We start from the raw sequence: 71,190 nt of genomic DNA on the forward strand, positions 1-71,190 counted from the left end.
TATGTCAGCCAGAAAAGGAAGGACAAAAAGTGTACCCTCCCAATGAGCAGGACTGGGAAATTGGTAACAAAAGACAAGGAGAAGGCTGAGGTACTCAACAACATTTTGCCTCAGTCTTCACTGGCAATCTCTTTTCCCACACCTCTTGAGTGGATGGACCACAAGATGGGGACTGGGGGAATAAAGTCCCTCCCACTGTAAGAGAAGATCAAGTTTGTGACCACCTGATAAACCTGAACATACTTAAGTATATGGGACCTGACGAGATGCATCCCACAGTCCTGAGGGAATTGGCTGCTGTAGTTGCCAAGCCACTCTCCATGATATTTCAAAAGTCATGGCAGTCAGATGAAGTCCCTGGTGACTGGAAAAAGGGAAACATTGCACCTATTTTAAAAAGGGTAGAAAGGAGGGCCCTGGGAACTACCAACCTGTCAGACTCACCTCTGTGCCTGGGAAGGTCATGGAACAGATCCTCCTAGAAGCTATGCTAAGGCACATGGAGGGCAGGGAGGTGATTCGAGACAGCCAGCATGGCTTCATCAAGGGCAAGTCCTGCCTGACGAGCCTAGTGGCCTTCTATGATGGAGTGACTACATCAGTGGACAAGGGAAGAAATATGGATGTCATCTATCTGGACTTCTGTAAGGCCTTTGACATGGTCCCCCACAACATCCTTCACTCTAAATTGGACAGATATGGATTTGATGGGTGGACTGTTTGGTGGATGAGGAATTGGTTGGATGGTCGCATCCAGATGGTAGTGGTCAATGGTTCAATGTCCAGATGGAGATTAGTGTTAAGTGATGTCCCTCAGGGGTCAGCATTGGGACCAGTACTGTTTAGCATCTTCATCAGTGACATAGACAGTGGGATCAAGTGCACCCTCAGCAAGTTTGCAGACGACACCAAGCTGAGTGGTGCGGCTGACACGCCTGAGGGACGTGATGCCATCCAGGGGGACCTGGACAAGCTTGAGAAGTGGGCCTGTGTGAACTTCATGACCTTCAACAAGGCCAAGTGGAAGGTCCTGCACATGGGTCGGGACAACACTCAGTATCAATACAAGCTAGGAGATGAAGGGATTGAGAGCAGCCCTGAGGAGAAAGACTTGGGGATACAGGTGGATGAAAAGCTGGACATGAGCCAGCAATGTGTGCATGCAGCCCAGAAAGCCAACCCTATCCTGGCCTGCATCAAAAGCAGCGTGGACACCAGGTTGAGGGAGGTGATTCTGCCCCTCTACTCCGCTCTCGTGAAACACCACCTGGAGTACTGCATCCACCCTTGGAGTCCTCAGTACAAGAAAAACATGGACCTGTTGCAGCAGGTCCAGAGGAGGGCCACAAAGTGATCAGAGAGATGGAACACCTCTCCTATGAAGACAGGCTGAGAGAGTTGGCATTGCTCAGCCTGGAGAAGAGAAGGCTCTAGCCAGACCTCATTGCAGCCTTTCAATACTGAAAGGGGGCTTATAAGAAAGATTGAGACAAAGTTTTTAGCAGGGTCTGTTGTGATAGGACAAGGGGTAATGGTTTTAAACTAAAAGAGGGTAGATTTAGATTTAGATTGGATAGAAGGGAGAAATTGTTTATCATGAGGGTGGTGAAACACTGGAACGGGTTGCCCAGAGAGGTAGGAGATGCCCTATCCCTGGAAACATTCAAGGTCAGGTTGGATGGGACTCTGAGCAACCTGATCTAGTTGAAGATGTCCCTGCTCATTGTAGGGGTATTGGACTAGATGATCTTCAAAGGTCTTTCCCAACCCAAACTATTCTATGATTCTATGTTGACACTGACGTGATCTTTACAGGGACTTTTCTGAAAGAGTAGAAAAGCACTGGGTAAAACTATGGCTTAAAGGAAGAGGTCTGTGAGCTTGCTGTAGTGTGATTTTATTTTTTTAATGGGAAAAATTAGTGTTGTGTACTGTATACCAAATGCTGTATGCCAAATGTATACGAGGATGTTACATTTCAGCAGAATATATAATAAACTAATAGCATGGGTTGATCAGGGAATGGGACTGTGAAAAATATTCTGGATCCAAGCAGCTGAAACAGTGTTTTTTCAATCATCTCAGATACATGAACAGTCACAAAAATGATCCATTCTCCATATTACACACACTAATGTCAGCAAAAATAAAGAACGCTGACAGGGGTTTGCATGACTCTCTACCAACACTGAGGAGCACACCAGAATGCTCTGTTGCCCATGATTTGAAGCTGTATTTCAGAGCCTCTCAGAAGAGCTGTGCCAGAACAAACATGGTTTTGGAGTGAGAACAATGGGCAACCAGTTTTGATTTCAGACATTAAAGATGAGGCCAGGGATTTTTCAGAAATGTAAAAGGTAAAGGTTGCTACATGATCCAACCACTCTGAAGTCCTTAGTCAAGTGAGATTTTAGGGAATATTGATTTATCTTAACATACATTTTAACAGAGAATAAGACAAAGAACCCAAATGTACTGCAGAAGCTGTAGCAAGTCTGCCATTCAGATGTTCCTGGCCTGGAGAAATTTGTCATTCTCAGCATGAAACAGAGCAGTCAAAGTAAAGCACGAAGTATTGGGTGGAAAAGGATTTATCCTTCTCAGTGAATGCTTCAGGTCACTCTTCAGCCATGTGCTCTTACCCCTTATATGACTGTATCTCTGTTTCTTAGCCTATAACAGCAAGTACAAACCAAAAAAAAAAAAAAAAGACTTAATCTGCAAGATGGATATTATTAGCTGCAGTTGGACCAGGAGTGTTAAGTAACATTACTTGCATGTTACTGTTTCAGTATTGTTTCAGGTGTGCTGAACATGCAATGAGAAGGATTGTGTCCTGTCCAGGTGCTTGGGACCAAAAAGCCCACACACCCCTTCTTACAGTGGTTCTCTTTAAAAATACTTAGACTTTGTTTGCAAAAGCAAGTATTGGGTTTGCTCCCAGCTGCAAAAGATGAAGTAGTGGACCCTGCAAGAACTCTTCCAGGTACCCTCACCGTCCTGGGATGAGTCATCACCTCACTATGACCTCCATGACAAGGACTAACAGCAGGGCTGGGGGCATTCAACATATGTACCCACAAACACACACCCTCACAAGGCTTGTCTGATGCTTGGGAGAGGCCAAGGAGCAGCCAGAGCGCTGTACGGCCATCAGGAAGGCGCTACCATCTGTGATGGACTAACTGGGAATCAGGACACGGCCACTGAGGGTGGGACGGGAACCACCAGAGCCCACTTTCTCCCCTCGGAAAAATCCACACGTACTCTCAAATTCACTCCTTCTGCCTGGCATGGACAGTGGCCTTTAACTTCCAGCTAAGGAGGTTTTATAGGTGACAGATGCCAGTCAGGCAGCCCTACAGTACGAGCTGTGGGTACTCAGGACCTTTCAGGAGGAGGTGATAAACCTGCCAAAAGGTGGCACAATGTGCAGTGGCTGCTCTGTTGGCTGGCTGCTCAAATTAAATTTTAATAGAACTTTTAAAAATAATCTCAGCGTAAACCACAATGTATGTGAGCGAGCCTAAATTAATAAAAAACAATCTTTCAAGAATGAAGAATAAATGTAATCTGAGATCAATATTTATGAAGCTGTGATTAATTGACTGATGACCAAATGATTACAAACTTCTGTCTGAGGCAGCTACTCAAATGTATTAGATTTGACGAAAAAAAAATAAAAGAAATACAAACTGGGTCAATGAAAAAATGCATTCCTAATCAATTTTTAATAGCACTTAAGATTTTATGATTTTTTAAACTTTCCTTTTAATAATTAATCAGAAAAATGAATCTAATTTAAACAAGGTGGTGTAAGGTGTTCTGTATCTGTTTGATGGTGTTCTTAATGAAGAAATTCAATTAGGGCTGACTTTTCATTATAAATCTCTGGTTTTAAGGAATGCTCTGATTGGGTGGTAAACATTTGAGCCTGGGAGAATAACGGAGGTGAACCACAGTGCTCAGCACAATCTACTCATTAAGATTTTACACTGTTAATTCCAGCCTCCCCTTGCTTCAAAAAAAAAAAAAAAAGGAAAATAAAGTCCATGATCTCTGTAACTTTTTTGAACTTTTCTGATGTGTTGCAGCGCTTTGCCTTGTTCCACGCAACATCCCAGGAGACAGATCCTCAGCTGGTAGCAAGCACCATCAGATGTACTGAAAGGCCATCATAATTACAGTTTAAATCAAGGCCTGTTGCACCTGCATGTATATTTTGTCAGTACATACTCCACAGTTCAAACTCTGGTGTAAGGAGGAACATCAGAGGTTCAGCAGCAGACAAAACCTCCAGAATAATGGCTCAACCTTGAAGATGTTCCCTGCATGGATAGACAGAAGCACTGCTCTCCTGAAGTCAGTTAAATCTCTGCAGATGGAAGGCTTGGAAAGATCTTCCATGCATAAAAAGTAGCTAAAATTCACCCTTCTTCTCTGTTATATTGCCTATTTCACAACAGCTCGGTATATACTAGCAAATAAAGTAAGCACAGGACACAAAACGTGGCCTGTTTATCCATACCTCTTAATGGTCAGGACATCACCTGGTACAGCTGTGGTTCATTACAACCAGCCCTTCCCCAGCCAGCCTTCTGAAAAGCCCATGGATATATCCTTAGGCTGAGACATACCATTACAGGTAGGTTAGAGAGTGCCTGCACAGCATAATACCTCTGGAGCTTCTTCCTGCCCTCGGATGTCATGCTAGTATAATTCAGTTTGTTTGGACAAAATATTCATCTGAAAAAGGGTCTGATGGGAAATCAAACTTTTGTGCACCTCAAGTAGAAAAAGGGGGATAGCCTAACGTCCTAGGTATGCAAGCTGCACCGACTTCAGATATAACCCAGCATTTCTATTGACCTGTTTGGTTCCTTGCTGACACATGGCAAGAAAAATGGAAAGCGTCAAAAGGACAAGATCAAAAAAATCTAAAGACGTCATAAAGAATAGAGTTTTTCTCACTGAACTTTGGAGACCTAAAAGTAAGATGTCTAGGTCTGACCTAGTCACTTTGAATTCCTTTGTGGGCCACAGAGCCTAAGAACAGGTATATTCCACTTTAAGAGGAGATAAAGTTACAGCGGTTATACTCAAACACTGCATCTGTAAAAGCAATTTGTCATCTTTTACTATTTCGTGTGAAGAAGACTCACTGCACCAAGCTTACACAAGACTGTCAGTCTCTTAACATCATTAAATCGCCAAAGCTATGCTCTTTCTCTGCGCCCAGCTCACACAACAGCCAGAGATTTACCTTCTGGCCTCTGGCATTCGTTTTATTTCCTTTCTGGTGGTACAACATTTTCTCCACAGCCAAAAACCAAAACATTGTTTTAAAGAGAGAGATTAAATTCACCTTCATTTTAAAATTAAAGCCACACGGGAACTCCCAAAGAGGAAGGAGCAAGTAGCAAGAGCAGTCTACAGTGGTCAGGCAGTATAGACAGGAGATATCTGAGAGTTACGTATTTCCACTGAATGGCCTCTGAACATCACCAAGAAGAAGGGATTAGGCAGCTGGTGAATCCCTGAGACAGTGTCTCACAAGCGAGACCATCACGCTGCAGGGGTCATCAACAGTAAAATCCTGAGCAGGGGGGACCTGTTTTCACCCTTTCTGAAAGTAGTATGTTTTAAGGACCACAGGTTTGAATCCAGGCACCCAGAATCCCACACTTAAATCACTTCTTTACTGTCAGTTTTAGGCAAATTTCACTCTATATTCCCCTAAATCATGTAAAAGCACCTGGGAGACCCTTCTTAAAAGTTAAAGATCCAGCCTTGTTTCTCAAAGCGGAAATTCTTCATCGCAAACTCGAACAGACCTCACTGTTGCAGAAGCAGATACTGAGAGTGGATAGCCTGGCTTAGCAGTTTCCAGTCATTTCTACCTCAGCAGAACGAGAAAGAAAAAAAAAAGAAATCAGTGTTTTATAACTATTTGTGCAGGTGTAAAGAATGACCTTCAAGTTAAGCTTTCATGATACAAAGCCACACATCCAAACGTACCCAAATCATTAGAACTAATACAACTGCATTAGTTACTTTTTGCTTATCAGCTGGGCTAATCAGCCAAGCAGACACGAATTTCACTGTTCACACCCTCACCCATGCTCCTTGCTCTCTCTGCACAACGTGCTGCTGGGAAACATGCACAGATTTAAAATACAGATGATTTATGCACTTTAAGTCAAACATACAGTAACTTTATTTGGCTTTATGAATCAAACAATATTAGTCTCAAGTTGAAAAGACTTAACTGGCTCAGTTTAGGACTCTGACCAGCTTATCTTCTCCTAAATCGTTTCCTTTCAAGCTCTCATAAAAGAACTTTTTGTTTTTGTGATAGATGTTTCATATTTTCATTATTAATCATCTCAAGATTTCTGAGATTTCAAGAGCACGTAGCAAAGTGGCTGAAGCATTTCACAAATAAAGCCTAATCCTAATATCATTCATGGTCAGGTTCTCAGCTTTTAACCCATCCTTTTAACCATCCTTTCTCTGTAAATTTATGAACAGCAGCAGCCAGACACCCACCTCCTTGCCTGCCTGTTTGATCCTTACAGCTCAGTGCCTCTGCAGAGGCATGCCAGGCATTCCACGAAGTTTTTTATCTGTTTCATTCTGGTTCCAGCCCTACTGCAAAAGCACCCTCCACGCTACACAGGCTCCGGTGTTGGGTAGCCTGGACTCTTTAAACGTTTTGTTACTTCCTGCAGTCACATTATATTTCTCAGCTCCCCTTAGCTGCAGCAGATTGTTACCTCTCCAGCTCCCTTCTCCTCACTCCCTGCACTCTCTCTCTCTCTCAGCACTACAGAATTAAGTATTTTCTATGCCCCTGAAGAGTTGGTAACATCATCCCATAAATTTCAACTAAACCTCAGGCGCTACTAGATCACAAATAATTTTTGAAGTATTCATTCACAGACTAGGCATCAAACTTCAGCAGAAATCTGCTAAACAAATAATTTTAACCTCCTTACACAGAAAATATATTCCTTTTAGCAGCTTACTCAGAAAAATAAGCTCCTTTACAAGCTATTTTTGGTTGAGAGAAAATATATTCATCCCAACAGAGCTTGTTCTCTAACAGGTCACTTTCCTGTTACATATACTTTTTTGAAGCAGTGGAAGTTATGCCTTTGAAAGGGTTCCTGCTTTATGCCAGATTCATTTAAAAGAGTTTCACATGCCAACTGTAAGATGCATTTCCTTGCTTTTGATTTCTCTTTCATGTATTTACCCTTTCTGCTCTTTGCATTGTCTATTCACTTTTTTTTTCAATAAAAGTCAATATAAAAATAAAGCTAAGAAAGATAAATAACAGGGATTCACTGCATTCCTGTGCAGTTCGCTGGCTGCACGATAAATACACTCAATGAATTTCAGGCTCCAGTGGTTCTCTTTAAAGCTCAAAACTCAATAATTTTACATTTCTCTTGCAAAAAATGCTCTGAGCACCCTCCTACCTAAATGGCAGGTCAATCGTGCCAGGACTGAAACCATCTCCTCACAGTGGATGTCCGCTCACTCCAGCTTATTACAACTAACGGTATTTCCATCATGTTGCCAATTGGTTTTGTGCTTGACATTAAATCAGTTTTTCTGAAATTTCCTAAAAGGTGTTGTGTTTTAATACGTGAATACTCAATCTTTATCAAGCACACCTTATTCAAATCTGTCCTTTCCCACCTAAGGATACGTTACCATCAAAGCTGGTAGGCTTGTCTACACTGTAATGTCACCATGGATTAGTTTGCTCGCTTTATTTGCAGCAACTTACCTATATCAAATTGAAATGCATTCATGCAACTCTGCTATGTCGGCCTAAGATACTTTCCTTGTTAATCATTGCATCCACAACCTTACGCTTGTTTGAATTAGCTGCTCAGCATTCTAAGCATTTATCATGCAGCGCAATGTTAAATCACTCAGGTCTATAATTTTCAGCATGCTGTGGCGCATTTACAAGAAACTACAGGAATCCTGGGACTGAGGTCAAGCGAGCAGACTCCTAGGAGCCTCCCGTCCCACCAGCACCGCTTCCCAGCTGCCCTCCGGCAGCTCGGAAAGCGCAACACCAGGCTCCATGATTTGGAGAGTCATCGGAACAAGCTGAGCGGCAGACGCGAGTTTTCATCTGTGGATTTGGCCCCTCAGTTTCCATGGATCAGGACAGGATCTTCCATCAGGCATCATTAGGCAAGGGCCTCCACACACGGCACTCGCAGGGCTTAGGAGCTTATCGCAGTCTTCATTTCCTTGTTGCCCTCGAAGTCACAGCCGCGTGGGCTGTGAAAATCCCACCTGAGCTGACAGGCGAGGCTTTGGGCCAAGAAGCGAGGGATTTTGGCTGAGCCACAAGCGCAGCGGGAGGGCAGCGTGGGAGCCGAGGGGTGATGCAGGGTGGTGCCGGGTACGGGCTGCTGCAGCCGGTCGCGAGGCGGTGGGGAAAGTGGGGCTTGTGCCCCAGGAGTTTCCCCTGGAATGTGTTCCCATTTGCTGTATCATATTTTGGAGTAGTTAAAAAAAAAAGGGACACGGGAACAAGCGCAGAGGAAGACTCGGGGGAATTAACAGGATTATAACAGCCGGTTTATTTAATTCAGCACAACGAAACCTGAGCGAGGGGTAGGTTTAGAAGGAGAAAGGAGAGACCTTGTAACCGCGTGGGCCTCTTCCAGCAAAGGCCCTTTACCGAGGGCTGTGTTTCCCCTCTCAAGAAGGCCACGCGTCGGCCAAAAACTCCCCGGGCCCCCCAGGCCACCTCCTCGGCGAGCCGCCGCTGACCCCCGCCACTGCAAAAGGCCCGGCCGCGTAACGGGGCCGCCGGCGGCGTAATGGGGCCGCGGCTCCCGCCCGTCCTCCAGGGGAACGCTGCAAAAAACGTGCACCGCCTCCCTTCCCTCCGCCGGGCGGCGGCTTGGCCTCGCCGGCTTGCCGTAGCGGGGGCTGGCGGTGGGGGCCGCTGCCGTTACCGGTCGCCTGCTTGAGGGACTTCCGTGCTGGCAGAACCGGGACGGGCTGGGCCGCCGCGATGGCGCAGCACGGGCCGAGCGTCACGTTGTCCCTCACGCTGCCCATCACCTGCCACATCTGCCTGGGGAAGGTAAAGGCGCCGCCGCTGTCCTTCCCCCTCAGCCCCCGCCTGAGGGCGGCCCGGTGGTGGGTACGCGGTGGGGGGGAAGGTCCGGCCCGGCCCGCTCCGGCCGGCGGCTGCGCGGGGGGGGGAGCCCCGCCGGCCCCACAGGCCTGACTGCACCGGGTTTCTCTCCTCTAAGGGGCTGCGGCTGCGCGCTGGGAAGAAAGTGTGGGGTCTCCGAGGGGGGTGGTTGTTCTCCTCGGGGTGGTGAGGGGTCCCGCCTCGGGGAGGGGATCCTGTCACCCGGGGGAGGGGGGCTATTCCCGGCTGCCACTGTTGGGACGGTGGGAACCGGGAGCCTCCCGGGGGCTGTTAGAGGGGGCTGAGGGCCCGAGGTCGCCCCCGCGCCGAAATGTGGGTGTGTGGCTTCCCAGGGTGAAGGTTTTTAAGGTTTGTTTTTAATTCCAGTGTCAGTAGGATAATCTTGTTTTAAAATACTGGGTGAGGTTGTGTTTGAGCGCGGTGCTGTGTCGTAAAGGACAAGCGAAACAAAGGGGGGGGGGGGGTGTAACCGAGTGGATTTAAAAAGCGTTGAGAGAACTGCAGCAGCCTGGGGAAGTTGTTTCCGTTTCCTCTCTCTGACCCTTTCTCAGTCCCTTTCTCTTGTCCCTCGGGAAGCGGAGGGCTCTTGGTAGTCTGTTCTTCTCTAAAAGCCCCAGAGCTAATTTCATAGCTGTCACTAATTGCTTCTCAAATTCTTTGCGCATTCCTCGCTGCTTTTTTTTTTTTCTTTCTCGTTTCCTTGCTCTCCAAAACAAAACAAACCTCTTAAAGCACAACACTGATTACAAGAGAAGAAATAGCCTTTTATGTTTGTACTCTGGCATTTACTGTCCAGTTTCTTTCTACCTCATGTAGCCTTTACTCCGAGACCTTTTCTGCGGGACTGATAACAAAAGAATAGGCGCGTTTGATGTATAAAGGTGTAGCGCTGGTAGTGAAAGTGGTCACACATCTCCCTTTTCTCAACTGTCTTAACTGTGACAGAGAGTTAAGCAACTTGGCTTTGAGCAACCATGTTTACTCATTTCTTGGCTTTTCTGTGGAAGCCGAGCAAGACTTCCTGGCTGTGATCCTGTTACCTCTCCTTTCCTATTTATCTGTTTAATGAAAATGGAGGAGAACAGAAATTTACTGTGTCTGTAATGCAGAGTGGATACTCTCGAAAAAGAGGAGAGCAAAAATAAACTGACAGTGTGTTTGTTATTTGAATCTGATCCTAGCGACTTTCTAATCTAAACACTTCACAGAATCACAGAATGTTAGGGATTGGAAGGGACCTCAAAAGATCATCTAGTCCAATCCCCCTGCCAGAGCAGGATTGCCTAGACCATATCACACAGGAACGCGTCCAGGCGGGTTTTGAATGTCTCCAGAGAAGGAGACTCCACAACCTCTCTGGGCAGCCTGTTCCAGTGTTCAGTCACCCTCACCGTAAAGAAGTTTTTCCTCATATTTACGTGGAACCTCCTGTGTTCCAGCTTGCACCCATTGCCCCTTGTCCTGTCAAGGGATGTCACTGAGAAGAGCCTGGCTCCATCCTCTTGACACTTGCCCTTTACATATTTATAAACATTAATGAGGTCACACCTCAGTCTCCTCTTCTCTAAGCTAAAGAGACCCAGCTCCCTCAGCCTCTCCTCATAAGGGAGATGTTCCACTCCCTTAATCATCTTTGTGGCTCTGCGCTGGACTCTCTCTAGCAGTTCCCTGTCCTTCTTGAACTGAGGGGCCCAGAACTGGACACAATATTCCAGATGCGGCCTCACCAGGGCAGAGTAGAGGGGGAGGAGAACCTCTCTTGACCTGCTAAACACACCCCTTCTAATACACCCCAGAATGCCATTGGCCTTCTTGGCCACAAGGGCACACTGCTGGCTCATGGTCATCCTGCTGTCCACTAGGACCCCCAGGTCCCTTTCCCCTACACTGCTCTCCAACAGGTCTGTCCCCAACTTGTACTGGTACATGGGGTTGTTCTTGCCCAGATGCAGGACTCTACACTTGCCCTTGTTGTATTTCATTAAGTTTCTCCCCGCCCAACTCTCCAGCCTGTCCAGGTCTCTCTGAATGGCTGCGCAGCCTTCCGGTGTGTCAGCCACTCCTCCCAGTTTTGTGTCATCAGCGAACTTGCTGACAGTGCACTCTATTCCCTCATCCAAGTCATTAATGAATATATTGAATAGAACTGGTCCCAGTACCGACCCTTGAGGGACTCCGCTAGACACAGGCCTCCAACTGGACTCTGTCCCATTGACCAACACTCTCTGGCTTCTTTCCTTCAGCCAGTTCACAATCCATCTCACTACCCGATCATCCAGACCACACTTCCTCAGTTTAGCTGCGAGGATGCTGTGGGAGACAGTGTCAAACGCTTTACTGAAATCGAGATAGACCACATCCACAGCTTTACCATCATCTATCCACTGGGTTATGTCCTCATAAAAGGCTATCAAGTTGGTTAAGCATGACTTCCCGTTGGTGAAGCCATGCTGAGTGCCCCTAATGATCCCCCTATCCTTGATGTGCCTAGAGACAGCACCAAGGACAAGTTGTTCCATCACCTTTCCGGGGATGGAGGTGAGGCTGACCGGTCTATAGTTACCCGGGTCCTCCTTCTTGCCCTTTTTGAAGACTGGAGTGACATTCGCTTTCCTCCAGTCCTGAGGCACCTCTGCCGTTGCCCACGACTTAGCAAAGATGATGGAGAGTGGCCTAGCAATGACTTCCGCCAGCTCCCTCAGCACCCACGGGTGCATCCCATCAGGGCCCATGGATTTATGGACGTCCAGGTTGCTTAATTGGTCCCTGACCCAGCCCTCATCTACCAAGACAGATTCCTCCTCTATCCTGACTTCTTCTGGGGCCTCAGGGGTCCGGGGCTCCTCAGGACAGCCTCCAGCAGTATAGACAGAGGCAAAGGCGGCATTCAGTAACTCTGCCTTCTTCTTATCCTCTGTCTCCAGGGCCCCCACCTCATTCATCAGTGGGCCTACATTGCCTCTAGTGTTGGCTTTACCTGCAATGTATTTGAAGAAGCCCTTTCTGTTGTCCTTGACCTCTCTTGCAAGGTTTAATTCCAAGGAGGCCTTAGCTTTCCTAGTTGCCTCCCTACATCCTCTGACAACAGACTTCTATTCCTCCCAAGTGACCAGCCCCTCCTTCCATGATCTGTACACCCTCCTCTTCCACTTGAGTTTGCCCAGCAGTTCCCTGTTCAACCATGCAGGTCTCCTGGTACCCTTCCTTGACTTCCTACCTGTTGGGATGCTCTGATCTTGAGCTCGGAAGAAGCAGTCCTTGAATGCTAACTAACTATCTTGGGCCCCCTTAGCTTCTAGTACCCTGTCCCATGGGATTTCCCCTAGCAATTGCTTGAAAAGGCCAAAGTTGGCCCTCCTGAAGTCCAGGGTTGTGATTCTGCTAGCTATTCTGTTCCTGCCACATGAGATCCTGAACTCTACCATCTCATGGTCACTACAACCAAGGCTGCCCTCAACCTTCACCTCTTCAGCCAGACCCTCCTCGTTAGTGAGGATAAGATCCAGCAGTGCTCCTCTCCTAGTTGGCTCATCCACCATTTGCATCAGAAAGTTATCATCAACACACTGGAGGAACCTCCTGGACTGAGGATGGCTGGCTGAGTAGGCCTCCCAGCAAATATCAGGGTAGTTGAAATCCCCCACAACAACCAGGCCCTGTAATTGTGAGACTGCTCTCAGCTGCCTGTAGAAGGCCTCATCACCCTCCTCATCCTGATCCGGTGGCCTGTAATAGACACCCACAACAGTATCACCCCTGCCAGCCTGCCCCTTAATTCGCACCCACAAACTCTCAACTCGCTCCTGATCTGCCCCTAGACAGAACTCAATACATTCTAGCTGCTCACTCACATAAAGAGCAACTCCACCACTTCTCCTTAGTGGCCTGTCTTTCCTGAACAGGACATAGCCATCCATGACCACATTCCAGTCATGCGAGGCCTCCCACCAGTCTCTGTAATTGCCACTAGATCATAGCCCCCCCGACCGAACACAGATTTCCAACTCCTCCTGTTTATTCCCCATGCTGCGTGCATTGGTGTACAGGCATTTCAGGGAGCGAGCTGAGCACACCGATTTCACCCCAGGGGGATGGGAGGCCTCCTGGTCTACCTCAACACTAGAGCGTTGCCCCAGTGGTGCAAGCCCAGCTACTACCCCATCCCCCTTCGAATCTAGTTTAAAGCTCTCCGAATGAGCCCTGCTAATTCCTGTCCCAGAACCCTTTTGCCCCTACAACATAAACCTTTCCCATGTATTACCGTCACGCCTGGTGTCTTATAAAACCAGCCATTATCAAAGAACCCAAAGCCCTGCCTGTAGCACCAGTCTCGTAGCCAGGCATTTATAGAGAGAATCCTATTATTCCATCCCATGTCATCACCTGAAAATGGAAGGAGGGAGGAGAAAACAACTTGTGCCCCAGACTCTTTCACCAACCGTCCTAGGGCCTTGTAGTCTCTTCATCCCCCTCAGACTATGGGATGCAGCTTCTTCCCCACCTGTCTGGAAGATCAGCAGGGGGTAGTAGTCTGTGGCCTTCACCAGGTTGGGGAGTTTCCTGGTGATATCCCTGATTCGGGCTCCAGACTGCAGACCTCCCTGTGATGGGGGTCAGCTCTGCATATTGGGCCCTCAGTTCCCTTTAGGAAGGAGTCTCCAACCACTAAAACTCTTCTCTTCTTCCTTGTGGAGGAGGCAGCTATACGCCTGTCAGGTTTTTCTGACTGTGGTGGGACCTCTGATATAGGTTGCTTCTCCACCACATCCCCATTGGACCAGCTGTATTCCACTAGGGCTTCATATCTATTGCTCAGAGGCACCTGTGGAGGCAAGGTAGGCAAGGAGGGCACTCACCTTTTGCCACAGCCATAGACTTGCCTCCACTCACTCCTCTCCTCTAGGTTATTGTTTTCCACCTGAGAGGGTCAGAGTACAGGGGTCCCTCGATCCTGGGAGCTCTCCGGCAGGTGCTCCCATTTTTGTTGCAGGGAGGGCAGAGCCTGGCTCCACCAGTCTGTCTCCATTTCAGCCTCCCGAATGCTCCTAAGCCTTTCTACTTCGGCTTGAAGCCTTTCAACCTGGCTTTGCAGCTGTGCTGCTCGGCCAAGCAGATCATCTACTTGCTCACAGTGCACACAGCCCCCTGTCCCCACAGAGATGGTGTAGCATTCCCTGCAGCCTGCAACCTGCACCATCGCCTCCTTCCATGGGAGCTCTGTCTGGGTTCCCACATCCATTTTGGTCTTCTTCCGCCGGGTGGAGACCATTGTTCTTTCACTGAGCTGGGAAATACCTGTTGGTGACACCCCTGGTTCACAGCTCCTTGGCGCCTTCACAGCTTGGCTAGTTCACAGCTCCTTGGCACCTTCCTCGCCTTGTGCACTGGGAGGGAGTCAGCGCCCTCTCCAACGAGCTGCAAACGGCTGTGGCCTCCCCCGCCCTGGGACACACCCAGTCACTGCTGACTCCCCCTCTCCCCTCTGGGCAGGGACTAGTCCCTGTTCTCCCAGAGGCTCCTTATCACCTGATCGACAGGGGGTGGTGTTACGCCCCCCCCTCTCCTGATTCGTTGCCGGGAACTTCCGGGTCCAGGGGAAAGCAGCTCGGGGCTGCTGCTCGGGGGGCCCAAAGTATGAAAACCGCCCGATACTGCCCGATCTCGCCTCGCCCCGCACTGACCTCAGTCGCTGCCGCTGCTGCCGCTGTTGCCGACTGGCATGCAATATATGCAATATAACTTGATTGATTCGTTAGGTATTAGCTCATATTTTGCTATAAAGCCACTGGGTTATTTCAGGCCACTGTTTCATACTTCCATTTCTTTCCTGGAGTCGGCCAGGAATTGATGTTCCTGAGTTTGTACTGGAAGAGATTTCCACACTCTTCTTACTTGGTATCTTGCACTGAGGTAATACATTAACATTATATAAGTTCATCTACTGGTGATCTCTGTACTACAAGTATTTGAATGCTTTCCTTTTTAGATGCTTAAAGCTGTTTAAATTTTGCCAAAGCTGACAGCCTGGCTGTCCTTTTCTTAATACATATCTTTGTCTCTAGCTTGGAACTTCATTGAAAAACTTCATAAGAAAAAGCTCTTCTCAACAGTAAGGTTAGAAGGAGAAAAAGTTACTTAGTTTAAATTAAGGAAAGAGTCTTGCAGTTTTATCCTATCTTGTAGGGGGGAGCAAAAAGTGTCATGGAGGGCTGACATATTCTAATACTTCCATGGTTTGTAGCATAGGCTTCAAATGGAGTGGAAGGCCCACCCTACAATCAGAATGTACCTCTTGCTATCTCTGCAAAATTTTCAAAGGAGTGACTGCAGAATAGAAACTATTCACCATGCATAATGGTAAGGGGATAAAAAAAAGATATTGAAGAGAAGCTTATTCAGTAATGTCAACCACTCATTGTTCTTAATGAAGCAGAAGTCTTGGGGGGCTGGGGGGAACATTAGCCCATTTGTGAACAGTGTCATAAAGTGTATTGGCAAGATGTGCAAATAACCATTTATAATAAGAGTTAATTGCTTGGATAAATTTCATGTTTGTTACGTGAATGTTCTTTTAACACAGTCTGGGCTGTCTTCTAACATACCTGTATTCATAAATAGCGAGCAGATCAGAAGCCATCTGCATCGGGCCGTTAGGTTTACTTGTCCTAGAATGACTGAAGGTCTCTCCTGTTGGTTTTGATGTTGACAGTTTGCTTGGGCTTGGACACACAGTTCTGTGTGCATTGAAACCCCCTAGGATGTCTGGGGATTTCTTCAGAGGTACCAGCGTACCTGCTTTTCCATGCACCTGCTCCTCTGTTAATGCTGCTTGAAGGTCCAGAAGTGCCTTTAAAGTGACATAGATGTGTACATAGATTTTGGTCTGCATAGGAATCGCGTTACGTGTGGGGGAAAAATTAGGAAGTTACTCAAAGTCACCTAGCTGATCGAGCCTTCTCAAATAAGCTGTAGTCTTTCTAGACATTATGGTCGATTAAGGAACTGAAACTGTGCTGTAAGTCAAGAGAAATGCTTTTTTAGTAATGAGTATGTTGTGATCCCTCACCCCCTGGGCTTGTCACAGTCAGTGGCTCGGGGACTCGGTGAGGGGCAGTGGCACCCCCAGCTGTTGTGTGACATTTCAACAGCGGCTTCTGCTGTTGTCGCATGGATTGCTTTGTGTGGATCCTGAGCCAACAACAAGTATAAACCTCAGCCCTGAAATGAAACTTGTAAAGGTGTGTAAATCAGAAGGACTGTACCCTGGAGAGTAATAAATGTGACTTGCTATTTTGCTAGAGATATGGAGTAATCATTCACTTGCAAGAAGTGCGCTTCCATGTCAGGTTTGGGGTAACTGAGGGTCTCTTGCTCCCCAGAGGGGAGACCTGCACTCCTGAAATGTCTTTCCCTGTTTGGATTATTTTATGTTATTCTGCTCTGTATCCTGTCATCGCCAGCCACATAACTGTTCTCAGGCTGCTTTTGAGGAAGAAAGAAGTATGGCTAGAGGAAAAAGTTGGCTTTTTTTTTCTTCTAGCTGCTGGTGGGAAAGATTTAAATGTTTCCAAAGCATTGGTGTGCTAATGCTTGCATTAATCACAAAAAAAAGCCTCCTTAATTAGAGGTGAAAGTGTGCAGACACTTTAAGAAATCACTTAGTCTCTCTCCATTCACACCTTCGGTAACTTGAGTTTCTCTTTGTGTATTGATAAATCCTTTGGCTCCCAAGACTGTCATATTGGAGGTTTTAAAAATACTGTGAGTCTTGTAATGTGACAGAGGCATAGATAGTAAACTGGAAAAGCAGCTGACAAAACTGGACCTTAATTCAGATCCATGTGTATTTCAGTCGTAAAACACTTAGTTTTTAGCTTGTGGAACACTAGATTGTATGGGTATGATTACTACAGGACACATCTAATCTGTTTTCCCAAGTGGTTATTGGCTGTCCTTGCCAGTTACTTGCTTCTCCCTGCTAACATTTCATTTTTCCTTTTTAGTTTGACTACTTTACTGATAGAATGAAAAAGGAAGATCTTGGGGATGATGAGGACTTCTTTTCAAGCTGAAAGGATTCTCTTGAACTTGGGTTTTAAGTGCAACACAGTAGAATCTAATAGATACTGATACTTCTGTGTCTCAGAACACCTTTCTTGGGCAAAGAAAGGGATGGAGGAAAAACAAATAGTTATTTCTAAGACTCCTAACACAGATACTAATGTTAAGTCTTAAGAGATGTGAGAGCATGTGTTACAGTGAGCTGTAACAGAAGCTGCAATAAGCCATAGATATAGGGGAAAGTCTTTTTCTTCCGTATCATATTTGGTCCTTCTATGCACACTTACTTTCAAACAGGGTTTATAGTTAAATGACAAGAAAGGATAATGCATTGTCATTAGTATTTTCTAAAAGTTTGTGTACTCTGCTGTTTTGGAAGGGGGGGGAGATCTTCTTGAAAGTATCTGTGTCTGATTGGAATATTTAATCCTTCAGTTAGCTGCCCCATTCTTGGGTAATGACTTATTTAGTAGCAATGCATCTCTAGCAGGAGGCTTGAATTAGTGATTGCTGGTTCATGTTTCTGTTCTGTGGTTTTGGCCCTTATCCTTTTTAAAGCTGATTTCCATGAAGCTGATTATGTGCAGGCTAGAGTTAATCTGTAATGCTATCTGTTTCACTGACACCTCTTCCAAGGCAAAGTGTTAGTTTGTGGCCAGGAGCAATCCACCCCTCCCTCACTTTTGGAAATCAGTTAGTGGATGTATTTTGGTCTCCTTCTACCTAGGGCGGTGAACGCATTTCACTGGAGTGGCTGGCTGCAGTTCTTGGAGGTTGTGGGGTGAAGGAAGGGTGCCTGCCACACTGCATATTAATGAGCTCTTGGAATCAAGGACCTTAGTTTTGCAAAAATGGTTATAGCTTTGGTGCCTTCAATAATAGGGAAGTTTGGTGTTGGGAGTCAGGAGGACACTCCTAGCTAGCCCTGTGAAACAACAGTGTCTCTTTCATGCAAGACCAGACTTGCACTGAGAGATAGAGTAGTGTATTTTCACGTTCTGTTACCTGAAAGAGTTGTAAAGTATTCATAGTGTCTTTCTGTTTTCTTTTTTTTTCCCCCCCTTAATACTACAAGGTCCGTCACCCGGTCGTCTGTGTCAACAACCATGTTTTCTGTTCCATTTGTATTGAAGTGTGGCTGAAGAACAATAATCAGTGCCCAGCTTGCAGGATTCCCATCACACCTGAAAATCCTTGCAAGGAAATTATAGGTAAGGACAACTTCAGGCTAAGAAATAACTTTCTGGTGTTTACTTACTGGGAGAGATTCTTTTGAGTCCAAAGATGTCTGGATATTTTTTCCTGTGTTTTTTTTTACCAGCGTCTAAGGAAGATCTGACTTTAAATCTTTCCGGAAGCATACATAATAGCTGCAAGGTAAAAATTCCAAAGATTATGTGTATATTCATGGCTAGATTATTCAAAGGCAGCAAGTACCCCACAGCTCTAGTGATTGTTTTTTAAATCTTAATTGGACGGTGCCTTTAACTGAAAAAAATACATCTTGCTTGAAGTGCTCTACCTGTGCATTGCAACCTAAGAGAATAGCATTTACCTGAGAAATAGTGTACTTAAATTCAGAATCTTGAATGAGTATGTGGTCTTTTTTCTTTTTTTTTTGTTGTTTGTTTGTTTTGTTAACCATTTTCTCTCTTTTGCTTTATTTTTAAGAAAATGTCTCTTAGAACAGAAATAAGACAAAGCTACAACACCTGAATGAGGATCTGAACTTCCCCAGAGCTAGGAAGTACTATGATCTTTATTTGACATAAAATGTCAGGTCTGCTATTCGGTTCTGAGAGAAAAATATATCTGAACAATCTCACTTTAGAAACTTACACTATCTTGTACTAATAAAATGTATGCTTGATTTCCACCCCCCAACCCACTTAGCTCTGTTTTAATGGTATAGTCTTAAATAAGGTAGGATTCTGTGAAGGAAAATACAAAGTTGAAAAATTCAAAAATTGTCTTCCTGCTGTGAGGCAGGATTTTGACTTCTAAACATCACTAATAGATACTCCTGTTTAACCTGTTCTGAAAATGAAGACTTTAAATCTCCCATGGTAGTAGACTGGTCCAATATTAGCTGTATTTGTAGTTGATAATATGAAAAGCACTGTAAGGTGGATTGCTGGTATTGAACTGACTGAAAAAGAAACAGTATTAGTGTTTCTTTCATCCTGTGCTTCTTTAGGAGGAACGAGTGAACGTGATGCTATGTTTAGTCCGACAGTCAGAAAACACCTACGTAAAACAAGGCTTGAATTGCTCCACAAAGAATATGAGGTAAGGACATGGGGAGGGTTGTGACTTTCCAGATGAACTGTAACTGTTAAAGTACTGTATACAACTGGTCCTTTTGCTTTGAGTCCCATTGGTTTTAATTTGAGTAAAGGTTTATACTGGATCTACATGAAACTCAGCTGCATTAAAATCCCACCTTCTGGCTAAGGTTACTTCAAGCTGGTGCTTGAAGTGGTGCTGCTGAAGTCATGATATTCTTTCTATGCTACAGGTAGCCAAGTACAGCCAATTCTATAGTTTTGTGGAAATTCCACCCCCAGGTGGTATCAGAGGGTTTTCGTTATGCATATTAGATGTTGGGAGCTTTTTGTTTTGTCTTTGATACAAGTGCAAACATTTTCTGAAGTAATTCCCTGTTGCTCAGGGAGACTAAATTTCTTCTTAAAGAATATTGCTTATTGTTACCTCTGGCATAGGTTAATTCTTATCACTGTTGCTTTATTGTTTTCTGAAAGTGAGTGAATGCTTGGAAGTTTTACCTCCACTCTCCTGCTGGAAAAATATTCTCCTAGGAACAAGGTGAAAAAGTGTTAATAAGGAATATGCTTAGTTTGTTTTCTCAGCTGTTGTTTCCTTAGTAGCAGCAGTGTGAAGACATCACATATTTTGCAAGGAAACCCATCTCAGGGAGGAGAAGGAGAGAAAGGAAACGGACACTGTATCTATCCTTAACACTGGGGAAGTAAGGGTTGTCTTTTACAACAACCTTGCGTGTAGCTCAGCTTCTTTCATCCTCTATGAAAGAAGGAGTCAGGAAAAGGAGGTTTCCTGCCTTTCTGTTGAATCAACTCCAAAATCACACAGATAGGCATAGGGTAACATAAATCTCTTCAAAAAAACTAAATTTAAAATGGTTGTTCTCATGCTGGGGGGGGAAAAAAAAAAAGCTTGATTATTCGTGCAAATATGCCTTGGATTTATGTAAATGCCATATATGGCCTCCTTTAGTAATCTGACCTTGAGCAACTCAATTATTTAAGTTGAGGAACAGTGTAGAAGACGTTTTCAGGAGAAATTATTTCTTTTATCCCTTTAACAACAGGCTTTTGAAGGTTTTTGCTTCTCTGTGGCTTCAGACTGATACAGCTAAGAGCTTTATTCTTTGCGTTTTGCGAGTCTTTCCTAAGATGTTGCTACTTTTGTGTTGCTGGAGCAGCCTCTTCCAGGCAGTGTTCTGTCCATTTTGAATCTTGAGACTTTCAGCATCTGAACATGTGATGTTTCAGAATGATATGAGAGAAACATTCTCGAATAACAGCAAATGAGTCAGCAGAGGACAACCTTAAGAACACTCTTGATACAGGAAATCCTCCCACAGAGTGCCCTAATAATAGATTCGTGTTGCTGAATGCTTTGAAGCTTTTGGTCTGCCCGCCAGTTTGTTCAGGGTCCTTTATGTAGTCAAGGGATTCCCTTCACTAAAACCTTCACTATGCTCAAGTGTGCAGGTTGATTAAAATCCTGCCTAGAGCACAATATGTAAGCGTGCTTAGATATATGTGTAAGTGAAGGCATGCATCTGGGCTTGCCAGAACCCATGTTTTTAAAGTGCTGTGGGAACTTGCCAGTATTATTTAATTAATCTTGCGCATTATTTTAATGCCTGTGAATTTCTGACACCTTTAGGATGAAATAGAATCCCTGCAAAAAGAAGTGGAAGATCTGAGAGGTAAAAATCTCAGTTTACAGACACAGATGAAATCTCTTCTGGATCCTACAGCATCAGCTTTGTCTTGCCAAAATGAGGAAACTAGCCAGTCAGCAAATAAAGCAAGTACCAGTGGCCCAGAAACCCCAGAGGAATGGAGCAAAAAGCTGAAAGCTGCCAATGATATATGTGAAAAAGTGATGGATAATGTGGAAAAGCTAAAGGAGGTAATAAATACACTTCTTCAGCTATCTTGTAGTGTACATGTCTCGTGTTAGTTAAATGGGAGGGAGAGCCAGCATGACCTCTGGGTACTTCATAGATCCAGAAGAAAGAGGAAAAAATTGAATTCTGGTGACTCTTGGTGTTATCACAGTATTTCCATATAGCCTTTGCAAGTGTCAGATGTTATTGCTTGTTCTAGTGAGTCTTGTGTGTGACTCTTCTTCAACTCCTCTGTCACTCTATGACTGGGTAATTGGATTATAGTAGCACTTGTCATCAGTATTGATGACAGATTTTTCAGGCTTGCAATAATCTATATAATACATCTGTTTTACAACATTCAATGGCCAAACACAGTACAGTTGGCTGAGGCAGATTTTGCACTATTGCCCTCCCTGATAGCCGATATTTTTGGTGCAATTTGCTGAGACAGAGTAACTTGACCCTTTGACCGAAAATAGACAAGCTTCAGCATTTTATGACCAGTAGATCCTATACTGGAAACCTGCAGCTTTTTTTGTACATCTTGAATGTAATATAAAAAAAAACCCTGATACTGCAGAAGGAGGGGTGCAGAAGATAAGTCATGTGAAAATACATTTAAACAAAAATATCTTGCAAAATCTACCTGCAGGCATGAGAAGGATCACCTCAGACGTTGAAGAGTAGTGAAATTTCAAGATTAATTTGGAAGGCAAAGGGGAGAGAACTGGACTTGCTTTTATTCAAAATGCTGCCTTTTTTTCTTCCATTAACAATCCTGGGTTGCCTCCTACAAAACCAAAGCGTTTTGCGTTTAGGACATTTTTTTCCGTTGTAAGCATTAAAAGTGTTTTTAAAGAAACAGTTTTCCTGCGCTGCAGACTCAGAGGCCCACGTTATACTGTTCTGCCATTCTGTTGTTGTTAATGGGACACTTCTAGGTTTGCCTCTGTGTAGTCTAACGCAAATTGTGGCCCTGATTCGACTGTGTGATAAACACTAAAAGGAATAAACTGAGTTTCCGTAATTAGCTTTTTCAATAGCTTAGCTAGACTCAGACTTCAACTTTACAGGCTGGGACACATCTTCTGCCCTCTTAAGAGGATCCCAGGAGCCACAGAGACACTTGTAGTGGTAAAAAGGGATTCGCAGCAAGGAGTTCTTGTCTGCCTAATTTTGGGGTTTTTTTTTCTGTAAAGTTAAGCTGTGCTGCCTCTTTTTTTTTTTTTTTTTTTTTTTTTTTTTTTTGTGGTGACTAAGGTTTTTAACTTTTTCCCTAGGTAAGTGAAAAGAAAAATATAGCAGGGACAGAGGGAGGGGTGTGTTTGGGGTTTTTTCAATATAACTTCAGCCTTAGCAAGAAAAGGGGTTTAAGTTTATGGGGTCTCTGAATTTGATTAAGGGTTAGATACAAATAGAGATTTAAATCGGTTTTAGGGACCAAGTCTTAAACTTAAATGATCGTAGAATCATTTAGGTCCTTAAATGATCATAGAATCATTTAGGTTTGAAAAGACCTTTAAGATCACAGAGTCCAACACTCCCTTCCCATCTGTTCAACAGCTGCTAAATTCCAGAAGTACCTAAGGTCACTTGTCTCTTCTTTTACACCTTGTTTCACTTCTAAGCGTGCACTGACCAACCCCAGTCCGAACAGCAAGACCTCTTTCCCATATACACTCAATCTGGAACCAGAAACCTTCTTATCGACTAAAGTACCTGACCCAGGAGCTTCAACCACCCATCGCTTCCCAGTGAGACAGGGTCCATCAGAAAATGTGGTTGCCATCACTTTCTTTTTAAAACCAGAGTGAGTCAGGAAATAGCAGCCACCTTTATCATTTAATATCCTAGAGCAGAAACTCCCAAAGTAGGCATCATTACTTTGAGTGGAGTCATAATGAGTATGGAAGTGGTGATACAAACCCAGTAGCAGAAATACTAGACAATGTACATTCATTAGTAATGTGGTTACATGAACTCATTAATCTAGACGTTGTGCTGCAAGTGAGGATCCCTTGCAGATTACTGGCTTGGAGGGTAGAGCACTGTCTGGAAGAAAGACACCAAAGAGATTCAGTCCTGCCTTGACGTGTGCCAGGTGGATGCCCTACCTACCAACTCTACACAAGTTGTGCAATTTTCTGTTTGATTGTGTGGCTGGGGGAACTGTCTCTGGAAACAGAGAAATGTCTTGGCCATCTTGTCAAATGGTTTGATGCTCCTTTGAAAGTGAGGTGTCCTGGATTCTTACTCATTGCTTTCAGGACAGTTTTTTGTTTTTTTATTTTTTAAATGCCAATTAGTTGATGTTCAGGCCCCAAAGCCCTGGGCTCACCCTTCCCATTCCTTCTTTACCAGAAGTCTCAATTTACTCTTTCTGTCCCTAGGAATATTGTGGTCATTGTGGGTAGGGGGGGTGGTGGTGGTGTTTTGTTTTTTTTTTTCTGCTCCATTCCTCCTACCCCCGACAGTCTTAGCCTCAACTTGGGAGGTTGCTGGGGATATTTGTATAAGCATTTAGAGTTTTCCGCCTCTCTTCTTGCACTGTTTGATGCTTCTGAAAACATACATTTCACTCTTGAGCCCAGTTGCATAGCTCCTTCTTCAGATCTAACTCTAGATCACACTTCTATTACACAGTGGAAGCATCGTCTAATTAAGGCTATGAATTACGAGTCCTGGACTGGTGGTGCTGTTTTTAGCATACAGAGATTGAGCAGACTGTGAAGTGCAAAGAGTATTTTCTACTTGTTAGGATGGTGGCTTTGTTGTTCTGAAACATGGCAGCAGGAAAACTTCTGTTTATAGGAAGTATCTTGTTAACAAGGGTGTCTGCTGAACTGAGAAGAAGGAATTGACCTCAATTCAAGGAATAAGAAGGGTTGTGAATCAGGAGTCTTAATCACAATGTCCTGGAAGAAAGTGAAGAAAGACTGCAAATAGCTTGTCGTAATGGATTAACATCTATAACTATGCTTTAAAAACAAGCAAAAAAACCCCAAAGTAATCTTACTCTCACTTGGAATGGAGGAAGCTGTTCAACATTAGTTTTGCTGATACCTGCACATTGTAATGTTAATGTACTTAACGTATTTAGTCATGTCGAAAAAAAAAAAACATGGAATTGCCATTAGTACATCTCCTTAATGACTTTCTGTACTAACTTAACATAGCTGTGTTTATTTCCCTAGATAGGACACTTGCGATGTATTTTGGGAATATAAATAAAAAATGTCTGTTCACTATTCGGTTTTGCAAGCCATTTCCCATGGTGATTTTTAAGTGGTGGCCCTGTCTGAAGGCTGTTTCCTGCCTTCACATTTCTAGTTCTGTCTCTTTAAAAAGGAGAAACAGCTTGTCCTATAAATATTAGAAGTCATTTCTGTTTTACTGTATACTTATTTTTTTCCTTTTCTTTTCCTTAGGCAAATAAGAAACTGAGCATGGAAAACAATAGCCTTTTAACAGAGAATTTGCGACTAAAAGCTGAAGTTGATAGTAGATCACCCCAAAAGTATGTGAATGTTTTAAAAGCTACCATATTTTATTTATAAACTGTTTAACTGTTGTAGGACTTTAACCTAAAACTGTGGTGGTGTATGTGGTGTTACATGTGTGTCTCCAGGTAGACTTTGGAATTTTTATCCTCATAGACTTGGGTGTCAAATGCAGCGTACAGAATAGCAGCAAGTCTACAGTGAAGGAATATGACATGACTACAAGTGCTATTCCTTGCATTATCTGGCCAATATGGAAGGAATGAATTTATTAGTTGAATTCTACAGTTAACTTATTTTTGTTATTGGGAAATTTCTAAATCTGGTATATGGTCAAAGTAGAAGGTCTGTTACTGAGCGCAGAGGTTCTCGTTGTTTGTATTTGTTTTGTTTTGTTCTTCCTTTTGCTGCCTTCAGGGACTTAGGCTCCCTGTTCAAGGAAAGTCCCTGATAGCTTTGTGTCTGGGCAAAATATGTAGAATCAAGCTTCTGCAGCATGAGAACATGGTTCCCAGAACTGACACCTGTGTTTAGTACTTGGTCTTAAACCATTAAAACGTCAGTGACAATGACCTCAAAAAGCAGAAACTTTGCCACACTGATTACAGCTGTGTGCTAAGTACCTCTCCTTGGAAGTACTTTGGGAAGCGATATGTTCATGTTTTTAAAGTTGTGTTCCTTTCTTTCATTGTTTTTTTACCTTTTTTCTCTGATTGGTTTAGAACTTGGAAAGCTAAGAGCAGCATTGGCCAAAGGTTTATATGGTGCTTTTGAGGAAGGGAATTGAGGGGTACCGTGTAATGTGTGAAGAGAGCTCCCTGGATTTTGCTCTAGTTCACAACTTACTTGCTGGAAGATGAAAGTCATCCTTATAGAGAGCTTGCTTGCCAGACTGCTTGTCATTCAAGACCACAGGAAAGAAGATGCATGATCCTTGTCCTATGCTTTTAAATGCATAAAAGTACATTCTGCCCTGAAGTCCCCTAATAAGGGAGATAGAGCCCTGTTTAAGGTATTGGCAATGGAGAGGGCTTTAATGGCATGGAGTATCTTTTCCCGTAAGATTCGAGAGCAAGTTGGCAAGGATGGCAAACTTGAAAATTAAATAGATGTAACTAAATACATCCTAGAAAAGAAGAGCTAGAAGAGACCAGATCATCTAACTGGAATGTGCGTTACTGGTATCAGGTGGACATCTTTTCTGTGCAGGTACACTGACTTGCCAGTGCAGTTATTTCAGTGTACTGTATTCAGAATTGTCCAGAAGGTAATTTTTGGAAAAAAGTTTATGAATGGCTCTCTAGTGCAGTTTAAAATAGCTACCGGACTGGATCTTTGTAATTTAGTGTCACCACCATTGTTCCATTTGTCATGTATTTCTTAGCTTCAGAGTGTCAGGTATGGATTCATGCTTAAACAACTGGTTAGATATCTAACTAAAACTTGTATGGAATTCTTTTTGAAAGGATTTGTCAGTATTCAGTTCCTTTATCCCAAATGTAGTTAATTTTGTGCATGATGACACTGGAGCTAAATATCACAACCTGAATTATTTTAATAGGCTTTGCTTTATAGCAAAGGAAACACTGATAGCAGGTAAATGATCCCTTTGTAACACAGACTCTACCTCTGACATCACAGGAAAAATATAATTAGCCTTTTTCAAATGTCAATAAAAAACTTTCTTTTATCATAGTCTTGAGTTGTTTTTTCTTTGTTTATATGCATTAAAACCTGCTGAAAAAATGCCATGTATGCCAATAAAATTGATATTGCAGCCATGTCAGGGATTTTTGCACAATTTTTTAATTGATGATGCTGATTGATTAGATTTTTTTTTTTCATGAAACATTTTTGAGAGTAGACCTTCGCTGGAATACCATACCATCATATATGGTATGGTTTCTTGCTCTGATTCTTACCAAAAACCTGTGTTATTCTCCCATTTCTCAGGCAAATCAGACTGAGTGTTCGGTGGTTGTTTCTTGCTCTTTGTTTGCTCTTTCTCCTGAGGAATTATCAGTGACTTCTGTTTGCCTGACACAGAACAGGAAAACTTCTAAAACTTAAGTTTTGCAGGATGATAAAGCCCTATTACTTCCAGCTCTACTTAAAATAGAAAACTGTTAGGTCTATTGGCAAGGCACAATGGATCTAAAAGCATTTTTGGCAAAGGGATGTTTGCTTTTTACCTGAAGGAAAATAACTAGCAAGTCCATCTACTCCAGGGTATAGTGTATTTTATGAATGGTTAGATTCAAATTAGCTTGAACCAGACTTCTAGGCTTCCTAGGAGTCTTTTCCCTAAATATTTAATTTCTTCCACCAGTTAAAATCCCAGTCTGAAAAACTATCTGTAACATGCAGAAAATTGTTGTGTTACCTCTTTTCTCTGGTTTTGTGAGTTGTTTTATCGTTGTTGTTTTAGGGTTTATTTCCCCTTTCTCCAGTTTTACAGTTTATCTTGTCTAGATGTGTGACTTCAGGTACCTGCACTCTGAAATCTAAGACTGTTGACTTTTTAGGTCATTCTGCACAACATTCAGTTTTTATCAAAGTCAAATATTTCCACTCATGCCAGACTATTTAATTCAGTCTGCATTTCACTGAGCCTGCAAATAGGCTTCTAGTAACCTGTGTCCAGGGTGCAGAGGGTAAGAACGCTGCTATATTCCTTGATAGAAAACTGGGCTTCATTCTCACCTCCCCGCAAGCTTGCTGTCACAGAGTGCCCATCTTCAAAGATCAGCTGCAGTGTGGCCTTAAAAATAAATAGGAGAAAATGCTATTTAGTAGCCTTCAAAACAACTTTGAGTTCTTGAGTCATAGCATTAAATCCTGAGGAAGCACCCGCTCCAGGTGTGAAGATCTAAACCTTAAGCAGATGGGTAAGAACATTCAGATCTCGCTGCTTGATTTTGTGGGGTTTCAGGTGTTTTTTTTGTAGTTATTCTGAAGTAATCCTTTCTGGTGGATTTTCCTGATGCTCAGGAGAGATTTCATGAGGAGGGCCATGTGCCTTCAGATTGGTTTGTACTTTGTGAACTGTGCGATGGAGGGGATTTACTGCTCAGTATTTGCTTATATTGAAAATAACTTGTTCTTTTACAAGCTTAGAAAATTAGCTATAGCAAGTGTTTCTACTACTTCCTTCAAGAAGGAGCAGTTGCACACTTTTTTCTGTCTGCCAAACTGGTCTGTAGAATGGAAAGCAGTAGTAGGCCATACCCAAGATTTTTTCTTCAGTGAAACCAAATTCCATTACTGATTCTTTCTTTTTTTTTTTTCCCTGGCTTCAGACCTTAAATAGAGCAACATGCTTGAGATATCTCTTGACTTTTTTTTTCTTTCTTGCTGGGAAAAGGCCTGCATCTGACAGTAACTGTGTGTTTTTTCTTCTTAAACGTACCTATGCGAATATGTCACACTTTTAAGGCAATTGTATATAACCTGGGATATTGTCAAGATGTTGCTGCAGATCACCTTTCATAGCTGATGTAGAGGATGACTGCAGAACTTGTTCTCATCCAGCTGCATCTGGTACATGATGTCACAGAAGGGCTGTAGAAACAAGTAGGGCTTTCAGCTGTTTTGTTCTTGGATTTCCTACCTCTTTCCTCCCATCTAACTGCAGAACCAAAGTGAAAATGTGTATCTAAATGATGGGACTGGGTTTGGTTGTGCACTCTGGCATTGCCCTGATCTTAAACTGTGACAAGCCCTGACTGTACATTGTCATTTCTCACTTCTTATCCTTTGTTTTCTTCGGAGGATGGATCGTGCTCATGTATCTGAGCCACAGGGCAGTCCCCAGTCTGGGCAATCAGGTGATTAGAACTGGAGAGTCATCTGCCATGGCATCCTTGCAGCCCCAGTCTTTTGTAAATGGTTATACAGGAAAACTATTTGCTGCAGCTGCTTACTATCCGCAAAGAGAAATGCTGGTATGAGGTTGTGTGGTTTTAAACTGAATTGATATGAGTTAATGACTCAACTAGAGAGACCTGCTACAGTCAGTGGTCACTGATATGTGAAAATAAAACTCTAAAGCTGAATTTGCAGAACTGATAGATAAGAAGAGAAGAAACAATGGAAGAAATTTATTCTCTTGTGAGTGAGAGACTGTTAAACTTCCCAAACAGTTTCTAAATGGACAGCTTCAGGAGTACTCAAACATAACTGAGGGAGCAGTAGTGGAATAATGTGAAAGAAGGTTATTCAGACTTACAGCTATAATGTTTGTTCTTCTTGCTCACTGTACATGAGAGCTGACTGCAGCTTTCTGACTGGTGTCAAGTTAGAATAATGCTGGGACAAGAAGAAGGACTCTAACAGAGGAAAGGTCCTGAAATATGGGGTTTGAGTGCTCATCTAGACATCCAGTGTCACCTCAGACACTGTAACATATCCAGTACACCTGTCTGGGGCTGGCCACTGTGATACAGGACCTATAGGAGACCTGTGTCCTCCCAGAGTGATAGCTGGAGGCCAGCAGTTGTGTAAAAGACCTTAGGCCATGTAAAATGTCACTAGGTGTCTGTGTTGAAGGATCCCAATCCCACCTGAAATGTCCTTCTATTCACTTTATGAGTGACCACTAGTTTCTTTGGGCTTTCAGTTTTCTATAGAGGGGATGTACTTGGAGCAAATGCAGTGAGATACAAACTCATTGTTTACGTGATACAACTAAAGAACAAGACCCTGACACTGAAAAGACTTTGTCCATGCATGAGGGTGTGAAAAGTGCTCTTTACCACATGTATACAGAATACCTTAACATCTACTGAAGAATGGATCGAATTGTTACCAAGTGTGAAACGGTTCAAATACTTGAGGAAAAATAGTTTATGTAGAGTATCAGGCCGAACTTTAATTTATTTTCATGTAACTGTACTGCATTCTACTATTATTATCATCAGACCATAACTTTTTGGCTATGGCAGAGCTCACTGTACATCTGAAGGGAAAGGAAGAGGAGATCTCTTAGGAGAGTGGTTTGGTTTGGGGAGATGGTGAGGATTCTGGCTTCTTTAACCAAAATATGCATGTCTTTTAAACTGTCTGCTGACCTGCCAGGTCAGTCTGACTTATGTAATGCTCTGATCTGGAGTAATTGGTTTAAATATGTGCATTATAATATGGCTGTCTTAAAAATCCATGCCCTTGAAAATTTCAGAAATACATGCATGCAAATCTCAAAGCAGGAACAGAAAGCAACTACTGTTCTGGTGATTAACTGCAGAGGTAACTGTTTGTAGGCACCATGTCAGATGCTCCATTTCTGAAAACCAAAATTCCCAAGCACATCCCTCTGCAACAATTAACATATTAGTGATGCTGTTTGGCTTTGAACAACATACTGTATTTTTTTTTAACCTGAGGACACTTGTTATAAAAGTTGCACTTGAGAACACAGTGCTTCTTCCTCATAAGCAAATCTCAGGCTGTCACTAATGCTATTTGCATTAAATAAACATGTTACACCATTCTTCCATTAAAAAGGAATTGCCAGGTATGCATATAAATGTAAACATGTTTAATTTTTATGTCAAAGTGTCTGTTACAGCAGAACCCAGAAAATCTTGCTTATTTTACATAAGCATTTTTCCCCATTTCTCACTTGGCTGTTAAGCTAAATTGTATTTTTGCATCATTTTTATATCCTTTATTAAGAGCATAAGGTTTGCTCCTGTAAGGCTGTGTGAACAGGTCTGTTAGAGAAAGGGAAATAAATACTTTTGAATCACCCTAGGAAGCAGGAAAGGTCTTGCTCGAGCCCTGCTGTGCTGCAGTGACTCCTTCAGTATCTTAAACCAAAATCTTGAGTTCCTTTTACTGAAGGAGGGAATAAGCCAAAATGTGTTGTATATGAGGACGCTTATTTCACTGTAACCCCCTTCACCTGAAAATATAATTGAAACGTTCCTGAGCTGTCTGTGATTCTGCTTTTATCTGGTTTCATAGGCAAGAGGGAGAAGTCTTGGGCACCTTTTCTTCCATTTCCCTCTTGCATGCAACCAGAAATGGAGAAACGGCTGTAATCAATTGAGAAAACTTGTTACCCAGAGAGTAAGCAAATGTATTCATTGCTATGAAGACAAAGGTAATTGGGTAGAGGTAATGCAGAGATGGGGGGGTCCTTCCCTCGATAGAGTTCCAATGCAGCCAGCTTCTTTTAGGGGAAAAAAAATCTTACGAAGTGAACACTCCTATTCTAAATATAAAACTACTACCTTTCCATTTTGTGTCTACAAAGCAGTGAGTGGCACATACCAAAACTGTGTGAAGCTTAAGCTGATCTGATTTAAAAAGTGGTCTAGTAGCAGTGCTGTGAAAGAGCTTAGACCATTGTGTGAATCGTCCCCAACCATCTACACCAAAATCTTCAAAGTCCTTTAAATATGCAGAAGCAGTTGAGCTGTGAAATATGTCAGTAGATCTGGTTGCTTGTGCCCAACTTGTTTGGGGCTTGTGATACCCCTTGTTCCTTTCCCCAACTGCCCACTTAACTGTATTGCAGTTGTCAGCATTGAGCAGTGTCCTACTGCTTTGGGCTCAGGTATTGGAAGAAACAAAATACAGTTCGGTTCTTTGCTGGAAATGCATGCACAGATTCATGGATATTTTGCCAGCATAGTCGCAGGCCACAGATATACCACGTTCGGACCTCACTGGTCTGAGGGTTGCAATGGGAGCATTTTGCGAAGGAGTGAGGGGATGGAATGGGAATTCCCTGTGACTCTGAAAGATGCTGAAGGAAGGACAGACAGACAAAGAAACAAGGTGGAAATTCCAGGCAGTGTTTGTGCTGGAAGAGTGGATATAAACTTGTGTTCTAACATGGAGCTGCAAGATGGAAAGTGGAGGTTAGTGTAAGCCCACATACAGAATTGTCATTTCTTTGTGATATAAAACCATACGTGTCAGAGTTGTAGGGTGGCTGCAGGTCCTTGCCTCCTTCCTAATAATACCAGAACTTTAATTGTTTTTTCTTTCTGTAAATTGAAAGCCTCGGATGGAGCAGAGAATTCCCTGGTGCCCACCTGTCAGTGACAGGTTAGAATTAGTCAGGGCATATAGCTGAAACCTTCACCTGCCCTCTGGGGAAGGTCAGTCTTGAAAGCTGGTGGAGGATGGGGGAAGGCAAGTCTGTATCTTGACAGTTGAAAATGTGCTCAAGCTAGAAGCCCCACAAACACACAACTTTCACAAACCACAAGTGGCAGGTTTTTTGTATTGGAGTCAAGCAAGAAATTAGGTTGTTCCGGTTGTAAAGCTCAAAAAAACAAGTAGCTTTGAAGTAAGTGGAAGTACCGTCTATGTGATGGCCCAGGAAAAGCTGTATATCTAACGGGAACGTCATTGAAATGGTCTATATAAGTATTTAAACCACTTCAAAGGACTGTTGCAATTTCTGAATTTCATATTGGCATTTTGTATTTGACAAGGTGACATTGTGTAAAAAAATGTATTGTAAAACACTGCTGTACGGTAGGAAAATGATTGAATGTAAATATTTCAAGATGTGGACCACTGTTCAAATGTTATCATAAATCTTTGCCATTGTTTTAGGGGATAATTCTTCATGCATATTTGAGTTGAATGGATAGAACCAGCCCCTGAAAGGGTAATCTGCTTGTTATTGCCTTACTACCACTAATGGCTTAATTTTGGCCTTTCAGGTACTCACCTCCACCTGTACGTTATATATGATGATTTATTCTTTTTCATAACTAGCAGAGAAAAGTTCTGACTTTTGTTTTCAAATTAACACAGTGTTTAATAGCTTTGTTCTTTCTTGAAACGAACTCGCAAAGCACCACGAGGATGTCTTTTTCCAGCTTAATATTTTCTTTCTTTTTTACTTCTTGCAGGTTTGGTAGGTTTACAGTAGCTGCACTTCAGTCCAAAGTAGAACAAAGTGAACGTGAAATGAACCGCCTAAAAAAGGCACTGGAAAGAAGTGATAAATACATAGAAGAAATGGAGTGTCAGCTTTTACAGCTGAAAAATGCAGGTGAAGGAACCCAGACAGTGGGTGCTGTTGGTGAGAGAGCACTTTCCACAGATGCTAAAGGAGCTGAGAGCAGTGAAGATACGACGTGTTTGAAAACCCAAGGTGAGGAAAAAAAAGTTTTGACTACCAGTCAAAGTCCTGACAGTCTTGAACAGCTGACAAGTGGTGGAACTTGTTTAAGCTCTTCTAGTCAAGATGGTTCAAATGGCTCAAATGCCCAGTGTGCCCCAAAGAAAGAACTGTTTTCAGGATGTCAGGATGTTCTTCTGGGTAAAAATACTACAAATATGGATGCCTGCTTAGAAGAGCAGTGGAATAAAATTGAGGAATGTACCCCATATAAGGATGAAGAACTTTATGATCTTCCACCACCATGCACTCCTTTTCTGTCTCTCAGTCGCCTTCAGTTGAACACTCCTGATGGAAAAGAAAGTGCAAGGAAACCATCAACATTCCTGAGAAAACTGAAATTTGAAGAGTTTTGTGACACTTCAGATGACTGCAGCAAAGATTCTCCAGAGCACAGTACAAGCAGCTGTAATAGCAAAAAGAAGCTAAACTGTTTTTCTACAGGAAAATCAGGTTTTTGGGGGCCCTGCCCAACAAATTTTGCTGAGAACTTAGATTTTGATGAATCAGAGCAAAATTCAGTAGCTGGTCAGTCAGATGAGACATCAGCAAAGTCCAGTGATAAAACAAGTTCTTGCTTACCTAAAAGGTTACATACTCTTTGCTCTTCTGAAATGAATCGCACAAGAACCTCCAGTGAGGCATCTATGGATGCTGCCTACCTCGATAAAATTTCCGAGTTGGACTCAATGATGTCTGAATCAGACAACAGCAAGAGTCCATGCTATAATTTCAAGTCTTCCGATCTTGATAATTCTTCAAAGTCAACAGAGTGCTCCAAGCTTCTGAATGAAACTGAGAAGAAACTGGAAGAGATGAATGAGGAACAAAGTATGAAGTGTCCAGAGACAAGCGATCTAGCAGTTGACAGAACTGGCTGGAAACCTGCTACGTTTTCCATCCTCTCCCCATCTGAGCTAGATATGAATGACCACTTTCCGCTGTGTACAGGCCAAAATGTAGGGGCTAGTGATATCAAACCTCCAAACTGTTTATTTCAAAGAGACTTTTCCCAGAGTTTACTCTTCAATAACTCACAAAGGTTGTTTGAGGAACAAAAGTTCGGTTCCTGCTTTTTAAAGATGTCATCTGACCTGCACAATCAGCTTAATCCTCCTTGGGTGTCTTCCTTTATAGCTGAAAGGAAAAATAAAAATGTGAGTCAGTCAACCAAGAGGAAAATTCAAAGCAGCCTTTCCAATGCTAGTCCATCAAAAACCACCAAAAACTGACTCTGCTTGGAAATCGAATGTGACTCAAAGTCATCAACCTCCAAATGTTTAATATTTACAGGTGAACTTAATTTTTAATGACTTCCATGCAACCTGATCCTGTCTTTCGACTATGTGAAAACTGAACGTTCCCTTGCCCATTATAAGCTCTTTCCTAGGAAGAACCATTCCAGATTCTTTTCTTTGGCTAGGCATTTTGTTTGCTTCGGGGTTTTGCGTGGGTTTTTTTAAGTTTTCAGGTTATATGATCTTCCAGTAGTGAGCACAACTAATGTCTCCCTGGAACAGGACAGTTTTAAGTGGTCTTGTCAAATCAGTCATTTATGTAAGAACTTGTTTTAAAGGTTACGTTTCCCATTCCTAAAGATTAGATTTTGTGCATGTAAGGCAGCTACTAGCTATATATCCTATGGATTCATGAAACTGCTATAAAACAATGTCAGTTTTGCCATAAAACTTGCCTCCCAGAGGAAATGTTGCTGCTTGGACTGTTTCATAGCACTGTACTGTACTGAAACTCTTGTTTTAAGTGGGTGTAAAGTAACAGCCTCTTTCTTTTCAGGGTTACAGCACTTCAGTTAGAAAATGTCTCTTTAACACTGCAAACAGGGCTTGTATTTTTTGAAGTTAAGCACAATTTTTAATTTAGTTCCCAAAAAGCATTGTTATTCTAAATGTGTTCAATATGCCCGTATAGACCATAAAAATGGGTTTGTATGCTAATGACTTGTTTACCTAATGTGCACTGAACATTTTACATTAATACTGTACCATTTTACATTAATACTGCATGCTTTTCTATGTGAATTGAATAAAACATGTTATAAGCACTGTAATCCTTGATGTTGCCTCAAATATTGAATTAGCAAAAAGAGAATGGGGAAACTTTTTTTTTCATAATTTGGAAAATATCTAAGTTTTGTAAAACATAAATGTGAGCTTATTCACAAAAAAAATCCAATCCCCCTTCCTCCTCCTTGTTAGATATATTACCATTCTAGTGTCAGCATCAATACGGTTGATGGAAACGGCTTTCGGCCTCTCTGGAGGTGACTCTTCCATAAAGTATTGCATAGGTCAACATAATGTGATGGCCTACTACAGGCAGGAGACCTAATTAAGCAGCAGAGCAAAATTGGTTTCTTTGCATTATTGTGTTTAAGGGGTTTTTTTAAGGGCATATTTAATTGTGAGATGCAGGTTTTTCTTTCTATATAGACCTCTGATGGCATTTCTTGCAAAGAGACATCCTTGCTTCATCAATACCGATGATATGAAAAATCCATATGCTGCCTTTCATCCCTTTGAAAATAGGGATAGCCACTTGGATTATTTCAATAGACTGGCTCGTCTTTTGTAAAGTTAAGTCCTGTAAGCAATTTAAACAACAACTACATTTCACATTGTAACATGTGCATGCATTCGTGCAATTGGTGCGTTCGTTCTTTTCTTTTTTGAGAAACAGCTTTACCAAAAAATCCATCATTCAAGCCATACATGCAAGGACCCTTTCCTGGTGACAGGCTGGATGGCATTGTGCTTTCATATACTGCTTTCAGTATACCACCTGAATTTTAATCACGGAAAAATCTAGTCATTCAATTCTAACATTTTTTCAGAAACTGGGGAGCTGGCAAAGCTATCTGGACATGAGCTGCTACTTGATTTGACTAGGTTTACTAATAAGTCAAAAAATGCTGCCTTGATTTAACCCTTTGGAAGAAGAGGCAAGGGCTTCTCAAATACGTGTCTAATACTTTCTTAAGCATCCTTGTATTGCAAAGCAATTGCAAATATGCACTAAATAAGTGTTCAGGTCATAGTTTTGTTTCATTGTAGGTTTGGGGAAAGGTGTGTTTATGAGCTTCATTTTATACCCCAGTATACTTCTGATACACAAGTAATTTTCAGTGATGGAAACATGAATACAACTGGTATCATACCTGAGATCAAACTAGAATAAAGGAAAATGTTGGGGGGCTTTTTCATGCTACTTTCCAGTCCTTTGGACAGGAACGCCGCTTATGGGCTTGCTCTTCAATATGGATAGTTAGATTTTATGTCTCATGCAACTTGAATGGATAGAAGAGCCGAGCCTAAGGTTCAAACAAACGCTGAAGATCAAAGTCGTAAACTTCATATCATATTCTCAAGCCAGGACCGAGAGTGACTTGGAACGGTCATGGGAGCACATAGATCAACACCTCCAGCCTCCCAGCTCCAGGTTGGTAACTTCCTATGTTGTTACAGGAAAGTTATAGTAATCTGTAATTATTTGATTTCCAGGGTCTTTCATACCCTCAGATCTCAACTGCAGATACAGTGAGCAGATTGTGATTGTCATCCAGTGCTATAAGTAGGAGTATTTTATGTTTCACAAGTTGTAAATCTGAATTCTTGTATCTTTGTCTTGTTTTGTTTGGCTGGGGTTTGTTTTGGTTTGGTTGTTGTTTGGGGGGGAGGTTGGGGTTTGTTTTTTTTTGAATAGTGCCTTTAAAACAGCTACCACACTCTAGATTCTGGATTTTATTTGGTTAATGTAGATTGTATTCCTTTTGGCTTAAGATTTGACAGAGTTTGGTGCAATATCAACTTAAAGTTTTAAGCTATGTGTAATGAGTGAGGTTTCTTCAGTTATAAATTTGTTGGCCATATGTGGGGTTTCAGTTCTCCAGGCTGCGTTCTGTCAATGCTGTTCTTGCTTAGTCTCTTGCTGCACTTACCATGCCCTCTGAATAAAAGGGCCTAAACGAGAGTTCATTGCTGTTAATTTTTTATGATAGTTACCTAGTTACGTAGTAATGTAGGATTGGAATGCACAAGATCTAAAACGTAACTATTACAATTTTGGTTAAGACAATAGATGTTTTCAAGTGATGTAGAGATGAGACCTGTAATGCCCAATGATATTTAATAGCTTGTAATATTTTTACTTCATCTAATAATACTGTAATAAATATGAGGCAACTTGCAGGTCGTAACACAGGAGAACGCTCTCCAGGAGTATTGGTAACACAGGAGAGTGAGATTGCTACCAGCCTCAGTTCATTGCCAGGGAAATGTATTGGGTTATACCTAAGAGCAAGAACGCTAAGGTCAAGTTTTCACTTTCTTGTAGGCAATTTTACCTACACACAGTCTGGCAAGTGACCTGCTTCTCCATGAATCCCTGAAGGCCTTGTGAGAGCCCAGTTCAGTTCTGCTTGCTGTTGTTTTCTCAGATGAAAGGCTGCTGGGACAGAGGTACCTACCAGCACCTGATACTGCCTTGGGCCGTGTTTGGTTTTGAATGTGCTTTATTGTCTCTTTTTAAAGTATCTTTAAAAAGGGGGCAAGGGGAACAGTGCATAGCTTGTATACACAATACAAGGTGTGCTAACTTGCATCTCCCTTCCTTCCCCCTTCTTCATTTCACAACTGTTTCCCGCACCAAATAATGCCATTTAAAGGAGGTTTAAACCAGCTAAGTCTGATCCTAATTCTTGCACAGCATTGAAGTCCTGACTCTGACTTCCATCAGCCATAGGCTTGAAAAACAAGTCTTTACACACCCTTTCTGTACTGTGGTGATGGTAAATGTTTCACAAACTGTGAAGATAACACTCCTTCCTTGCTGCTTTTGGCATGGGACCATGCCATGTGAATATGCTAAGGCTTCTCCCTTCTCCCCTCCCAGGTTTGGATGAGAGGAAAAGCAGCTCCGAGGTAACGTGATATGGGGGTTCATGGTGTTCCAAGGATTGCCTGCAGAGGTGATAAGCGATCCCCTCTGGCTACTAATCCAGGTCTGGCCCATCCTGTGCCTTGGTCCTTTGCAGCAGTCCTGTACAGCTGTAATGAGCCACCAGCTTGTCAGGCCTGGCCTAAAAGCGTGGCCTGTCTGTCCTGCCTTCATGGCCCAACAGCGAGCTATTGCCTCAGTGTCCCTTAGCTCTAACTGGAAAAGCCATCTTCATTAGCTGAAGGACGGAGGGAAAAGCACTGCGGGTGCAGGGGAAAGCCTGCGTGTGCTTTGGCAGTTGTGAATGTAGTGGGAGATAGCAGGGGAGGATGAAACTGGGCTGAAAAACAAATGAAGCTTAGTATTCCTGATTTTTTTTCAGCTTTTCTCAGTAGAAAGCGTTGTCTCCTCTCTACTGTTCTTACAAGCTGTGTGGGTGCTCTCTGCTGTTTTTCAGAGAAGCCAGACGGACAATGTCAAAACCCATCGAGCGGCTACTACTAGCACCCGATGCTCGTCACCCAGGTCATCGGGTGCTGGTTTTAAGCTGGCGAAATGTGCCGGGGAAGCCCGAGGACCGAGCACGGATGAAAAAGGTCCCTGTCCCTTTCCAGGATCACTCTCCCCTTGAGGCACATCTGAGGGCCGGGGTCGCAGCTGGGGACCGGCCGCAGGGTTGAGTGGATGCCGCTCCGCAGCGGCTTCGTGGAGATCCGAACCTCACTGGAAACGGTGTCAGTGATGTTATTTTCCCCCGGCCGGCTTAGACCTGACTCCAAATTTTGGGGAGAGAAGCGTTCGCGCTGGCTCCCAGCCGCTGGCAGGACCGCGGCGCGGAGTCCTTGTCCCCTGCTCAGAGGGTGGCGAGGGGATGCGCCTGCCACCATCACCCATCTCCTGCCCGGGGCTCCTCGGCACCCGCTGCCACCTGCTCGGCTAGGATTAAGTTAATTAACCGGCTCGGGCATCACTGCCGGCCCGCCCGATCCCGGCTACGAAAAAAAGGCCGGGTGAGGCCGAGGATTCCCCCCCCGCGCCGGCGCTGCCCTTCCCCGGGCTCCCGCGCCCCACGCAAACCCTCGTCGCGGCTTTTTTTTTTTTTCCCCTTTCACTGTTAACAAAACCTGGTGATTAAGACGCGAAACCAACAAAGAGTTTTTCTTCCACCTTAACCTTGCACACAATCCTTTAACAAATTAATTAATCCTAATGAATTAACACTTCATTTATTTAAACGCGCTACAGTTCATGAATTAAATTTTCATGCAGTGATTAAAGGCTGTTAAAATATGCATGATTTCGTTAAAATTTTATAATAAATCAGGGCAATGTGTTACATGACAAGGCAACTACTTCCCAGCCCCTCGGAAGGCGCTTTGATTCGCGCGGGGCGGGGAGCCGAGCGCTCCGCTCCCGGTTTGGGCAACCGAGCGCAGCCCGGAGCGCGGTGAGACCCGTTTGATGACCGACCCCCGGCCCCGCTCCGAGCCCCTCTCCGGGCCTTTCGGAGGGGTGGAAGGCAGCGTTTTCCGGCTACCCCATCGCAACGTGGCGTCCGGGGAGCGGGAGCGATCGTGGGCGCTGTTGAAAGCCAGCAACCGCTTTGCCCACGGACCCGGTGTGGAAAGCGAGCGTGGTCCGGGAGGTGTTTTGCTGGAGGGGCTTCTCGGGGTGTTTTTTAATTCCTCCGCATCACTTAAAAGAAAGAGCGAGAAACTTTACTAGCAACAGGACCTGCAGTGTTTTCTACCGGACCTGTGCCTGGCTCCCCCGGACTCCTTACTTTCCCGAAAGGGGACGTTGTGAACTACCTTGGGACTTAAATCACCATCAAGCGTTTCAATTTTTAATATGACAACATTCTACACTTCGGCTGCAAAAGCAATTATTGTGGCTTGTACATTAGCAATTAGCAGGTCTTTGCTGATGTAAAGAAAGTCCTCATTAGGACATGGAAATACTTTTTGTGCATTCCCCCAAAGGGCTGGTCGTTGGGTTGTTTTTTTTTCTGAAAGTTGATTTTTATCATCTAAAGGAAAAATAGCTTTTACGCTAAATGGGATATTGACTTTCCGTGAACTTCACCAAATAACACATATACTGTAGGTTTTCGCTCAGTTCTCTCGCTGACACTCAGAGTAGAACAAATACCGGACAAATAAAAAAAAAATGTAAAGCTAACGTTTGGTGGAATAAAAATATCCAGAAGGTTTAGAGTGAGCGGTTCTATAAGCTCCACATTAACTTTTTTTTAAAGTCGGGATATATAGCAAACTATGATCAGACATTAATACTTAATATCCCAAGCTTTACTATATTCATCTTTGGGGAATCCTAAAAAGAGAAATCAAATACAATGGGTTACAGTAATTCATTTATAAATCGTTTCACTGTGGGAATAAGGGGTTACTTTATTACTTTCTCGAGATAGGCAGTTCAGTCAATTAAGGAAATCTGCCTATTTCTTGCATTTGAAACTGGAGAAATCTACGGGAGATAAGTAAATGTGTTTTACATATATATATATGCCTCCCTTGCTTTAGCATCTTGGGCCATAAAAGTGGGACTACAGCATGGTCGTATCTCCAATGAACTCGCCCCTCAAAGCCTGCGAGTTTATTGCCATCAGTATTCATGAGGCTGGACGTACCCACGAGGAACAGAAATAACAGCGAACATTAAAATAAAATCTATTACCAGGCCCGTGCGATGCTGAGCCTGGCTCAAGCCATCTTCCCGGGGAGCCGGCTGTGTGTGGCGGAGAGGAGGGGGGGCTGCCGGGGGCCAGTGACAAGGAGGGCTGGTCCCCGGCGAGCCCTGGGGACCCCCCCGCCCCGGGCAGCAGCCTCCGCCCTCGGTGGGGCAGGGGGAGCAGAGGGGGCTGCGGCGTGGAGACCGGCTGCAGCACCTCGGCGGGCCTTACGGTCGGGACAGCATCAGGAGGGGCTGTAATTTTAAGCGTTGCGTTAAAGGTTAGCGCTTCCCCTCCTCCAAAAAAAAAAAAGTGTCCCAAGGACTGCGAAGGAAAGTTTTTCCTCCCGGGCATGACAAGCGACGGTGCCTGAAAAAAAGTCTTCTCCTCCCCGTGGTCTCTACCCTCTCTTCTTCGCACCTCTGGAAGATCAGACAGAGGGAAAAGTTGGCTGCGACTCCCCACCGCAGCTTTTGCCTCCGGGGGCGGCCGCAGGGACCAGGCGGGAGCCGGCAGCCGCTGCCCCAGGAGCCACCAGCAGCCCCCCGCCTCCCCGGGGTCCGGAGGCTGTTGCCCCCCGCCGCACGCAGTCACCCCCCTGCCCTCGGGCTGCCGCGGTGGTCACACCCCGGGCCATTTTAGTGAAGGACCGAGGAGCACCTGTCAGGGGGTGTTTCTCCAGCCGGGCAGGACTACTTCACCCCCTGTTTGCCAAACCGAAGGAAGTCCAGCAGGATGCACATCGCAACCTAAGGAGACGATGTGCCCACCCCCATCCCTGCCTCCAGAATACAACGAGGAGGTGGAACAGAAGACCTTTAGAACATCTGGAGGTCTTCTCCTCCCCAGCCCACGGCTGGTTCTCGGGGCGGAGGTGGGAGGGTGGTTGAATTTTCCGCCTTTCTGGCCGACAAAAAGAAGCAAGAGAACAGAAGGGGTCCGTTTAAAAGTACTGGAGGAAAGTACTGTTCCTACGGCCAAGGAGAAGGTCTCGCCCACCAGCGCCTGCCCGAGCCGCCTGTCCCTGCTCCCGCTGGTGTGGGCAGGGCCGGGGCCCGGGCTGCCTGCACTCGTGTAGACGTGGCCCAGCCCCTGCCAGCCCAGAGGTTAGAGAACCCGGCCGCAGGGGCAAAGCAAGCCCGGTGGCATTTGTGGAGGAAGGCAGGTCATCGCTTAGCCTAAAAATCCACACCCCCGCGGTGGCCTTTGTCGCCGCTTGCACAATTGTCTCTTGCTCTCAGCGTTTCCCGTATGGAAACCTGATGAACTTGACCTGGCAGCGTCCTGGCGAGAGCGAACACCCACGGATCCCAGGCGGAGCAGCCAGAGGTGCCACCCCACGCCTTCCTCCGCTGGGCGAGGAAGCGAGCCCGGCTTTCCGCCTCCCTCTCCCTCCGGGGCCAGACAAGGAGCCCCGCCGTGCATGCCGCTGGTAGGGAAAGGCAGGCTGCTCGGGCCTTTCTCCTGGAGCTGGTCACTTCCCAGGAACTTGGCGAAAAACGGTGGTGTCTCCTACTTTCCTCTTCCTCTCCTACTTTCCTCTTCCTCTTCCTCTTCTCCAGGAGGCTTTCTGTTTACAAGTCATGGTAGCTTAGAAATAGCTAGAATAAGTCATTTGGCTTAAAAATAAAATAAAAAGAAAAAGAAATCCACATAAAGTATGATTTGGCTATTCTGATGCAATGACTTCTATAAACAAGGGGAGCCCAACCCCACTTCAGACCAGTGTCTTTCAGTTTCAAGTTCACCCCCCTCAGAGATGAAGTTGCATTCGCCACCCCAGGGGGTGCGGTGATGGATGGAGACCTGGCTGCCTCTCGCACAAGTAATTGGCCGTCGTTCCCTCCTTCCTCGCGTACTGGATGGGGAGCTGGGGAAGGGCTTATGAAGACAAATGTGGACTTTACCTGGGGTTGTGGTGTGTGCTCTGTGTGTGTGCTTGCATGCCCTTTCGGCTGTGTTTATGTGCATAAAAAAAGAGGCGCCCAGCAGAAACGGAGCAATTCCGATGCACTCCGAGGCTGCCACATCCCTGATCCAAACACCCTGCTGCCTGCCAGCCTGCAGCTCTGCTGAAACAAACCCGGTAGCATCTGGTCGGTCACCGAGGGACGGCTCCAGCGTGCCCCAGGGGACAGGATTTACCGGGAGCCGTTCCCTAGGGATTCACGCTAATCCCACAGACACGTTAGCAGATTCACTCCTTCGACAGTTTTGCCTACAACTTCACAAGCAGCTGAAAGAAAAAAAAACTCTTCTCTGAAACGAGACAGTATCCCCGAATCACTCATAAAAGCAACCGTGTGTTATTAACCCTAGTGTCACTCCCTAACCGTGTCATTCGAATGAAAGAGTATTCAAAGAATAAACCACAGAAAAGACAGAGAAAGAAGAGAGAAGACAGACAGGAAGGAAGGAAGGAAGGAAGGAGAGAGAGAAAGAGAGAGAGAAAGAGAAAGAGAGAAAGAGAGAAAGAGAGAAGGAGAGAAAGAGAGAGAGGAAGAAAAAGAAAGAAAGAAAGAAAGAAAGAAAGAAAGAAAGAAAGAAAGAAAGAAAAAGAAAAAATATTCTGTGAGTGTTTTCTGCTTCAGAGCACACCAGTGAAACTTGGGTTTCCCCACGGAGAAGGAGCGAGGCTGGCGGGGAAGCCAGGAGGAGGTGCCCGGTGTCACCTCGGCGCGCTGCCCGTGCGGAGAGCAGCGCACGCTCCCGCGGGCGCGGCGGCTGCCGCCAGCCGTGCCTGACACGGTAATATCTGCAACACGACTACACGGGGTGAGGGGAATGAAATTATACGGAAATCAACAGCCTCTGAGTGCTTCAAACAAACGTCTGCCACCGTGGTTCTTCTCAAGGAGCCGGGGTATAATTCCCGAAAGTAGCGGGGTGCGGCTGGAGGACACCCCTTTCTGCCATGAGGGCCCTCAGCGCGGACTCGCCTCTCCCCCCGGCCGCGGCAGGGGCAGCGCACCTTTGTGTGTCGGTGCCGAGGGCTGGGCCGGTTCCTACCCCCGCTCCGAGGGCCGGGAAGGGGCGCCCGCCTGCACCCCGGCCGGCCCCGCCCCGGGGGCATCCACTACCCCCGCGCCCCGCCGCCCACCCCCGCCCCGTCGGGGCGCCCCGGGCCGCGCTGGCGGCCGCGCAGCGCGCACGTGTGGCAGCCACAGGTGCCGCAGCCGCCCGGTGCCCGGCGTCGATCCCTATAAGAGCGGCCCCGCCGCCGCCGCCCCGACGAGACGGGCGAGGGCTGCTGGAGATGCAACAAGGCGCGGGGAGGCAGGGACCGGGGGCGGTGGGAGGAAAAGGAGGAGGAGGAGGAAAGGGAGGAGGAGGAGGAAGGGGGGGAGACAGCTGATGCCTGTCAAAGCCGGAGCCGCCGCGCTCTCGCGAGAGCCCGCCCGGCGGTAGCCACGGGATGCGGGGCTCAGGTGCGGGCAGAGCGCAGCGCAGCGCGCCCGGCGCCGGGCAGCGGCAGGCAGCGGCGTGAGACGGCGGGGGCCGGAGGGAGCCTCGCCGCCCGCTCACCCACCCACTCCAGCCCCGGCCACCGCGGCAGCGGCGGCGGCGGGGGCAGGGTCCGCTGCGGCACTGCCGCCACCGGCTCCGCCACCGCCACCCGCCGCCGTCCGCGGCTTCCCCCGGCGGGAGGAGAGCGCCCGGAGAGCACTTTTCTCCCGACTTTAGGAGTGTTTGTGGATTTACATGCCAAGCCTTCAAGATGATGTCCATGAACAGCAAACAGCCGCATTTTGCCATGCATCCCACCCTACCTGAGCACAAATACCCCTCTCTACACTCCAGCTCGGAAGCAATAAGAAGAGCATGTCTACCAACTCCACCGGTAAGGGACAGGCAGCTGCAGTTCTCTTCTTTCTTTCTTTCTTTCTTTCTTTCTTTCTTTCTTTCTTTCTTTCTTTCTTTCTTTCTCTCTCTCTCTTACACACACGCACACACTCTTTCTTTCTCTCGCTCTCTTTCTTTTCTGTGTACTGCATGTATGTGTATGTGCATTAATAAAAAAACCGCTGCGAGGCACATTTTGACAAGCGGCGCTTAATGTTTTTTTCATGTCTTCCTCTGCAATCATCTGAGCGCCTGTGATCTTTTTTGAAAGCGGTGTTCACACGAGTCTCCGACTTCATTCACTTTCTGTATTAATTTTTATGACTCGGCCTCTGAAAAGGAATGCGCTTTATGTGCTCTCGTGTGTCACAATTCCCCAGCTGAGAGTTACAGATCCATTTCTTCTCCTCCTTTCTCTTCTTCTTTCGCCTTTTTTTTTTTTTATTATTTGTTCCCTTCACGCCCTCGTACTCTCTTTTTCGGACTCCTCCCCGACTGCCTGCCTTTTTCACTCTTCGCTTCTTCTTTTCCTCTTTTGCTCCCCCTCCTTCCCTTCCCCGCTATTATTCTACCCCATCCCTTATTTCCCCTCACTTCCCCGTGTTGTCTCCTGCTATATACACCGCTTCCCCCATTCACTTGGCTCTCCGCCCCCCGTACCCCTTTCCACGCGCATACCTGTGCCGGCTGCCCCCGCTCCTTCACCCGAACTTTGCCCACCTCTCTCTCCCCTCCCGGCTCTCCTCCCTTGACTTTCCTCCTTCCCCACCACACACCCCGTCCTCCCGCAACCCCGCACTTCCCCTCTCCACGCTTTACCCTCTCTCTGCCCCCCTCCCCGGCGCCCCGCTGCCCTCCTCTCCCCGCACCCCGCTCTGTTTTGTGTCCCTTGCAGCTGCAGAGCAATATCTTCGCCAGCCTCGATGAGACCTTGCTGGCGCGGGCCGAGGCTCTGGCCGCCGTCGACATCGCCGTCTCGCAGGGCAAGAGCCACCCGTTCAAGCCGGACGCCACCTACCACACCATGAACAGCGTGCCCTGCACCTCCACCTCCACCGTGCCCCTGGCGCACCACCACCATCACCACCACCACCACCACCAGGCTCTGGAGCCCGGCGACCTCCTCGACCACATCACCTCCCCCTCCTTGGCCCTCATGCCCGGCGGGGGTGGCGGAGGCGGCGGCGGCGGCGGCCACGACGGGGCGGGCGGCGGCGGCGGCGGGGCCGGCGGCGGCGGGGGCGGCGGCGGCGGCGGCGGGGGCGGCGGCGGCCTCATCTCCACCTCGGCCCACCCGCACTCGCACATGCACGGCCTGGGCCACCTCTCGCACCCGGCCGCCATGAACATGCCGTCGGGGCTGCCGCACCCGGGGCTGGTGGCCGCGCACCACGGGGCCGCGGGGCAGGTGGCCTCGGCGGCGGCGGTGGTGGGGGCGGCCGGCTTGGCCTCCATCTGCGACTCGGACACGGACCCGCGGGAGCTGGAGGCCTTCGCCGAGCGCTTCAAGCAGCGCCGCATCAAGCTGGGGGTGACCCAGGCCGACGTGGGCTCGGCGTTGGCCAACCTGAAGATCCCAGGGGTGGGTTCCCTCAGCCAGAGCACCATCTGCCGCTTCGAGTCCCTCACCCTCTCCCACAACAACATGATCGCTCTCAAACCCATCCTGCAGGCCTGGTTGGAGGAGGCCGAGGGGGCCCAGCGGGAAAAAATGAACAAGCCCGAGCTCTTCAACGGGGGCGAGAAGAAGCGCAAGCGGACTTCCATCGCCGCCCCGGAGAAGCGTTCCCTGGAGGCTTACTTCGCCGTCCAGCCCCGGCCCTCTTCCGAGAAGATCGCCGCCATCGCCGAGAAATTGGACCTCAAAAAGAACGTCGTGCGGGTTTGGTTTTGCAACCAGAGACAGAAGCAGAAACGAATGAAATTTTCCGCCACCTACTAGGGGCGGGCGGGAGTGTCGGCCCTGGCACCGGGGGCACCGGGAGCACCGGGGGGGGGGGTCCGGGCCGGGGCCGCGGGGGACCCCCACCCACCGCCGCCGCCATCGCCCGAGACGCCGTGGGAAGCTCCTGGGGACCAAGGGAAGGTGTAGAAATTAAGCGCGAACTGCTCGATGAGCGGGGAGGGGGGACGTGCGTGGGGAGCGGGGGGGGGTGCGCTATAAATTATTAAAACAAAAAGACACCGAGAAACCAACGAGACGAAGAAGGAGAGAGGAGGTAAAAAACGCTCCAGAACCCCTTGGGGGTCACTTCTGCGGCCCCATCCCCCCTCTGCCCCCCCACACCCCCCGACAGAAAGCGAGAGAAAGAGCAACTTAAAGCATAAACACACACAGACACACACCAATAAATACCGTGACAGCAGCAACCACAAACCGAGAAAACCTAAGTCACAACCTCCCGAAGGAAAACAAACCCGACCAACACACCCGGAAAGCGAAACTGTCCGTGATGACGCTACGTTTGGTTTGGGTCTCTTTTCATTACTTTCTGCTTTTCTTTCTTTTCCCTGGCTTGGTAATGAATGAGGACGGCGGTGGTTTGGTGTCGGGGGTCTTTTTCTTTGGTTGGCTTGGTTTGGGGGGGTTTGTTGGTTTGTTTGTTTGTTTTTGGTTTGGTTGTTTGTTTTGATTTTTTTTTTCCCCTCGAATGCGGTTTTTCTCGAGGCTTTGGCGATGGGTCTTGCCTGTGCAGGGGGAGCGGTGCGAGCGGGGCCGGGGCCGGGGCCGGGACAGGCGGCTGCAGCCCGGCGGGGTAGTGGGACCTCCCGAGTCTCGGGAACGGTGCCTTTCCTCTCCGCTGTTGCCTCAATAATCCTAGCTAGCTCAAGGAAAACAAACAAACAAGTTACTCCACAACGCCTTTGTGTTCCCTCGCCGGCGTAGTTTGCGTTTCCACCTATGTCTAAAGACAGGTCCCTGTCTCTGCAGAGATGTGTCTGGAGACAGATGCCAAACCTGCCCGAGCAGGGATGCTCTCCGAAAGAATATGTTCAGATTCATTAAGGCTCGCGGTTAACTATGTCCTCTCCCCTCCCTCCCACCCCCCCTCTCCCCACCCTGTGCCCCCCGGCATCCCTACAAAATCTCTGGATTTAGGTTAGCAGCGAACTGCGGTGGGAAAAAGGTCCTGCCTTGGTTTCCTCCGAGGGGTGGGGGTTATTGCACCCCGTAGGCAAACGAAATCACCAGTGCAGGGCTTGAAACGACGTTTGCTTCTGAGGGGTCTGCATGTTGGGAGCCAACACGCAAAAAAACCATTTGGGCTTAAAAGTCGTTTATTGTAAATAATAAACGTTAGGTAGAGGGTGGCTTTTGGGGGGTGTGTGGAGGGGTTCAATTTGCACTATCACAGTCTCCCGGGTTGGAAGCGATGATGTTATTCCGTAGTAACTACGCTGGTACTACTACTACTAATCGAGGTGCATTATATGTCTCGCGGATTGGAAAAAAAAAAATAAAATGGTCAGAGCTCGTTAGGTAAAAACGCCGGCTCTGCGCAGAAGCCATTGCTTGGCTCCGGCTGTTGCAGAACGACTATTAAGGCTTTCAAGTAACAAGCGATTTCAGAAAATATCTTCCCGTTTAAATCAAAACAAACAATAGACCGAAATTATGCATGACCTAAAAAAAAAAAAAAAAGAAAAAGAAAAAAAAGGCATAGAAAGATCCGTGATAAAGTCTCGATATTATTTATTTATTTATTTATTTAACTATTTATTTTATTATTGTTGCTATTATTAATATTATTATTTTGTGTATCATTGTTTGCAGCGCAAACATTCTATGCATTTTGAAACTGAGCACTAAATAGACTAGCTTCTGGTAGAATCTTTTGTGGATGGTGTAATTTCACAGTTTAACTGCCTGTTTTCACGAAAACACAAACATTCTTGTCACGTTCTTGTATTTAGATTTAAAAGAGGAAAAAAAAAAGAGGAAAAAAAAAGAGAGAAGAAAGACGATTGTAAATATTTTCTTTAATGCACAAAAAAGAAAAAAAGATTACGAACTCCAACCACGTGTGGATCCTGAAATGTCTCACTGAATAATCTACCTGTCCATGTATGTTTGCTGAGCTTTCTCCTTGGTTGTGTCTTTATCATTTTTATTTCCATCAGAAATATTTCTGTACACCAAAATATAACAGGGAGATGCGTCCCAGCATACTTACCAATAAAACAAACGTGAAAACAGAATAGTTATTATTATTGGGTGCATTTAAAAAAAGAAAAAATATTTCCGAGACACGGCTGGTAAATTCAAGGTGTGGCCGTTAGACGATAAAACTAATTCTACCAAAAAGAAAATAGTGAGAGATGTATTTTTCTGCTAAATCCAGAAATCATTACTTTGAGATAGCTCTTATGTGAAAATCGGTGCTCTGAATAAAATTAACTATATATTAGCTGCGTCTGTTTCTTGAAGTTTATTCTATAACTGCAGAATATAAATCAAAGTAAAAATTTTAAGAAGGACTCTGAAGTATTTCTTTTCAGTTTGCTGGAAAGGATTATGCACCTACAAAATATGTATTAAGAAGAAAAGCTTAGGTGGTTTCAGGTTTATATGTTGTTCTGACTGGCCTAATTGCACTTAATTATGTAACAAGATACTTTATTTTTATTTTGGGTTAATAAATATGAAAATCCTAAACTGATCTCTCCTTATGTTGTAAATGCAATTGTTCATTAGGAACGTCTAGGATGCCACCTACTGCTTCAAGTGATCAAAGAACCTCTTTCTATTTTCTGATGACCTGTGACTAGATCAGATGCCAAATGTAAAAAGTTACTTAATAGCTGGGATTATTTCTTCTGTAGACATGTTTTAGCCAAATCTTTTTAATTTCGCCGGTAAATCTGTGAATCAAGACACGTGATGTTCAGAGAAGAATAATACGTTCAAAAAGCTGTGATTTTAAACAACTGTTGATGTTAAAAAAGAAGCACTAAAGGTATTTTTAAAAAAACATAGATCTCGTCCACCGGAAATTGACTTGTTTCTGTTGTTATTAACTTGAAATGTCATCAGAATTTTTAATAAATGCATTTGTAAAAATATTATTTTATAGAAAAGTTTTGGAGAGTCAGGAATGAACAAATAAAAATAATTACAAATGTTGGGTTTTTTTTTCATCTGCCCCAAACGATTGAATTGTTCCAAGCGATACCACATTTGTATTATACAGTAATGACCGATGTATGTATTGAAAAGTTAAGGAGTTTGTTTTGTAATAAGTACAATCCTTATCGAGTACAAAGAAAAAATAATATGTTAATAAAACAGATCGTGAAAATAAAAGCTTTGCAGAGTTTCCTATTTTTCATGGTAGGAAACTGTGCAAAACCGGAATGTTCTGCTTTCCGTCGGATGAATCTGAGTAGTTCATAAACGCACGAAATACTCATGAGGCCTTTTTAATAAATGCCTCACTAAAAATAAGAAAGAAAAAAAGAAAGAAAGAAAGAAAGAATTAGAGAGAAAGAAAGAAAGAAAGAGAAAGAGAGAGAAAGAGAGAAAAGTGTTTATATTCGTGCTTATAAGGTCTAACCTAAGGACTGTTAAGCTTTTGCATCTGAGAAAAAAAGTAAGAGAGAAAGAACGAAGAGGCAGAACATACGTTGGCGTTTATTCCGCAAGAGTATGCAACCTCCTGCATACAGAAGTGCAATTTGTGACCAAAAAAATACAGAATCCCACCCCCCTTCCTTGTGATAGGGGCCGAGGCCGCTGCCGGGTGACGGCTGCCGCCTCTGATGGCTCTTGAGCTTCAGCCCGTTCAGCATCCGTGACCCTTGCCGAGGCCACTTCGGTACTGCCGTCCCTCCAGTGGCCTTTCTCTCCACACCGGAGGTATCTCACTGCCTTCCTGACGTGATTTTCCAGTCCTAAGTCCGCAAGACCCGGGCTGGCTCCCGGAATTTCTGCTTAACGCTTGCTCTCCGATTGCTTTCAACTTAGATTAGGCCATCATAAGTGAATAACAGACACCCACTGCCATGGTCGTATTGATTTTTACTCTCTTGTGATATTAAGACTAATTCGGCCCTGGTTCAACAAGTAAAAAGGCTCCCCAGTAGGAGAATGAAGTGTCCTACAGCACAGATTTTATGGTTTATGTGCCTCCCTCCCCGCCTCCCCGTGTCCCCCCTTCCCTCCGAAGAGAAACAGATTTGTCGAAAGATAATTATTTTAACTCTGAGAGACTCGAGCGCATAAAGCTTGATACCGCCGCTGCTGCCCTTTGTTATTCTGGCATTTCCCAAACGATTTTAGATCCCTCCAGTTATTTATGTCTCGCTTTTCAGCCGGCGCTATTTTTTTTTTCAAACCTTTATTATATTTACCTGCTGATTCCAAAGCGGAGGGAAACCCTAATTGATTTTTAAAAGATCAGCAGCAGAATTCCAACCCGCTTGGGAACCTGTTTCCACCTGCCAGACGAGGGTCTGATTATGGGTAATTATGTTATTTAAGAGTTGATGAAGTAGGGGAGCCCGCTGCTGCCCGGGCCCCTTCCCCGGACGGGGCGCAGGGCGGGGGCGGGCGCGGCGGGGCCGCCGCCAGCACGTGCGCCGCTGCAAACACAATTACGGAGCCGCCGTTAATAATTCATGGGCTGAGATTTAGAAAATTAATAAAATGAATTATAACAAGAGGCTAATTAAAAACTTTAGTAATTGTTGTCAAGACAGCTTGATGGGAGGCGTGCTGCACGAACACCCCACCACCACCACCCCCGCCCCGCTTCCCTTCCTTCCTCCTTCCCCTTCCGCTTTTGGAAAGCACTTTTTCCCCCCTCCTCTGCAACTCCGTCACACCTGAAGGAGGGTCAGTTTGGGAGAAAAGCAGTAGATGAATATATAGGTCAGGTGAATATATAGGTCCCAGAGACGGGACCGAGGTGGTAAAACTGCAAACAAGCCTGTTTGCACCATGGCAAGACAGATAAGTAAGCGGGTGAGTGGGTGAATGAAATCCTGGGCCCAAAAGTTAATTTAAAATAGGATGTCACATATAAACCTTTGAAGAGCAGAAGTAGCAGAAAGTGGATCCTGCATCGGCGGGCCCCAGCCCCCCCGTCGGGCGGACAGGGGGCGGCTGGGGGCAGGCAGGGACAGGCAGGTGCAGGAAGGGGCAGGCAGCGCCGATAGCAGCCTCCTGCGCGGGGGCTGCCTCCGCGGGGGGCGGAGGGGGCCGCAGGATACTCACCGCCCCCCTGCCGGGTCGCCTTTCTCCTGCTGCTTTAAGATGCAACTTTAAGCCGGACTCAGCGCGGTGTTTCCGCGGGGAAACAGCGGTCTGCTGTACCTCTGTGGATTTATGGCCATGTCACCAGCCAAACCCTGCCCAGGAGCTTGCCGTGGCTGATCGTCAAGGGGCAGCTGCGTATGCAAAATCTGCTTCCCAAATTGGTCTCTGGACTTAAGCGGAGTCACAGCCCTCCTGGGAAAGCAGGAGTCCTCCTTTGAACTGCATTTTAACTCCTTCAGCCTGCTCACCTAAGTATGCCAATGCATCTCTAACTCTGGGGGAAAAGTTGTTAAGTACCTATTTTTTTAAAAATACATACCGGGAAGTGACGGGGGGGAATTACTTTTAAAAAATCTGATGTCGTAAGACATTAATCACTCTAAGGACTGAAGTATTTAAAAGGTTTTATATAAAAATAATATACCAAAAAAACCCCCCACACTGCACTGGTGCGTGGAAGATAAATTGTAACTTCGCAGTGATTTTCGCAAGCGAGTCAGAAAAGTCTCAGAATAGTCCTCTTCAGCTGGCACGCCGAGCAACCCTCCTGCCCGCACAGGGCGCAGCACGGAGCGGTGCCCGGTGCGGAGACAAACGCCCCGAGCCCAGGCTCCGCAGCGGGAGCCCTGACAGACGCCGAGGCACGGCTCATGCTGCAAACACCCGGGTGCGGAGAGGGAGGGAGGCGTCTGTGCATCCCTCACCCGGGTAAAAGAAAGCAAGTTAAAAGTGTAAGCCAAAGCTAAAATATGTAAAAGCTGTGGGTTTTTTTTTTTAACATTTATTTATTTATTTTGAAAAAGATGTTCCTTGACAAGAGGATAGCATGTCAACACGAATATATCTTTTCACAGGCTGCGTGGAAAGAAGACAAGGCGCCGATATACATAACTCAGCCCTTGATTGTGGTCATTATGTAAACTGAACGACTAACAAAAGTTTGTTTGGTAACTAATTATAGCTCACTAAATCTCTGCCTCTCTTCACTTCAGCATAATGCATACAAACTTTTGTACACGCGGATCAGAATAAAACAAAGAGTTGACAGCATCCAGCAGTGGAAATTCACTTACACGAGACTTTTTTTCACTGAAATGTTGACAATAAACATTTAATGAAGGCAGAGACTTGGATGTCTCCAGACAGTGTCAGAATACTTTAAACAGACCATTAGCATGGCTTCTTCTACTTCAAACAGAGCACACTATACCATAACATTATAAAAATACAAAGTATGAAACAAATAATCTGTTTATACAGATATTTTAAGCTGTTTTCACCAGCTCTGACATCCCCTGTATTTAGTAACAGAAACTTACTCATTTCAGATTACTCGCGCTTAAAAAATGTTAAATACAGTTAATGCAATATTAATCGCCCTTTGGTGATATAAAATGCAATATTTTCAGGCAGCTATCGAGCTTTTCTAGAGGAAGAGCTGATGAAAACAGTCACAGCTGAATAGTGGAGAGAAAAAAGCTCTGTATTTATTGCTTTTGTTTGGCTTTTGGCTACAGAGACAGGAACATTCTAATGGGGTAAGGACATTTATTTTATCTGCAATCTATTGCTGCTAGAGCAGGAGTGGCAGATGGGGTTTGGTGTTATATTCACAGAGTAATTTAGAGCAAATCCTAATAACTAGTAATGATTTATGTTAATTTCAATCACTTATGTGACTTTATTAAAGCATTGCTGTAAGAGGAATAGAAAGAGAGAAGGAGGGGGGGGAAGAGGAGAGACTGGAGAGAGGCAAGCTGTGTCTGTCTGAAACAGAACCGCATGCTCGAAAGGTTGCTGTGGTGGGCTCCAGCGAAATTTCTGACCTGAGGAAGCACTGACTAGCACCAGCTACCGCGCACGGCTTGGTTTTGAGACTCTGTATCGTTGGCGCTAATTCTTAAAAGAAAAGCCCCGCGTAGAAACCCTGTCCACCTACGAGAGGCAAACAAAAATAGAGAAAGAGAGAAAGCGCGTGTGAGAGAGACTCGTGCTATGCAAAATGTATTGATTGTATGCGAGGAACCTGCGGTGCTGATGTGCTGGGCTCCCGAAAGAGCAGAAGAAAGCTGCAGGCAAAATAGCTAGAAAGACACCAAATGTACAGTACGCGAAAGTTTTATTCTGGGCTACTTCAGCGTGGTGGAGGTCAACAGTTCTCTACTCACGTTGGATCGGCTTTACTCTTCACCGCAAATCTCTAGGATTTTTCCCCCCACTGGATTTTATATTCTGATTAGGGAAAAAGAAAAGAAAAAAAAAAAGCCGCTATTGCAACGAGCCTTTGGTATTTCCCCCTATAATCTTCGGTTTCATTAACAACTGATAATACCAGAGTGCACACACGTAAACACAAGCGCACACGTCGTCGGGTGTGCATTGAAATGAGAGATGTTCGCAAAAGCCAGGAAATCTCAAACCAACTAGTGCTGCTCTGCATAGGATCGGTTTGATGTGGGAGAGAGGAGTACTTACAGGATTTTGAAAGGGAGGGTGCTCTTCGCTTCTGGCAATTTACTTTCCCAGCTACCTTTATGCATTTTTCTGCCTTAAGGCATACAGTCTGAAAGTAAAACAACATCAAAGCTCCTTATTAACACCATTTTCCTGAAATCAGAAGGTGAACCTACCTGAAACGTTTAATCTAGCATTAGCATTTATTTCCCAACAAAACAGCCAGAACAAAGTTCAAAAGAGCTAGGGCAGTTAGCTACAGGAGACTAAAAGGCAAAGTGCAGGGAGTGATTTATGTGTCTGTCAGAGCCCTTGAAATGGACTAAATAAACTTTAGGTTTTGCTGCATTCTCAGCCACTGTATTGTGTACTATAATTCCTGCTTCCAAACAACATGGCTGGGAGTAACCTCTCTCCCCGCACTGCCAGGTGAGAGTTTCCTAACTTTTGGGTTATTTGCAGAAAGCTGTCTTTTCCTCTCTGCAACCTGGCACTGCATTTTAAGTGTGACCCGTTTCCACACAAGGCAATGTTCTCTGTAGTGAAGGTTTTATATATAGCAACACCTTTTTTCCTAGATGAAAAAAAAAAAAAAAGAGCTAGAGAAATCCCTATTTTGGGGACTAGGAGTGATGCTGGTGTCGCTTGCCACCTCTTCACTTGAAAGCGGCGCAGGACTTTCAAATCCCTGTGTTTGTGTATGTGTGTATGCGCGCCTGCTTTTTGAACTCTATCACAGCGGGCTTGCGCGCAGGCGGAGCGGGGAGCTGCGCGCAGGCGGAGGGCGGGCGTGCCCGGCGCGGCTCTCCGCCGCGGCGCTTCAGCACCGCGGAGAGCTCCGGCGGGGCGGTGGGCGGCGCGGTGTGGTGCGGAGCGCAGTGCGGTGCGAAGCGCAGTGCGGTGCGGGGTGAAGGCTGTCTGGCTGCACAGAAGCCTGTAATGTGTTAATGGCCGTAGGGTATGCCTGAGGTACCGTCTCAAGCTGCTTCGCACACCATATGTCAGGCCGTTAGCCACATGGATCTATTAATCAAAGGGGGCGAGAGGGAAGAGGAGAGAGGCGAGGGGGGGGGAAGGGAGCTTTTAATACCCCACCCTGTTTTGCTGTATACTTTCTCCTTTAATTTCTCTCAGATATAAAGACCGTGAGTACCTCGAACACACAGCTGTAACTCTCTTTTTGTCTGCTCTTTCATACCCTCGTATAACCAGCTCCGGTCAGCCGATAGCGAGATTTGAGAGAGGAGGGGAGAAAAGTGTCACGTTTCCCCCGGCAAAGGGTTTGGGTTTAAAGCGTTGCTCACCTTCTGTGACAAAGGGGATCTCTGTCCGCCCCTTCAGCCTTCTCCTTGCGGAGGCTGCCTCTGAGGGGAAGGCTTTTTCTAGCGAGCCAAGGATCATCTCCCCTTCACGCTGCCAGACCTCTGACCGTCCTTACCACTTTTACGTGTGCCTATTACTCATTGCAGCACGTCATTTTTTCACGGGAGGTTTGGCCCACCGTGACTAAACTCGTGAAATCCACAAAAGTACCGGATCCACAAAAGTACCGGGAGCAGGGGAAGAAGTCTGTGTAGGAAAGCTGTGTAAAAGCCCTTGTGTACGTGAATTTTTCGTGCGGCTCACAAAAACGGGAGCCGCGGGACCACCCAAACTTCTGCGGTTCAGGCAAATAAAGATATCCTGATGTACCTAACGCCAAGGCTCAGCGCCCGAGAAGATGCACGGGCTCTCGGGTCTGGTTTCTGCTCCTTGCTTGGAAGATGGGGTGTTTTGGGGGACTTTTTCTTAAGGGTTAGCATGAACATGCTCACACGGGCTCCTCCTGGACCTTGTTGGCCAATTCGTAGGTGACATGTCGGGGCACAGCCCAGGTAATCAACACTCCCAGCCTAATTCCGAGATTGCTGGATTATTTTTTTTTTAAAATTATTTTCTTTCACGATGAATGAGGGGGAACATTAAAGAGATTGACCTTTCACTCACGCACATGCCACATGAAGTTTTGAAATTCTTGATTATTATGAAGTGCTACAGCGGCTCAGGAAATTTATTGAGTTGTGGAGGAGGGGGAAGGACAGGACCGCTTCGGTGTGCCAGGACCCTGCAGCAGGGTCCCCTCGTGGGGAGCGCGCGAGTGGATCGGGCAAATCCCCTTCCCTCATCTCCAGGCCAAGCGTCACGCACGTATGTGCTGGAAATGGTTGAAAAACACACGGAGAAAGGGAAAGGACGTGGGCTAGACCAGGGACACGGAACACAAGGATAAACTCTGCTTTTCGTAGGTTTACATAAAAAGCAGAAGATCCTCCAGCTGGTTGAAATTCCCTCTGTTGGTACAGTGCACCACAAAGAGGCAAATTAGAGGTGAGAAGCGCTTGAGATAATTTCTATGATAGCAGACACAGGATAATAACCTATGGATTGTGTTGTATGGTACATTGCATAGATTATGTTGAAGTCAGTCTTTAAGACAGACTTATTTCCTGACCTTTTTTCCTCTTTCAGTGGCTGGAAAAATAATGAGCGCATCTGTGCTTAGATCTAAAGCTGGCACCCGTCTTCCAGAACCTTTACTTTAATACAGATTGCGTTTAACCTGCGAAAAATATGAAAGCCTTTCTAAGCAATACTTTACATCGAGACAGAGGTAAATGCACGGTATGAGTGTCAGTTGATTCTGCATTTCCACCTAGCCAGGGAAAGGCTCTTATTACCTTTAAACTTTGGTGCACACACCACCCATCATTTTCTTCCTCTATTTAAAAGGTAACCCATATATCTGTCGTTTTAGGTTTCCAAAGACTCGTAACTTAATTCCTTCAGGCTATTCATCAGCACAGTAATTAAACTAGCAAATGGATGTAAATAAAGTGAAATTGGTTTCATGACAGATGAGCCGAAGAGGCCTCTGACATGAAACAAGCCAGGACAATAATTATTTCTGCACCGGGCTATATGAGGAACTCAATCTGGATTTATTAGGTGCTGCAAGTTATTTGCTGTGAGCAGGCAAGACAGGAGGACTCACTTTAATTTGACGGGATTTTTTTTTTTTTCTCTTTGCATCCTAAGTAGGTTACAGAAATATAAATCTGGAATTAACTTTGGCAATACTCTGAGAAGCCTCTACCCAATGTAAAAACTCGGCAGTGGAAATAGGTAGCAGGATAAAGGCTTATTAAACAATTTCTTCCCGAATGCTAAGTAAGAGAAAATCCGCGTTAAATTCCTGCTCTCGAGCGATCCCCTATCAAAAAAAAAAAATCGAGATCATCGTGGCAGCCAGTGTGTGCTTCTCTTTTCTGCAAATATGCATGCGATGCAGAGGAGGTAATAGAAAGCAGGCAACTTTGGAGATCCTGGGAATTCTGAAAAAAAAAATTATAATCTCAGCTAAATGGTGTCTGGTAAGATCCCCCCGCTCCCTCTTCTCTGTCAAAGAAAAGTTTATTCCTGCGGAGAAGGGGGGAGCAGAGAAAGGGGCTGTGAAAGGGAGTGTATGGATTCCGCAAGGCTCAACTCTAATTGGAGCCATCAGGTCCAGCTTGGAGTGGAAGTAATATACAGCATAAATAAAAAAAGGGCTCTCACAGCAGGTGCAGATTAGTCCCTTTTCCCCTGAAAAGATTAGAAACTGACTGCTTTATGCTTAAACGTACTCTCAATTATTTAAGCTCCCCTTCGTGATTAGCAAGTAAAAGTAACGCTCCAAAGCGCTGAAGAAATGAAGCAAGAATAACATCGCTTTCCCACAGCTCACGCAGGCTTCGCAGCACACGCCTAGCTCCCTGCCGCTAACAGCTTTCAGACCGGGGAGCTCTCTTAGATACATACACCTGTAGGGTGGGGAGGGGGAGAAAGGAGAGAGGGAGGGGAGAAGGAGGGAGGGGGCAGGTTCAGAGTGAAAAAATTCCACTGTCAAGGCTGTGCAGGCTGCAGCCCAACCTTGTTTCACCGACTCTGGGGATCCGTGGACAGATTTTCCCAGGAATGCTGGACCCTCTACATCCCTTCTACTGGGAGGGGAGGAGGAAAAAACCTCGCACCAAAATCTCAAACAAAAAAAATAGCAAACCACCCTCTTTGAACAGGCTGGAAATGAACCGAGGACGCCTGTGTTTGCATACGGCAGTCTGATCAGGGTTCATATCTTTCTGCAATCAAATCAGAGGCGTTTTCCACCCTTCCTCACGGAAGGGACTGTGATAACTGCAAAGCCGGGGAGAGATCCTAAAGGGACTGAAATCCCCTCAAGTCTGAAGCTTTCCCTTTTAACACACACCAAACTAATTATTTAAAAGTTCTTGTAAAATTAGAAGACATAGCCCGGTCCTTTAATTAGAATACACTGTGAATAGGGATAGCATATGGAGCGGAATGTCAAGAAGAGGGTGCCAGGGGCAGATCCTAGGAAATCTGTATTCATTTCTGCCTCCTATTTGTTCAGTAATCTCTACCATCATAACTAAATCTTGGAGCACTGATGTAGTTCGAGTTGTTGTTGACTCAACGTCAAAATTCAATCACTGGGGGTTTTGCATCAGCCGGGCCACTTATTTGTCTAATAAATCCGTCATTTTGTAAGAAAAATATTTGAGCAGCCGTACTTGACCTCTTGGTATCCACAAGCCACATTTATTTCTACCAGTTTACAAATGCAAAATGGAGATGATCATCTTAATGCCTCGAGGTACTGTGTTGATTTCTGATTGGATTTTAGATGGGAATGTCTATTTTAAATACCCCGTGATTAAATTGTACGTATAATAGAATTCATGCCTCTCAAATTAAATCCTGATTTGCAAACCCTGATTTTATTTTAAAAGAAATATTATTTAAGCATGAATTGTTTTATTAAATGATTTGTTAATCCCCCGCTGTAAGATTTTACTATAGCCGGGCATCTTTCTCACTGGAAAACTTATTTTAACGCTGGATCATCCGTTTCTGATTGAAAGGTGTCAGACAAGAGTGGGATGGAGGTACACCCGTTTGAGAGCGCTGTCTAGTCCGTGACATCCCGTGTTGGGGGATATACTGCCTCTATTTTCACGCATAATTCTTTCGAAAAGGGGGCCACGCTGCATAAGTTTCATTGCCGTGGGGGGAAATAACTCTCACGTGAGCTTTTGGTTGCGGGGGAGGATGGGGGCGGGAGGATGAGGAGGAATAAGGTCACTGTCAGGAGAGGAGAGACTTGGGAGCCTTCCGTCGGGCGAGGGGCCGGCTTCAGCCGCCCACACAAACCCCAGGGGGCTCCCCCAGCCCGCCGGCCCCCGCTGTGCCCGGCCGGCCCCCCCCAAGCCTCCGCTGAGCACCGAGGGTCCCCCCGGGCCAGGCGCGACGCCGGCCGCGGCTCCCCGACCTGGGGAAGCTCCACCGCCGGCCGTGGGGGGGCCGGGCCCGCATCCTCCCCGGCCAGCGGGGAGCTCCGCCGAGGGCTGCTTTATTGGGGGGCTTGTTTCCTTCAGTAAACACCCCCTACTCACTTTTTTTTGACTCCCATCCCCTGAGTTTTCCCCTTGGGCGGCCGCCGGGGGAGGTCTTTCCGTCTCCATGGAAATGTAAAAGGCCGCTGTCAGCCCGGGCAGTGGTCATTATTCCCGCATTAAAGTCAGCTATCGATTCGTTCCCCCAGCACCCACTCGCTCCGGGACCACGAATAGGACCACGTCTGCCGGGCTGGAGCCCGCCGGCTCCGGGGACACTTGCCAGGCAGTGTCCCCTGGCAGCCATCCTCTGCGAACTCCTTCATGAAGCGCCTGGCGCAAGGACGGGGGGAAACAGTGAAATATTCCAGCATATTGAAAATATTAATGTTGGGTTGTAGGAATTAATGTAATGGGCTATAGTTATTAACAACTTATGAAGGCTTAAATCAATATAAATTAATTTAATTATGATTTCTAATTGCATTATGCATGATCAATTTGAAACACTACATTAAAGATAATTAGAGCAGGGTGCTAGTCACTAATCACTTCCCTAATAGCTTAATGAAAAGGAATGTCATGTATTACCTATGGGGTGGACCCATGAAATAATATAAATGCTTATTTTCCAATAGAAAATAATTGTAGCTTTTAATAGACATTTTATTCACTTTATTGTAAACACGAAACGGATTTGGACTCTTTACGTGGCCTTGCTTAAATTTTACTGGTGTTGATTGAGGTGCTGACGTATTATCAGTCCATCTACTGATGACCCGAAAGAAGACTAACTTTTATGTAAAAGTATCATGCTGTCCTTAGAAGCTAGTGCCAAGAGGTCACAGAAGATGGAGGCTCTAGCTTAGCATAATGGGTTTAACATTTCCATGACATCATCAGGGAATCTGAAAAGGAGTCTAAGGATAATCAGAGTGGTCATTCAGAAGCAGAGTAAATATTTTATGAGCATATATAGAAGACAGGAAAGAAGGTGGTCATAAAGGTGAATCTCTACTTCTTCATGCTCTGTGAAGAAGGTTTTTCACTTGGTACCAATTTTGATTGAAAACTTGTATTGTTAATACAAGTGTATTGTTAATGCAAAAAAAGGCAGAGCACGAACCTTGGAGGGGTGAATCCCAGTTTGTTTTTAGTGGTGATCTAAATATATTTGTATGGGTTACAGATTACTCCTCTCTTACTTTTCAGATATAAATAGATCTTTACTTGATTCTTCATTTGCTCTGCATGTTGTCACTTACTTGGGGATCTGTTCTTACTTTAATAACAAAAATTTAATAACAAATTTATTGTTAAAATTAAAAGCAACCAACATAAATGAATGCCTTGTAAGAGGGTGGTGTGAGGCAGATTAATTGAAAATGTTTTCCCTGTGATTAGCTTTATTTTCATATCTTTGCCTAATAACTGAAGCAGTACTTGCAGCATACATCTTGGTTAGACTCGTTGTACAATTCATAGTTTTCAGAGAAGTAGTGTGTAATTAGGGAAAATGAGATTTGAGGAGAAGAGTAAAGAACAGTAGCATATAATATCCACATTTGTCACAGCAAGACCTGTTTGAAGAATTTTCCTTCTATTAAGGCCTGATTGAGACCAAGCTTTGTGACTCCCGGGGATAATACTGTCTGAATAAAAAGGAAGAGTGAAGGATAGAGCCTAAGTGTCACCCAAGGAGTAAAACCCTTTAAGTCTAAGTTATTAGAAACATACTGATTTTAGTACTGAACTATGGGGGTAGATGACTCTGTGGCTGGAATGATTCCAGGGATAAGCAGCTGTTCTTTTTTGAAAGACTCCTGCTTAAAAGTGCCCAGTAGGAAAGTTCTTTTTCCCCCCCATGTCCTGCATAGGGAAGGTAGAAGGAGAAATAAGCTTACTTTGCATAACAAGTTCTAAGTGTTCCAGTGAAGTGGGACAAATTGCAGGATGAGCCTGGTCATTCCCTCTGTTGTTCACAGCTTGAAATGATGTGGCCTCATACTGCCAAGATTCAGTTACAGGATCTGAAAGCAATTCACGGAAAGGTTTTTAAGAGTGCAGGTACTCCAACATCAAACTTGCTTTTTTTCTTAAGAAAAATCCTCCATAGAATCCCTCAGCTCCTGCAAGGAAAGTTCTGATATACTGGAACAGCAATAAATATATATGGAGTCAAATTGCTTGAACTAAGGGTGGGATATCAGCACAGTTTAAGATATCCAGGTGACAAATGCCTTATAAAGACCAGTGGAGACAAACTCTTGTGGCTCCTGTATCACATCAGCTATGGTAACTATTCCAGCTGTTGTGAATTTCCTGCTATGTTGGTCCATTATGGCATCCTGACCTCTGCCCCAAATGAAATGATTTCCACCACTATTGTTCAATTTCTTCTCAGGAGTAAGGAGTCCCCCAGCATGACTCTTCCATAGCCGAAGAGCTCACAAGGTGAAAAATAGTCCACTGGATTTCACAGATCTTGTCAAGGACTGAAGTCTGTGTGTGAACTCATCTTATGATATGCCTTAATTTTCTCTGCCATGACTAAATATTGCACCAGCCTATGATTTTCATCCTGCATCAGAGTTGGGGAAGTCTTATCTACAAAAAGGTGCAGGTGGGGTATTAGCTAATACAATTGCTTTTGAGACTATTGATTTTCCTTTTTTTTTTTCTAAAGTACAAGCACAAAGAAAATCCTTGTTTGTTCAGGGGACCCTTCGTTGTAAAAGCCTCACCTATATACACTGTTTGAGTGGTCAGATTGAGAACCACATGGAGTCTATGTTTTATGCTGTTCTTTCATACAGCAATTGGTTTTAGTTAATGCTGTGAACCAAGGATGGAGCATGGCACTGTTTATATGCCAGGGAAGGGAATGAAAATAAGTTACATGAGATACAGTGACAAATGAAGCCTATAGCTTTGTAGATATGGAACTATCCTGCACTCCTCTCTCTAAATTAAATCCAGTAATTAATAAAACAAACACCTTTGTGGTTCAAATACATCTTTGCATCCTTACGGGGAGCCTCTGAATGAGTGCCATGTCTGCAAACATGGCAATTCACCAGATCCTTAGGATCCATTTTTGAAATTTTTTGCCCAAGTTTTTTTGTTGAATATAAAATTGATTTTTTCTCCTCACCGAAAATCAAATGGAAGGAAAATTTTAAGTCCTTTAAATATTTTACTTAAAAAAAAAGGATTACATTTACTGTCTGACTTCTCAAGTCTTCCCCTTTTCTGATTGACTGATTTTTGCACAATCCACTGACAGCTGTAGGCAAATATGTTAGCAGAAACTTTAATAAAGTCTTTGTTTTTTAAAGCTTCAAAACTAAACCTAGCAGCTTTGGTTTTCAGTGATAGAACTAAGCACATTTTAATCAGTGGCTATTTTTGTACTATGCAGGTAGGATAATTCTGTCTGACCAGGTTGTCATCGTAAGTAGTGATCTTGGCAGTGAGCTGCCACACTCAGTGTGAATATGTTGGGATGCAATGCTATATTTTTTAAAAGTTTAAACCATTCAAAGACTGTGCCACAATGTCAGCTAACTGGATATGATATTGGGTATCACGATTTTTTTGAAAATGCACAGGGTTGTGCTAGAGAAATTTTTAAGTAATATGAAGTAAGGGAAGGTCTTTTCAGCATCCATGGGAGACTGAGAGGATGATGCTTTTAGCATGTAATTAAATATTAATAATGGGGAGAGGTTGGACTTATTTTTATTCTCTAAAACATTGTTAAAAGGTCAGTCTGGCATTTAAAACATTAGGCACATTGCTCCGTGTCTCATCTTTTTAACCCTGTTTGCATGTTTAAGTAAACACATCTGAAGGTCTTTTGTGCTCGTGATTGGTGACAAAAACAATATGTATGTTAAATCAGTGCTGGGCTCAGGAGAGGAGCATTTTCTGGTTCAAATTCATCCCACTGCAAACTGAGTAAATCATGATAGCCACCAACTATTCTGTCCTTATTTGAACTACATGTGGTTTGATTGTCCAAAACAAAGGACAAGGATGTGGAGCTTATACTTATCCACAAAAAAAAAATGTAAAAACATTTAAAAAATAAATTGGATTAGGAAACAGATGAATATAATGACCTTCCGTACTCTCAATCATGTGCTGCCAGCTAAGTGTTTGAGTCTGAAAAATTGCACTAATGAAGCTATTTGAAAGCTTTTGTGGACAACTGCTTCCCCTTTGAAGATTAAATGAATGATGTTGATGTGATTAATCTTAGTACAGGGAGTGATGCAGCAGCCAGAAAATACCTTGGTGATTTTCATAATTAAACTGAATCAACATTTCAAAGAAATGCCAGTGTTATCACTTGTACATTAGAATTACATTCATTAGACAGAAGAAACAAATAATTTGAGCAAACAAGATTTTCCTTTTGGTGTACTGAGACTTCTGTCATGTCTCAGAGTATCTTACTATAAATCATCATTACTGCTTAATTTTATCCTTGCCTTTTCAGTTACTTGTTTTCTGTTTATTTTTTCTTAACCATCCTAACGATTCACAGTTACTTGCTTCCTGATTACTTATTTCAGTATTAAATAGCCTTTCCCAGTTTTCCAGTTAAAATTGCCTGCCTAGTACAGGATTTCAAATCATTGTCACTGAAAAATGGTGTGAATAGTTGCTGGTTTATGTGGATAATGAAGTCAGGCATTTCAATGATCTCTAGCTTTACAAGGGATCATCTATAAAGGATAGGACAAGCCACAGAATGTATGGGAGACAGGAGTGACAACAGTCTCTGCGTAAGACTGAGAACACAAATAGCGGTTCACTGACCTGTGGAAATAACAGTTTGGGTCAGATTCTGCATGTTAACTCATTTCCTGAGAGTCTTACAGATTTCGATAGGACTGCCCAAAGTAATAGTCCTTAGCAGCTGCGAAAGTGACGGAATCTGGATTCACACAATTGAGCAACCCTAAGCAGTCTTTAATAGCACATATTTAAAATACTTGAATAATATGTGTGCACTGTTTTGTAACATAAGGAACTTAAAGCACTAAATGTGTTTCCCAAAGTGCATGATTAAACACATAGATGGACACACATATGCACATGTATACTCATAGACAATAAACTTGCCAGCCTGCCAAGCAGTTTTGGTAGGGTAAAAACAATGAACATCACAAAAGTACAGTCAGCTGCTTCTTTAATGCAAATGAAAGTCAACATGTAGGGTTAATGATTGTTGCATCAATACAAATTCACTGTATTACTCTTTCTATTACCACTTCAGATTATTTGAAAGGTTTCTTTGTGACTTTTGGTAACCCTGATATTTATAGTGTACTTCTAGTCATTGCACAATATTTTCTTTCACAGTTGCTTAATAGAAAAAAAAGAAATTACTTTAGCATAGTGGATAAAAAACTAGCTTTTCACCTTGAGGACCTCAATTTTAGTTCAGTCCATAATCTGAAGTGAAATGAGCTTGGTGGTCTCCACACAATCCCTCATGGGCCATAATCAACAGCACCAAGCTGAAGTTTTCCTCCATATTCAGTTTAAAAGCAGCACATGGACTTGGAATGCCCACTGATCCCAAGGAAAAGGTTTCTGTGATACTGTCTTGATATGATATAAAGAAAACATCCCCCTCACTCTGTCTGACCTTCGGTCCCTTCACCTAACCTTGTCTTTCCATGTAGCTTACTCCATTTACCCTAGCTCATTTTTCCTATCCCATCTCTCACTTCTTTATAGAGGAAACATTGTATATGCTGTCATCCCAGATACCCTTTTGTCTATATCTTTTTCTGTTCTTCTTTATCCTGTGTTGTGTCCCTTAGGTTGGGCACTACTCTGCACAGTGCTTTGTATATGACTCAGTAAGTGTTTCTTACTGTCAGAATAAATGTGATTACCACCACTACTAAGGCATCTGCAGGTGGGAGACCCCAAGGTACATGCTGTAATTAATGGCCCAAAATGAATCTGATGGAATTCATGTGTTGACCGATTTCATATGCACATCTGTCATGCTGGATGGCAACTCTATATTTATCAGTCAGCACTGAGTGAACCTTGTGACCAAAGAAAATGGTCAATGAGCTGTACGTTCATCTCACCTACCTTTAACTGTAAAAGAGACAAGTTGCCCAGTCTAAGCTAACAGTTAGACTTCTGCTGTCGTTCATGCATACAGAGGTAGGCATTTCTGAATGGGGATTTATTTCATCTGAGGACAGTTAACTGTGACAGCTGAGCTGAATAGCCCTCTGGAGGTGCCTATCAGTTCCACTGGCTTTTAGCTAGTTAACCAGCCTTGGAGAGCTATACATCCTCACCTCATCATTTGTGGCTCAGGTCTATGTGGCTCTCAGGTATGTCTCAAAAGATCTTGGGAATATAGGGAATCTGTTCATTCAGGAGTTTGTTCTGGCTGCAGATGTGTTAACATGAGAATGACTTTATAGTCATTCATGCAAAAGGAACAACAGCATGTCGTTAGGTTGGGCTTGATGTGTTAGAAGTTTTCATTGTCTTACCAGAGATCCAGCTTGATTTCTTTGCCTTGAGGGAGAGGGGAAAGAGGAGGAGAGAGAAAAGGTGGGTAAAAAGAGGAAGTGTCCTGTTCCCCCTGGAGCCAACAGCAAAATGTGTTTTGTAAGACTTTGTAAGAATCTTTAGCTGTTTTTTATTTTTTGTTACTTACTTCTGCTCTTAAAAATGACTCCAGTGGGCATCCATCATGTTATTTTAGATATTTTAAACAGTCTGCCTTCCCTCTCCCTCCCTCTTCTCACTCCAGAAACTGACTTAAGGCTACATGAACCCAGCAGAAGGCCTAGGTAAGATCAAGGGCTAAGTGCTGTGAAGACACTTGTCCTGGTCAGGATGGTGCTGTACCATTTGGCCTGAGAGTTAAAGGTGATTTCTTGGCATGGATGCATTTAGGAAAGTAAAAGTAGCTGAGATAGTTAGCTGTGATAGGTAGCTCTCACAGAGACGTAGTGAGGAAGCAACAACAGACAGTGGGTGTGAGGGTAGTATTACTCTCGAAAGCTGTACTACATCAGCTACACAGATATCAGCAATTCTGTTTGTGTAGGTACAGTTATACTGATATCTTCCTTTGGGCCAGAACAATTAATTAGGGTGGGATTCACTTCAGCTTGCTTTAGATAGTCAAAAAGTAGGCATCGAACCTGAACCGGTTGTTCAAGGTCTCTTCGGAGTCAGTGTAAAGAGATAAATATCTCACGGGAATTCAGTCCGCCTCTGAACAAGTATCTCACGTAGGGTGGATGAATCAGTCCTTGGAGGTACCTATTTATCCTCATTTTTAAACAGTTACAGCTAGAAAGAATTAATCCTTTCCCTCCTGTAAAATATTTAAGTGATCTCAATGGTAATCTCACCATAAAAATTGTAGTCAGGAGTATATTGTACAACACATGTCATACTCTATGTATACACCGATGTACATACATGTGCATTGATATGGCTTCAGGAGCCAGAAGCAGTAGACGGTCTTGAACAGGTTCATTTGGGAGAAGAACAATATCAAAACAGCTTCAGTGAAGAAAATTTAAACGCAAAATTTTCTTCCTCTGTTGGAGAAGATTTCCAGTTCAGTAGCCCTGTTAGAAGCTGGGAAGCCTACGTTTTCAGACTCTTGAGCAACAGACTGATTGGAGAGGGTGGAAGTTATAGGTGAGCATTTATTGACCCCTGACAGACTGCTGTTGTAAATGAGAATTATAAAGATTATTGGTTGAATTGTACTATTTGTAAAAAATATTTAATATGTATGGATAGAAAGGACATTAAGAGTTTTAACAACAAAACCAGTGAAAATATCTTCAGAAACAAACACTTCAAAAAGGAGTTGAAGTTTCAAAACAAGAACATGATCCTACTCATCACAATATTTATAAACACCATGCACATAAAAACAAGGAAATAAGTAATAAGGGATAACTTTTATCTTACTTTGCCCATATAATGAACATTCATTTTAAACAAGAAAGAGACAACATATAAACCTTAACTTTGAACTATTTATTGTTAAAGTTTCTTCACATATCACTTTTACGTATAATATACATTTTTATTTCTACCTATTTTTAAAGATATGAGGAAATAATACACCTAAAAAGATATTAATTTATAACCAGTTTGTGGAAAAATATTTATAGTAGTTGTTTATCCATAATAATGTTGTATATTTAACACAAAGATGAAAAAAATACAACATTGTTGGTTTAAGGTAAAACTATGTGTTTTTATGGTTTACATTTCAGTATTAATACTTAATGAGTATACAAATGATTTTGTTTCCCTTTTAAAAGAAAGAACTTCCTAGGATAGTGATATGTCAAAATGACTAAAGAACTGCATTTTAAATGTTTATTGTAAAAAGGTTTGCGATGAAATACAGATGGCTTTATTTTTTATAAGAATGGTCCCTCCTCAGTCCTGCTAAGTGGTACTGCTAAAAATGTCTCTATTCCAGACCTTCAAACGCCTTTCACAAGTGACGATGTGGAAGTCTCAGACAGAATAGTGACAGGTGATTCTGTTTATTGGATCAGGAGACTCACAGAGCTTGGTTACTTTTCTTACAGAGGTGCCAAGTGCCATTGGAGAGATGGTAGGGTAACCGACATATCTATACTGTGTATTAGACTGGCAGGTACAAAACAGGACCTATATACTTGACTTACCAAATTAGAGCTGAGGGCAAGCATGATATCTTGTGGTATCTGGAATGGCACTAGACACTATATTTAGGAAAAGGAGTCTCTCGCTGACGTACTTTAGACATTGATTTTATGCAGAGATGACTTACACCCTTGAAGTTGCCTTTGTCAGTGACAAAGGAAATCTAGGGTGACTGGCCTAGTCGTGGGCATTTAAGCTGTAGAACTGAAGTTAGGTGAGCTGAATTTTACCTTTCAGCCCCAAGTCCAAAACCTAGTGCTCTAACCTTCTGCTCAGCTGCCAGTACATCCTGGGAGGCCCACAAAATATTTAAGTTTCTAACTCCTATTCATCCTCTGAATTTAATTGGGAAATTGGGTAACTAAATGAGGATTTAGGATCACAAACTGATAGATCTCCAGCTCCAAAGCCAACAGCATATTGATGCCATACCATCTAAACAAGGGGCCTTATTGGCTTACAGACGCCAAGTAAGCCTGTTAAAACACAATCAGAGCTGATCCTGCTGTTTTCTCTAAGAAAGCCTTATCATTAGGATACCTGTTCAACATTTGGGTTCAGGACCTGTTGCAGCTTGGGACGACTTGAACATCATCTACTACATCCCAAGGAATATTCTGTTTATTACACTGTCAGGTGAGCAGTGATTAACGGCCTTGTTTTCTCTCCTGTTAGAGATGGACAACTGTGTAACACTCATTAGTCATTGGTCACTGGGAGTGCAAAGAAAAGCCAGTACAGGTGGGTTGCTTTTTGGGAATTCTTCAGAGTCTGATCTCTTCTTTTGATATTGTTTATGTATTGTACTCAATAATTATTTGAAATAAAATAGACAAACATTTTGCTAAAAGTATTGGCAAATTCACTTTCTTAGTTTCCTTCCTTACAGTAGAGAAGCGTAGCCACCAGGCTTGAGTCATACATAGTTCCTTAGGTCTGGCTTCCCTCTAGTCCCAGAAATCTTTGTTGTGAGATGTTATTCCATTGTAACTGATTGCAATCATCACTGTTACATGGAACCTGCTCTTTCAAGAGGTTATCCTCAGCTGAGTACACTGGATTCTTGCTGTATTTGGTCACCTGAATAGTTCTCTGGACTCTACTGTCTTCACTGGCTGAAGGCTAGATTCAGTTCTCCACTTGTTGGCTCCAAGTGTTATCTCAGATACTCTAGTTTATTCATGATGGGGACTCTTAAATATGGCACAGATCCAAAGAGACACCCATGTCTCATGTAGAGATCATAGCCACTACCTCCATTCACTTAGACAACTATGTTACTGGTATACACATACATACAGACTCCTAAATTTACATTGCTACTGTCTGGTGTTGAATCTTTTACTCAAGGTTTGATTCAGTTGTCCATGCATAAGCCCCTAGTGCTATTTCAAACACCCTAGGTTTATCTGTTTGCAGAGCTGGTGGACATGACACAGGCTGGTGAGACTTTCGTTCTTCTGGAGAGTCCGCTGAAGGGCAGTTAGCGGGCTACCCTGCACTGTCTCATACACCTTTAGATGTCTATGTATAGGAAACTGGATTAAGCTCCTAATGTTAATGCTTAAACTTCAGAGGGAGGCAGTGATATAGCTATATTCTGTGGCTAATATTTCATAACAACTGTCTAAGTGAGTCTGCTCCCAGCAGGTAAACTCTCTAGATTGCTCTTTGGTGCCTAGCTCTCTCCACTAATCAATTAAGAAGCCTAAGCACCCAACTTAGGCAGTATGTGACTGCCTAATTAATGTTCTTAATTTGCCTAACTCCTGAAAAGGAATTAGGAGATGATATACTTCCTTGAGTCTGTGCCCAAGCAGCCAGTGTTTTATTATTAAAATTATCCAAGGGTCTAAAATCTGCTTCTGGACAATCTGATAATTGCCTAAATCTTGATCCACTAGATGTGTGACACATGCCTATGCAATCTTTGTATCTGAAGTTATTTTATCCAACACATTTGTTGTACATGCAGTAAGATATGAATAGGTTTAACTCCTGATATGCCTTGCCGAGTTCTGTGGCCCTGTAGGTGAATGGGGAATGCCAAGTCCTTCAGGATTTGTTGCATGAAAGTAGAATAGAGCATATGCTTTAAGTTAAGTCTGAAATTGTTTTAATATAAGGCAGAAAATTCTGATTCAATTAATTCTGTTTTGTTAGGGATTTGAAACTCTGTCTCTCACCAAAATGTTCTAAGCATCTGGCTAGTAGATTTTCTGGGGTTGGCTGCTCACAGCCTCTCCTTGCGAGATGTGATGTTCCACTTCACAGAGAGTGATTAAATATTCATTAAGCTGGTGAAAGAACAAGCTTCTCAGAAGACAGAAAGAGTCTGGTACTTAAGGCAGTCACCTGGGAAAAAGGGAGATCTGGATTCCAGTCATTGCTGTAATGATTACTTAGTATTAAATACATACACTGGTTCATGAACTGGAACCCAGCTTCTTTCTCAGGGGGAGGGGAGTTGACTATCAAGTACTTCTCACTTTCTGTCTGTTGCAGTGATTACTTAATTATCCAGGAAAGCTCTGGCTGGGGAGAATAAGCACTCCTCTGGGACGTGGGAGATTGTACTTCCACGTGGCAAAGAAAACTTGATGTGCATTTCTCAGGTCCTTTATTATCCAAAAGCTAGAAAAGGAAACTGCTTTCATTAGGGATTAAAACATTGTAACTCAGGGCTTTAGGATCATGAATACCAAGTGGAAGAAAGCATCTCTTCTAATCCAAAAATAAGTTGCAGAATAAGGAGAAGGTTAAAGGCATATG

General features: G+C 44.4%; 2 protein-coding genes across 5 annotated transcripts; both read left to right on the forward strand.

Annotated features, from left to right (window-relative positions):
- The first annotated feature begins 8,975 nt into the window (after positions 1-8,975).
- Positions 8,976-35,136, forward strand: OBI1 (ORC ubiquitin ligase 1). Of its 2 annotated transcripts, XM_068425360.1 has the most exons (6): positions 8,976-9,124; positions 18,336-18,471; positions 19,458-19,549; positions 21,194-21,442; positions 24,851-24,939; positions 32,797-35,136. In XM_068425360.1, the coding sequence occupies exons 1-6, from the start codon at positions 9,053-9,055 to the stop codon at positions 34,298-34,300; spliced, it is 2,142 nt and encodes a 713-aa protein (XP_068281461.1). In that variant the 5' UTR covers positions 8,976-9,052; the 3' UTR covers positions 34,301-35,136. The 2 variants fall into 2 exon arrangements, with proteins under 2 accessions (XP_068281461.1, XP_068281462.1); XM_068425361.1 differs by lacking the exons at positions 8,976-9,124; positions 18,336-18,471 and adding an exon at positions 18,580-18,637.
- A 9,295-nt stretch (positions 35,137-44,431) lies between these two features.
- POU4F1 (POU class 4 homeobox 1) lies at positions 44,432-46,498 on the forward strand. Of its 3 annotated transcripts, none has more exons than XM_068425553.1 (3): positions 44,432-44,554; positions 45,452-45,713; positions 45,804-46,498. In XM_068425553.1, exons 1-3 carry the CDS (start codon positions 44,432-44,434, stop codon positions 46,496-46,498), a joined length of 1,080 nt encoding a protein of 359 aa, XP_068281654.1. The 3 variants fall into 3 exon arrangements, with proteins under 3 accessions (XP_068281654.1, XP_068281655.1, XP_068281653.1); XM_068425554.1 differs by having other exon boundaries at positions 45,452-45,711; positions 45,808-46,498; XM_068425552.1 differs by having other exon boundaries at positions 45,452-46,498.
- The last annotated feature ends 24,692 nt before the right edge of the window (positions 46,499-71,190 follow it).

Source organism: Nyctibius grandis, chromosome 2 (assembly GCF_013368605.1).
Source record: "Nyctibius grandis isolate bNycGra1 chromosome 2, bNycGra1.pri, whole genome shotgun sequence".
Lineage (NCBI taxonomy): Eukaryota > Metazoa > Chordata > Aves > Nyctibiiformes > Nyctibiidae > Nyctibius > Nyctibius grandis.

Excerpts from the sequence above, each read along its gene's own strand:
- POU4F1 (XM_068425552.1), top strand. The coding sequence starts at position 44,432 with ATGATGTCCATGAACAGCAAACAGCCGCATTTTGCCATGCATCCCACC. Across the intron at positions 44,555-45,451 it reads CATGTCTACCAACTCCACCG|CTGCAGAGCAATATCTTCGC; the intron begins GTAAGGGACAGG and ends TGTCCCTTGCAG.
- OBI1 (XM_068425360.1), top strand. The coding sequence starts at position 9,053 with ATGGCGCAGCACGGGCCGAGCGTCACGTTGTCCCTCACGCTGCCCATC. Across the intron at positions 9,125-18,335 it reads GCCACATCTGCCTGGGGAAG|GTCCGTCACCCGGTCGTCTG; the intron begins GTAAAGGCGCCG and ends TAATACTACAAG. Across the intron at positions 18,472-19,457 it reads TCCTTGCAAGGAAATTATAG|GAGGAACGAGTGAACGTGAT; the intron begins GTAAGGACAACT and ends GTGCTTCTTTAG.